The 60,948-nt window shown below is 37.0% G+C and overlaps 4 protein-coding genes across 7 annotated transcripts in view; 3 read left to right on the forward strand and 1 right to left on the reverse strand.

The window, feature by feature from the left end:
* The window catches only part of LOC124391713 (cell wall protein DAN4-like), a 4,564-nt gene extending 1,287 nt beyond the window's left edge, over positions 1 to 3,277 (forward strand). Inside the window, exons 2-4 of the mRNA XM_046858463.1 lie at positions 1 to 296; positions 398 to 483; positions 2,796 to 3,277. The exon at positions 1 to 296 is cut by the window's left edge and continues 310 nt beyond it. Of these exons, the coding sequence (XP_046714419.1) occupies positions 1 to 296; positions 398 to 483; positions 2,796 to 2,873 (460 nt within the window). The 3' untranslated portion in view covers positions 2,874 to 3,277. The remainder of the gene's footprint in view (positions 297 to 397; positions 484 to 2,795) is intronic.
* Positions 3,278 to 17,853: 14,576 nt separating this feature from the next.
* On the forward strand, positions 17,854 to 21,625 carry LOC124390809. The gene is made up of 4 exons (XM_046856843.1): positions 17,854 to 18,434; positions 19,490 to 19,769; positions 21,190 to 21,300; positions 21,384 to 21,625. The coding sequence occupies exons 1-4, from the start codon at positions 18,033 to 18,035 to the stop codon at positions 21,443 to 21,445; spliced, it is 855 nt and encodes a 284-aa protein (XP_046712799.1). The 5' UTR covers positions 17,854 to 18,032; the 3' UTR covers positions 21,446 to 21,625.
* A 3,663-nt stretch (positions 21,626 to 25,288) lies between these two features.
* On the forward strand, positions 25,289 to 59,962 carry psmd1 (proteasome 26S subunit, non-ATPase 1). Of its 2 annotated transcripts, none has more exons than XM_046857618.1 (25): positions 25,289 to 25,481; positions 27,359 to 27,402; positions 28,087 to 28,160; positions 28,328 to 28,497; positions 29,316 to 29,524; positions 29,967 to 30,110; positions 30,197 to 30,423; positions 30,550 to 30,610; positions 31,031 to 31,159; positions 31,365 to 31,453; positions 32,196 to 32,274; positions 32,382 to 32,555; positions 32,644 to 32,755; positions 33,492 to 33,688; positions 33,897 to 33,992; positions 34,900 to 34,964; positions 51,392 to 51,506; positions 51,669 to 51,785; positions 53,381 to 53,483; positions 55,094 to 55,263; positions 56,825 to 56,917; positions 57,277 to 57,369; positions 58,333 to 58,506; positions 59,565 to 59,722; positions 59,807 to 59,962. In XM_046857618.1, exons 1-24 carry the CDS (start codon positions 25,466 to 25,468, stop codon positions 59,709 to 59,711), a joined length of 2,898 nt encoding a protein of 965 aa, XP_046713574.1. In that variant the 5' UTR covers positions 25,289 to 25,465; the 3' UTR covers positions 59,712 to 59,722; positions 59,807 to 59,962. The 2 variants fall into 2 exon arrangements, with proteins under 2 accessions (XP_046713574.1, XP_046713575.1); XM_046857619.1 differs by having other exon boundaries at positions 31,034 to 31,159.
* Positions 36,283 to 51,383, reverse strand: htr2b (5-hydroxytryptamine (serotonin) receptor 2B, G protein-coupled). Of its 3 annotated transcripts, none has more exons than XM_046857620.1 (5): positions 47,387 to 51,383; positions 46,301 to 46,725; positions 44,127 to 44,415; positions 40,778 to 40,978; positions 36,283 to 39,583 (listed from the first exon to the last, which is right to left on the reverse strand). In XM_046857620.1, exons 3-5 carry the CDS (start codon positions 44,341 to 44,343, stop codon positions 38,664 to 38,666), a joined length of 1,338 nt encoding a protein of 445 aa, XP_046713576.1. In that variant the 5' UTR covers positions 44,344 to 44,415; positions 46,301 to 46,725; positions 47,387 to 51,383; the 3' UTR covers positions 36,283 to 38,663. The 3 variants fall into 3 exon arrangements, with proteins under 3 accessions (XP_046713576.1, XP_046713577.1, XP_046713578.1); XM_046857621.1 differs by lacking the exon at positions 47,387 to 51,383 and having other exon boundaries at positions 46,301 to 46,492; positions 46,582 to 46,871; XM_046857622.1 differs by lacking the exons at positions 46,301 to 46,725; positions 47,387 to 51,383 and having other exon boundaries at positions 44,127 to 45,011.
* Positions 59,963 to 60,948: the final 986 nt, after the last annotated feature.

Raw genomic sequence — 60,948 nt, forward strand, 5'->3', positions numbered from 1 at the left:
AACTATTCCAACAATGGTAATGACCACAACCAGCTTTCCACAAACACTTACAACTAATTCAACAATGACCAGCACAACCACAAACTCAACAACAACACAAACCAGCACAAGCACCTCCCCAATAACAACAGCTACTACTCCAACAAATACTATGTCAGTTACCACAACCACCTCTCCAAGAACATCTACATCTTTTTCAATAACAACCAGCAAAATCACCATTCCAGGAACAACTACAGCCTCGCAAGCAGCCACCAGCATAACCACCTCTTCACAAACAAGTCAACAACCAACAAGTACATTTTCATCTTACACAAACTCTTAATGTTTAGAAGAATACATTTAGATGTATTTATGTCTAATTATTAACAATAACTATTTGTTCTGATTTCTGTAGACTCACCAGCATTTGCTCAAGCAGTGGTCAGGATGCAATCTGTCACTAATCTAAGTGACAATGAAATCATTATCTATATAGAGGAGGTAAGGCCACCCTTTATGTTTTACTCCAAATGTATGGTTGCTACTTCCTAATTTGGCAGTTATTATATTCACTAATTAATTAATGAATGACATTTTTATGCATTTATAATTACATTTAATGTAAACAAGTCCGATGCTGTTCCTATTTAAATTATAGTAGATATAAACATTCACTTTAGATAATGTATTTGTTTGTTTGTTTGTTTGTTTGTTTATTCAAATGTATTTATTTAATAATTCAATTATAAATCAACCACTTCTGAATTCCCAAAATAGAAAGTGTTGAGTAATAGTTCTGATAAAAAACTTTTTGTCCAAGGAGAGGTAGCTGGTTGGTGCTGGGATTTAAATTCACAAGCATATCATCAGAAGTCCAATGCCCTAATTACTTATTTCTTACTGCTTTAACTACTTCTAGGCTATCTTGTGTTTTTCCACACATGGATTGCCAAGGGCTAAGTGTAAGAACTTAACTGGACTGCATAAAGCCCTGACTTAAATCTCACTGAACACCTCAGTGTTTGTCTAATATTCTTGTGGCAGAATGGGCAACATTCCAAGATTTTGTGAAAATTCTATATTCCAGAGTGGAGTTTATTTAGCTGGCAAAGAGAGGATTAAATCTGCAATCAAATGTTCAAAAAGCAAATATGTTCCCTTTCAGAAACTTGGGAATGCGCCCAAGTGTTTACGCTCTGAAATAATGTGTGTAATCAGTCAAAAATTGTACGCTGGCCGTCACTGGCAGTAAATGGGGCGGAAAGTACACAGGTTTGGAGCAATGCTGTGCATTAAAGGAATGCTTGCGACTTATATCTCTCCCGAGATCGCCTCCTCCCTCAAGACCCCGACATTACCTATGAAAACCACGCGTAATATGTCTGCACTCGTTAGTAAGGCTTACGCCTCGGCAGGTTAAGCTGCTGTGTCCCTGCACACCATGGCGGTCCTGCAGGCATATCAGACTGAACTGCTGCATTAACTGGATGTGGGAGGTGCCCTGGGCCGGACGGAGCTTGTGAACTAAGAGACCGCTAGGGCGCCCTCGTCTCGACAAAGACGCACCTCTGGCTCACTCTCTCTGAAATGTCCGAAAGGGATAGGGCCGTGCTGCTGGACTCCCCACTCACTTCTTTAGGGGTAAAAACAGGCAGCGGCGTTCCAGCAGTACCAGCCACGCCTCTCGCATGGGGCTGCTCGGCGGGCGCAGCCCCAACCCTATCCCACCACCTCCCATTGGGAGATATATTCCACCGCAGTATCTGGTGCTTGCCCTGCCCCGACTCCCTCAGGGACCTGGTCCGTTAACCCTGCCAGTGAATGTGCTTCAGGGCACTTCCAGCTCCAGCGAGCATCCTCCTCGGTCTCCACCCGGTCTCCTAGTGGTCCAGGAGAACTCGCAGACTCCTACAGTCGCTTCAGGGCACTGGGACCGATACCCCTAAAAGACTTCCTAGCAGCCTGGAAAGCTCTGCCAGACATGTCTCAGTGTGTCCTGCCCACTGTAGAGCGAGGCTACTTGATTCATTTCGGGTCTCTTTCGCCCCATTTCTACGGGGGTTTTTCCACTCTGGTGGGAACCGAGCAGGCTCTGGTCATGGAACGAGAAGTAAACAGGAGGCCGTCGAGGTGGCCCCTCCATCAAAATGAGAGTCCGGGTTCTACAGCCGGTCACATCAGCTGAACCACTCACTTGTGAGACTTAGGTTTAGGATGCTGACCCTCAAGCAGGTTGTGTCTCAAATCAGATCCGAGGACTGGTTTGTCACGGTAGATCTAAAGGATGCATACTTTCATGTAGCCATCCTTCCTTCTCACAGGAATTTCCTGAAAGCTTACCAGTATCGGGTTCTTCCATTTGGCCATTTGGCCTTGCCCTTCACAAAATGTGTTGATTTGGCTCTGGTCTCCTGAGACTTCAGGGCATTCGCATCCTTGACACGTTGCACTGTCCCCTCTGGTTTTCCCTTACTCCTTCAGCCTGGGGCTGGACGCCATGGCTCAAGCATGGCCGAGGCTGAAGAAGGCACAGGTTTTTACACACATTATTTCAGAGCGTGAACACTCGGGCATGTTCTAAAAGCTTTTCAATGCAGCATCTCGTTCCCTCAGGGAAGTAGGGTTTCATACGTAACCTAGAGACGGTTGTAATGTTCAGGTGTCAGTAAAATTTCGGGCATTGAGTGTATGTTTAAAGCAAAGCTTTGCATAAATTTACAATCTGTTGTTATTCCAGTCATTTTTAAATAAATATATAAATATTTACTTTCTTCTTGTTTCATATATTGAATATTAATTTCTTTTTATTGCAGTTTTCCAAACTCATCCAGGCTAACGTTAATAAGAACATTAAGATGACGGTAAAAAAGATTCAAAAAGTCTCACCTTAAAGATCACCTGCAAGAACCAGCCAATTCTTCTTTTCATAAATGACTGCTAATTTTTGCCATTTTTTTTAGAGGTCACATTTTCTTTTATTTATAATTTTTGTATGTGCATTTCCTGGTGGAGAGGTGTCATTTTATCCACACATGTTTTGCAAAGCACAGTTTGAATTGAGAGATGCTGATTGCTAGTAACTAAAAAAATAATTATCATTTGGATAAGAAGATATATTCATTCTATCACATATAGTAGACAATGTACCATAGTTTATGATTTTTTTCAAACAGAAACAGTTAATGAAAGAAATACTATATGGTGACTATGCTTGACAATTATTTATGAACTTTTTAACAAAAACTTTTTTTCATTGTAATTTCTTTTAGTTGGTGTAGTCTCACTGTGTGGCAAACTGGTGTATATATATATATATATATATATATATATATATATATATATATATATATATATATATATATATTGTAGCATAAGAGAAATGTAAATTCTTATTTTTGTAATATTTAACTGCAACATGGTGTTTTGTTGTTTGTGATATTTAACATAAATCCACTTTAACTAATAAATATATAAACAAATACCTTAGCAAAAAATTGTTCAAGGTTCATGGGTCCAAAGAAAGGTTCAAAGACAGGTTCATAGGCACCCAATGCTCACTGATACACTTGGGGAGCAAAGGTTGCCCATTTTGTCCAATCCTACAGAGCTACTCTAGCAAAAATTGCTGAAAAGTAAATGCTGCCTATAAAAGAAAGGTGTCAGAACAGTCAGGATTCAGAAATTCTTTACATCTCAATCCAATCAATCATCTGTGGGATTTGCTGGACAAACAAGTTGCCCCACCTCACAAAATACAGGAATAGGAGACAGTTGTAGATGTGGTGATGGTAAGAATTTGTTATATAAACTTTAAGAGCTCTTGTGCCAAGAACAATTGTGTCTTAATTATTAAGCTATTTCTTTGGAGCGGACAGTGGATTTACTTTCTTTCTAATTATTTTCTCTTGTCACATAGGTCTGTAGCTTATCTAGGGGAGCTGCAGCCTGAAAAAATAAATAAATATATATATATATATATATATATATATATATATATATATATATATATATATATATATATATATATCATAATTTCCGGACTATAAAGCGCACCCATACTGTATATAAGCCACACCCACTGAATTTGATAAAGATTTTTATTCTGAACATAATGTCTACATTGAAACTAATGAACTTTACGCAGGATTTAATGACAGTGCCTGTTACACAGGTGAAATATGTTGCAGCTCCTTTAAGAGCAGAGCGGCATTTTGGGAATAGCCTGCCGCCACATTTTCCGGTATTACTGCATGTGTGCAAGACCGAGGAATATGTCCTTATTATTTTCTGATACTCATTTTTAAGTTTCTTTGACTAACCCGTAATGCTGTTGCCAAGAAAAATAAAAAAGCACGAGTTTTGGAAACCTGTCTGTGCTTATATGATTTTTGTTGCAACTGGAGTTAGCGAGCTCTCCCTTCACCCAGACTCAACGCGTTACAACGGCTTTTATCTACAAAGTAGCCGACCAAAAAAATCATTGTTCACCGTCTTCCTCCTTCCTTTCACAACTATTTCTCTCGGGAGTTTTTCTTTTGGCATCATCGTGCGTTTAAAAAAAAGTTTTTTTCTCCCGATGCCGTGCAGCTCAGAACACAGGTGAGGTGCGTTTTTTCGTTTCCGTTCGGAAATTTTATTGGTCTAATGTTATGGGGCTCAGTTTTTTGGCTTGAAGTTTGTGAAACCGGTAAAAAACCCAGGAAAAATTCATAAATAAGCCGCTTCATTGTTTAAGCCGCAGGGTAGTCCGAAAAATATGGTATCATGAAGGAATTTTTTAATTGGGGAGTTTTTATTGATTGTATACAAAACAAGGAGAAATAGGAATGAGATTGGTGTTGGTTTTAATGTAAGTCTCAGATGCCTTAAAAATCTAAATAGATAAAAAGGCATCCCTTTTTGCCTGTTATTTACACAATAAGATTGAGGTCGCTCATATACAAGATTTTAATTGTGTGAATAATTCATACGTGAAAAGGATTGTTTTAGTTTACATATGGATAAACTTCTAAAAAAACAAAACATCTTAATAGCAATTATTCATTATGCTATTACCACTAATGCATAATGTAAAACACCACCGCTTTTTTGATCCAGGATCCAAGTTTTTCAAAACTAGCAAAAAAGGGGTTAATTATTAATAAATGATGCAGGTGTTTGTTCTTGTATCACATGGTGTCAGAATCAGTAAAAAAAAAAAAAAGTCAAAATGAGATGTCATTTCCCTATTATACACACAATGAGATTCAATAAGATTAGAATGTTGATATACTTGATTGGTTTCTGTTGTGTGAACGCATCAGATGTGAGGACTCTCATATTCCAATTCTCAGAAGTATTGTTTTTGTTCAGTTATGGCCTCTGGAGGAACCTTTGTGTATAATAAACAGAAGTAGTTCAGTGATTCTCAGTAACACAAACCAGGAAGCAGCAGATCAAAATAAGTCAGTCACATTATTCTCCCCTGTAATGTGATAAAGTTGCTCTGATGAAGCTAAGTTGGTTCACATACATTCCACAACTTCAGAATGTAACTATGGAAAAAATAAAACCATTAATGACATACCATTCTCAAATTAATAAGAATTATAGTAATCACTGTCAAAAACAAGACATATTAGGAAATGTTGTTGAGGGGAATTATTTTCTTAAAATAGCTCGACAACAATCGCTTTTTGTGTCTCAAGTTACAAGCAAATGCTGCCTGTTTTTTTGCTGCACTTTGAAAGTGAAAAGCCTTAAGCAGCACCCGTGGTGACCAAGTACTGATCAGTACTCTTCCCTTTAAATTAGTAAACACCAAGCCTGAAGAAATATAATCTTTTTTTTTCACGAACCTGCTGCAACAATTCATACACTATATTTTGGAAAAGAATGTACACATATGATATTTACACCAATATATTCTTCCCCATTCCAAATTTAGTCTGATTCAGCTTCTACTCTTCTTGGAAGGCTTATTACTAGATTTTGGAGAGTGCCTGGGGGAATATGTTTCCATGCATAAGAGCTATTAGGAATGTATAAGAGCATTAGGAATGTCAGGTGAAAAGGCCTGTCCTGAAGTAACTGTCCCAAACCATCCCAAATGTTTTTGATGGGGTTAATGTCAGGGCTCTGTGCAGGTCACTCTAGTTACACCATGAGTTTTCACACCATCTTTTAAAAACCATTTAGACCTTGTTGTATACACAGGATTATTGTCAGGTTTGGGCCCTATAATTCCAGTGAAGGAAAATCTGTGTACTACAGCAATACAGACATTTAAAATAATGTGAACTTCACACTTTGTGGCAATAGTTAGTGGAAGGCCCACATTCAAAGAGATAGTCAGGAGTAGTTACTTTCAGCTATAAAGTGTATGATGTGTTATCATTTGCCTTATTATTGATAGATTTTAATGTCCACCTCCAACAATGCAAATATAATACATGCCCTGGGATCTGAAATAACATTATTGGGCTCAAAATAGCTTTTATTTCATCTCCTTCTTTTAATTAGTGGATGCAATGATGGCATTGTGTATATTAGAGGAAGCATGTGTTGTCCTTCACCTTCATTAATTCCTGGACAAGATGTTGAAAATCAGCAAAGACTGAGGTCTGGTCCACACGAACAAAGGTACATTTGAATTCAACAATCTGAATTTAACACTCTGACTTGGGGGGAGGGGGATATCCTTTTTATGTTTAAAAAATATGACCATAAAACTTAATGTTTTGATCAATAATATATACAAATCAATCAAATCTACATGAAAAAAACTTTAAAGAAAACTACATTCCAATAAGATTCTTGTTTTACAGTTTTTCTCAGGTCTGAAATGAAATTTTTCAAACTACTTGTTCAACCTCCACATCATGTAGTCACTTGTGCACATCATTAAAGCATCTCTCTATGCTTTAATCAAATTGTGAATGCTTTTGTACATTCATGTAATTGATTGTGTAAAATTGTCTGCTGTTTCCTGCATTATCAGTTGTTTATGTCATGATCGAAATATATTATAGTTGTTCTGAATTTGCCTGAATAATCTCAAACCTCAAAACATCCAGGCATTAGTTCATTGCATACAGTTTCTCAAATCATCCTTAATATCTGCAAACCAGTAGGTGCATTCTCAAAACAACTTGTACAAACAGCACAAAACATTGGATTACTTGCCAAAGCCTGTACTTTTCTCAAAATCCTTAGTTTATCTCTCAAAAGTAAGTATGTGTGTCATACAAATGATGGCACACAGTTTCAGGCATTCTTGATAATAAATATGGTTTGGATCACAGTGACTGAAAATGCAAAATTTGACTTCCTTCTGTACGGCATCTATGACTTTTAGCAGTACAAATTAATTTATTTCATTGCATATTTTAATTTATATTGATTGCAAGAGACCAGACAATATTCACACTTACTGTAGTGTAGTGTTTGTTTCTTTGTTGTTTATCCATTTTCAGAGAAAAAAAAGCATTTTTGGGGTGGCGTCCATTTATCACGGTTTTTCGGGGGGATTACTGTAATGGAAATCTACATATTTTTTATTTTGATATACATGATCATGAATATGTACCTATTAGGTTCCATTTATGTCAACATAACATCTAAGAAAAAGATTGCTGCTGTATGTTACTGTAACTGTGTTTACAGGCCACTATTAGATAGATAGATAGATAGATAGATAGATAGATAGATAGATAGATAGATAGATAGATAGATAGATAGTATTATAAATATTGATATACTATATGGCATATTACTATTATTAAAATACTCTTAACTCACTTTGTTTAAAAAGCAGATAGGATCGATACTTCTATTTAAGAATGAATCCTTTTGATACAATGACAGTTTCGAACATATCAATACTTTAGGATCGATCCACCTATCCCTATTTATTATCTCCTGAGTTGCCACAAAACTAGCAACTGTTGCTGAGATTGAAGACTTTATCCACTTTCTGCAGCAGTTCTGAAATGGTTCTCCAGCTGGGGTTCTCCTTTCGGCTTCTCCCATTAGGGGTCGCCACAGCATATCATCTGTCTCCATACGTCCTGTCCTCTACATCTGTCTCTTTCAAACCAACTGCATGTCTTCCCTCACCACATCCATGAAACTCCTCCTTGGTCCTCCTCTCTTCCTTTCTGGTGGCTCCATCCTCAGCATTATATCTACCGATATAACCCATGTCCCCTGTTTTCTGCACATGTCCAAACTATCTCAATCGTGCCTCCCTCACCTTGTCTCCAAAACGTCCTACATGCGCAGTCCCTCTAATAAACCTGTTTCTAATCCAGTTCATCCTCGTCACTCCCAACGAAAACCTTAACATCTTCAGCTCTGCTACCTTTTACTCAATGCCACTGCCTCTAAACCATACAACATCGCAGGTCTCACCACAGTCCTTTAAACTTTCCCTTTCACTCTCACAGATACCCTTCTATCACAAATCACTCCTGCCACTCTTCTGTGTAACAAAATCTTCTTCTTTCGGCTGCTCCCCCTAGAGGTCGCCCGTCTCTATACCACCCTGTCCTCTACATCCGCCTCTTTCAAACCAGTCCACTGTGTAACAAAATAAAGATATTATTAATAAATAGAATATTGTATATATTTATTATTAAATGTAAAATATTTATTTTATTTAAGCCATTTTGTCAAGGCTGCTGGAAGACACAGCAGGGGGTCTTAGGAGCCGCATAAGGCTCCACATTTTTCGGCACATTTTTTTCACATTTGTGAAAAAATAATCCATAACTCATATGAACCAGTAGATGGCGGTGTGCACATTTTAAATGAAATGCATTATTAAGTCAGTGAGTCAGATCATTTAACTCGGTAATCGAATCTTTTGGCTCATAGATGGATGGATGGATGGATGGATGGATGGATGGGTGAGAGAGAGAGAGAGAGAGAGATATAGGTAGATAGATAGATAGATAGATAGATAGATAGATAGATAGATAGATAGATAGATAGATAGATAGATAGGTAGATAGATGTACTCTTTTCTTCATTTCTTTAACACACTCTACATTACTATGCACTGTGGACTCCAGGTACCTGAACTCCTCCACCTTCTCCACCTCTTCTCCCTGCAACCGCACCACTCCACTTCCCTACCTCTCATTCACACACATGTACTCTGTCTTACTCCTACTGACTTTCATTCCCCTTCTCTCCAGTGTGTACCTCCACCTCTCCAGGCTCTTCTCAACTTGCTCCCTACTCTCACCACAAATCACAATATCATCCGCAAACATCATAGTCCACGGAGACTCCTGTCTGACCTCGTCCGTCAACCTGTCCATCACCATTGCAAATAGGAAGCTGAAGCTGAAGAGCTGAAGTTGAGATTTTCATTCAGAATGACAACGACAGACAGGATTAGAAACAAGTTTATTAGAGGGACAGTGCATGTAGGACATTTTGGAGACAAGGTGAGAGAGGTGAGATTGAGATGGTTTGGACATGTGCAAAGGAGAGACATGGGGTATATCGGTAGGAGAATGCTGAGGATGGAGCCACCAGGAAAGAGGAAAAGAGGAAGACCAAGGAGGAGGTTCATGGATATGGTAAAGGGAAGACATGCAGGTAGTTGGTGTGAAAGAGGCAGATGTAGAGGACAGGGGGGTATGGAGACGAATGATCTGCTGTGGCGACCCCTAATGGGAGCAGCCAATAAAAGAAGAAAAACGTTCCACAATATTATATAATACATATTACATATATTGCATCTGCATGTAATTTTTTAGCATTGGATTTAAATAGATGTGGCTTGTTATTTTATGTTGAACATTTTTTTATTATTTGTAAATGAATTGTTTAAAATTTATTGATATGTTTAAAAGCATTTTGGGAGCATTTCAATGTCATCTCAAAACGAAACATTTGAAACTAAAATGACTGCTCTACTTAATTATTCTGCCATAAGAAAAGAGGAGAAAGAAACATCAACAAACCTTTTAACCTTCCTAGGAGCACTGTAAAAAAAATTTTGCAGGAATAAGACAGGACTAAAATCAGGCCAGCCTCCCAAAATGAGTGCACAGAAAAGAAGGGCAATTTTCCAAAAGGCCTTTTACAACAAGAGATTATAGAGCTTACAGGCTGAAATAGGAGAATCTGTGCAGACCTCAGCAATCTGATCTTTTTACATACCTGGCTTCTATGTGAGAGTGGCCAGAAGGAAGTACCATGCCTGAAGAACCTGTTCCAGCACTAGAAATCTAGATCCAGGGGGGCAATTTAGATACCGACAGGACAATTAGATAATGCACAGGGCATGACTGGAAAATTGCTGTCTAACATTCTTCATCAATTTGGCAGAATTGAAGAAAAGCTCAAATCTTTAAATGGACAAGTATAATTAATAAAAGTATGATTATTTCTGTTTCAATGTTTTACTTTTAAATAATTATGATTTATTTAATAATAATAATAAATATGATGATGCAAGTGAGCAAAAAGGGAAATAGTCACTAGAGGGTGATTATTTTCTGGAGGCTCTGTGTCTGCGTGTGTGTGTGTGTGTGTGTGTGTGTGTGTGTATGTTTATTTGTTTGGTGGCCAGCAAGGTCAGTTTGTTTAAACCGGGCTTTATCATTACCCATGAGCTGTTGCACTCTTACCAGCACTGACCTGCTGAAATCTACCTAAGTTTTTTAATTTATTTATATATATATATATATATATATATATATATATATATATATATATATATATATATATATAGTATAGATGTGAGATATTTTGGGAAATAAAACAAAATGGACTATGCAATTAGTATGAAGTTTTAATTAACGTTAATGATTTACATTTAAATCCAAGATTTCTCAATTATTTATACATATATATAACTTATAATTATATGTTTTGATCTGATTGTTATAATTTTTTTTACCTACATTTAATTATTATTAAAGCGATTTTATTACTATTGTTATCTCTTGTACTTGCTTTGGTAAAAATTGCTTCAAAATCAGATGTTCTATACACTTTATTCTCAAATAATAAATGTTAGTTGTTGAAGTTAAGTGCAGAACTTTATGCTAGACAAATAAGTGGGCGGTAAAATGAGCAAAAAAAGTGAATAGTGTGCTCTTGTATCAAATATTAACTGCCTTATCATCGGTTTCAAGGTGAGGTCTCCACCAGAGAGACAACTTTTGGAGTTTTTGGAGTCACTAAACCATGTCATCACTAGATTACACATAACCATGCCCACTGGGCATGAATTCTATAAATGTTTGCATCTATACAGCATCATACAGTATATATGTCTAAATCATCATTGTAACGATGTAATCATCAAATGTAAGGTTCTCTTTTAATATCAAGCCCCGTGGACATGAAATTTATAAACAAAACACTCACTTTTACTACACTGATTATCTAGAATTATGCTATTGACTTTAGCCAGATTTACTGGCATACCTTTGTACAGTGCCAGACTGTAAAACATCAAATATTTGAATAGAAACGTCCTTGTCATTAACTGTGATAAAAAAAAATTGTAAGGCAATAAGACCCTGATCACAAGTTCTAATGATTTTCATAGATTCATAGGATCCATGAATGCACTGTTATATAGTCATTCTGGGCTTTAAGAACTAATCTAAATCCCAAAGAAGAAAAACTACATGTAACTATTCAAATGATTCTACACAGTTTTACTGGTGACAGGCTGCATTTTGCTCTTAAATAATCTCACATACATGCAAATGGCATTAGGACATTAAGAACATTGCAATTATTTGAGCAACACAACCCACATCCAGGCTGTGCTAACATCACAATATTATTAAAATGAAGAAAAAACAAATGTAGCTGAAGGGTGGGCTGTAAGACAGAGGTCCCCAACCATCAGGCCACAAACCAGTACCAGGCAGTGGATAATTTGGTCCACCGGGCCACACAGATTTTTTTAATTTCCATTTTATTGACGTTTGCATAGTTTGAAAGATGACCACTTCTGCCTATTCCATTTTCTGCACTACTATACAGTTTATGCATTGATAAATTAAGCTGTTACTGATTATAAGTTACATTTTCAATGTAGAGGTAATAATTCATATAAATAAATAATCTTATTATTGGGCTGTCAGGGCCAGCAAGGCCTTCTCTGTTGGACTTAATGTACCAGAGTCACTGACTTATGTTTGAATATATTATTGTCTATAAATATGTATAAATTCGCAATATACTTTTGCAATAGTCTATTTCTTTTCATTCTAACGTGTTTCTTTCAGGTTTGTTGCTGCAAAAAGTGTCTGGTTTCTCTCCAATAAGATTTCAGCCAACATCGTGTGTTGCTGAGGTCAAATGTATCTATCTGCTGTAAGGCCTTCAGAAATTAGCACTGCAGAGACCTGATAGCTTCAAAGACATGAGAGTGGAGTTGTTGCTTCAACCAATCAGATTATGGGTTGGTGGCACTGAGGCCCTCTAAAAGGAAGCCAGTAATGTCAACAGTAAAAGGAGACTAGTTGAATTGTGTTAAATGTGTTTTTACTTAAGGAATGGCATTCATTCTTACTGTAGGAGATACCTGTCTGTGAAGCAACCGCTCTGTTACGCTACTTTTCTCTATGATATTAATGGTTTCTATATACGTGGTATCATAATGAAGGTATTAAGAGGTGGGTTGATTCAAGTAGGACACCACTGAAGGCCTAAGTCTAAAATGTATGGCCTGTCACTAACAATTTTTGGTGTTTTAGGGTTTCAAAGCCCTATTAGCTTTGAATTTTATCTCCTCTCTCCTTTTTATCACTGCCACATACATATATACACAGTGTCTCACAAAATTAAGTACATTCCTCAAATTTCAGCAAACAATTTAGTATATGTTCTCAAGGGACAATACTATAGAAATAAAACTTGGATATACTTTATAGTAGTTAATGTGCAGCTTGTATAGCAGTACATATTTACTGTCCTCTGAAAACCTTCCTCTTCAGCAACCTCTAAATCAGAGCAGAGTGTCTTTGCCATGAGGTGCCATGTTGAACATCCAGTGGTCGGTATGAGAGAATTGTACTCAAAGCACCAAATTTAACTGCAAGATACACAAATTTGTATGGTCCTGTCAAGCAAACAAAAACATGATCATGATAAATAGGATATGTGGGTTTGCATGGTTACACGACGTACACATACATATCACTTACACTGAACAAAATTATAAACGTAACACCTTTGTTTTTGCCCCCATTTTTACCAGCTGAACTCAAAGATCTAAGACTTTTACAAAGAATTGATGTACAAAAAAGGTCTATTTCTCTCGAATATTGTTCACAAATCTGTCTAAATCTGTGTGTGAGAATCCATCCACCTCACGGGTGTGGAAGATCAAGATGCTTATTAGACAGCATGATTATTGCACAGGTGTGCTTTAGGCTGGCCACAATAAAAGGCCACCCTAAAATGTGCAGTTTTACTGTATTGGGGGTCCAGAAGGTCTGAAAACCAGCCAGTACCTGATGTGAGAACCATTTGCCTCATGCAGTGCAAAACATTTCTTTCGCAGAGAGTTGATCAGGTTGTTGATTGTGGCCTGTGGAATGTTGGTCCACTTCTCTTCAATGGCTGTGCAAAGTTGCTGGATATTGGTAGAACCTGAAACACGCTGTTGTATACCCCGATGAGGACGACGAGCATGCAGATGAGCTTCCCCGAGACGCTTTCTGACAGTTTGAGCAGAAATTCTTTGGTTACGCAAATCGATTGTTGCAGCAGCAGTCTGGTTGGCTGGTCTCAGACAATCTTGGTGGTGAAGATGCTGGATGTGGAGGTACTGGGTTGGTATGGTTACACGTGGTCTGCGGTTGTGAGGCCGGTCAGATGTACTGACCAACATTCCACAGCATCTTGATCTGCCACACCTATAAGGTGGATGGATTATCAGGAGAAGTGCTTACTAACACAGATTTAGTTGGATTTGTGAACAATATTTAAAAAATAGGCTTTGTGTGTACATAGAAAAAGTTTTAGATCTTTGATTTCAGTTGATGAAAAATGGGGGCAAAAACAAGTGTTGCATTTATAATTTTGTTCCGTGTAGGACGTACTCACATTTGATGTCTATTTTGACAATAATGGCTGAATGTTGAGTTATTTGCAGAGGACAATAAATCTGTACTGCTGTTCAAGCTGCATACTGACTTCTCTAAAATATATCTACGTTACATGTCTATAGAATTGTCCCTTGAGATGATATATTAAAATGGTTGCTGAAATGTGAAGTGTACTCACTTTTGTGAGATACTAAGTTTTTACAGTAAACTGTAAAGTTTTAGCATCTGGTAAATGGCGCAAATGTAAATGTTATACATTACTGTACTGCAAATTGCTCTGTTGCAATGTTATGTTCTCTCTCTCTCTCTCTCTCTCTCTCTATAAATAGAGATAGATAGATAGATAGATAGATAGATAGATAGATAGATAGATAGATAGATAGATAGACAGACAGACAGACAGACAGACAGACAGACAGACACACACACACACACACACACACACACACACACACACACACACACACACACACACACACACACACACACACAGTGGTCCCCCAGAACTTGCGTGGGTTACGTTCTAAGACCCCCTTAAGAATTACGGTACTTTAGTGAAAGTCAAAATCAAATCAAATTTTATTTGTCACATACACATACATACAGGGTACGACATGCACTGAAATGCTTTTTACGACGGTCCGGCATTAGGGAATAAAATGGGGTGAAAAAGGAGAATAAAAATAAAGAATATAAAAACAAAGAAAAAGAAGGCAGATAAATAAAGTATAAAAACTATATTTAAAAAAATAATATATGAAGATATAAAGATCATCGTGATGTCATCGTAGGTGCATGTCCACTGTGAGAGACATAATCTAAAAAAAAAAAATCCAGAAATCACAATGTATGATTTTTTTAACTATGTATCTGTATGATAGAGCTGCAAATAAGTATTTGAACACCTGAGAAAGTCAATGTTAATATTTGGTACAGTAGCCTTTGTTTGCAATTACAGAGGTCAAACGTTTCCTGTAGTTTTTCACCAGGTTTGCACACACTGCAGGAGGGATTTTGGCCCACTCCTCCACCCAGATCTTCTCTAGATCAGTCAGGTTTCTGGCCTGTCGCTGAGAAACACGGAGTTCGAGCTCCCTCCAAAGATTCTCGATTGGGTTTAGGTCTGGAGACTGGCTAGGCCACGCCAGAACCTTTATATGCTTCTTACAGAGCCACTCCTTGGTTATCCTGGCTGTGTGCTTTGGGTTATTGTCTTGTTGGAAGACCCAGCCTCAACCCATCTTCAATGCTCTAACTGAGGGAAGGAGGTTGTTCCCCAAAATTTCGCAATACATGGCCCCGGTCATCCTCTCCTTCTTCCTCCAAACACGTTTAGTGAAATTTATGACCCAAAAGTTCTATTTTGGTCTCATCTGACCACATGACTTTCTCCCATGACTCCTCTGGATCATCCAAATGGTCATTGGCAAACTTAAGACGTGCCTGGACATGTGCTGGTTTAAGCAGGGGAACCTTTCGTGCCATGCATGATTTCAAACCATGACGTCTTAGTGTATTACCAACAGTAACCTTGGAAACGGTGGTCCCAGCTCTTTTCAGGTCATTGACCAGCTCCTCCCGTGTAGTTCTGGGCTGATTTCTCACCTTCCTTAGGATCATTGAGACCCCACGAGGTAAGATCCTGCATGGAGCCCCAGTCCGAGGGAGATTGACAGTCATGTTTAGCTGCTTCCATTTTCTAATGATTGCTCCAACAGTGGACCTTTTTTCACCAAGCTGCTTGGCAATTTCCCCGTAGCCCTTTCCAGCCTTGTGGAGGTGTACAATTTTGTCTCTAGTGTCTTTGGACAGCTCTTTGGTCTTGGCCATGTTAGTAGTTAGATTCTTACTGATTGTATGGGGTGGACAGGTGTCTTTATGCAGCTAATGACCTCAAACAGGTGCATCTAATTTAGGATAATAAATGTAGTAGAGGTGGACATTTTAAAGGCAGACTAACAGGTCTTTGAGGGTCAGAATTCTAGCTGATAGACAGGTGTTCAAATACTTATTTGCAGCTGTATCATACAAATAAATAGTTTAAAGATCATATATTGTGATTTCTGGATTTTTTTTTTTAGATTATGTCTCTCACAGTGGACATGCACCTACGATGACAATTTCAGAACCCTCCATGATTTCTAAGTGGGAGAACTTGCAAAATAGCAGGGTGTTCAAATACTTATTTTCCTCACTGTGTATATATATATATATATATATATATATATATATATATATATAGCTTATGGCAGTGTGCAGTTAAACAGTAAACAACAGTAAACAATTTAAGCATGGTTTGTGATTGTCCATGAAGTGTCCTTGTGCGGAATGGTGTGGTATAAAAAATAAGAATATAAAAAATATGAAATGTAAAGTGCACTGTGCTGTGCGAGTCCAGTGTCTAAAGTGTCGTAGCACGAAAAGTGAGATATGTGCAGGGAAAAAAGGTCTGATGATGGAGAGAGTGGGCTAGTTTTTTAGATCCTGGGTGTTACCTGGTTTGAACTCCGAATGGCCTGAGGGAAGAAGCTCCTCCTCATTCTCTCTGTGTTCGATTTCAGGGAGCGGAAGCGTTTCCCTGAACGCAACAAAGAAAAGAGTCTATTGTTGGGATGGCTGAGGTCCTTCAAAATCTTCCTGGCTCTGGTCCGGCACCCGTGCTGTAGATGTCCTGCAGGTTAGGAAACTCGGTGTGGATGGTACGTTCAGCTGAACGCACCACCCTCTGGAGGGCTCTCCTGTCCTGCATGGTGCTGTTCCCGAACCAGGAAGTGATGCTACCCGTCAGAACGCTCTCAATGGTGCAGGTGAAGAAAATCTTTAGCACCTGAGAGGGTAGTTTAAAGTCCCTTAAGCGTCTCAGATGGTACAGATGCTGCCGGGCCTTCTTCACCAGGGTGTTGATGTGACAGGACCAAGACAGGTCCTGTGTGATGTGAACACCAAGGTACTAGAAACTGTCCACTCTCTCCACTGGGGGCCCGTTGATGTTTAGCGGTTGGTATGATCGCTCCTGCTTCATGCTGAAGTTCACGATCAACTCCTTAGTCTTGCTGACATTCAGGAGAAGGTTGTTCACCTGGCACCATCTCTCCAGGTTTTTAACCTCCTCTAGGTAGGCCGTCTCGTCGTTGTTGAAGATCCGGCCCACCACAACAGTGTCGTCAGCAAACTTGATGATGGTGGTGGAGTTGGAAGTGGCCACACAGTCATATGTGTACAGTGAGTACAGCAGGGGGCTCAGAACACAACCCTGGGGAGCTCCAGTGCTGAGGGTGAGGGTGGATGAAGTGTGTTTTCTAGACATTATGTCATTTTATAAACGTAATAATGTACAGTATTCGAACAAATACATCGATTTAAATGTTATTTCTAACGTTTCTGAACATTCGGTTCCTTTGCGGATTCCCACGAATTTTAAGGTAATCCACAACTTGCTGTTAGTCACGTTCTAAATGAGAACCCGCGAATATTCCAAGTCGCGAGTTCCGGAGCGCGACTTATTGAGGGTGTGTGTGTGTGTGTGTGTGTGTGTGTATATATATATATATATATATATATATATATATATATATATATATATATATATATATATATATATATATATATATACATAAAAATATAATATAATATACGTAAATATATATATATATATATATATATATTATATTATATTAAAAATGGCGTGATACTGCAAATTAGGACAACAACTTGTTTTTGTTTGTTTTTTGTGGAAAAGCCACTTCCGGGGCGTGTTTTTTTGTGTTGGCTCCTCCCAAAGCCGGATTTGGCGTGGTTTTGTGTGATCCCTGTTTCCGGCTCGCTCTCCGCAGCGCGGCTCGGCAGGAATTTTTAAAGCCGCCTACAGCTCGTGCCCTCGCAGTGTGAACACCTCGGGTCACCTCAAAGTCATTTACACTTTAATCACTTTATTTTTTAATTTCTCAAACAATTCCACCTCCTGAATAGAGTCAAGACATGGCATCGGACTGCCAGTTCACCGATTCCATCTCCAACGACGGGGAAGAGGAATTTGAGCAGATGTTGAAGCGGATCGGTGGAAAGGGGAATATTTATTTGGTAGGAGACGCGGACGGAGAGAACAACTGCAGTCTTTTCCAGGAGTTTATCATGGGCATGTTTCACACCGAGGTGCACATCCGCAAGGACAAAAATGCAAACCTCGGCAACAGGAACATCAAAAATGCCGCTGCGGAACACTGCTCTGATGCCAACAGGGCTCCGGGGAAAGGAGACGACAACGCCGACGTGGACCAGAAACGCGCCGCAGCCAAGCGCAGATTCTCCGCGCACAACGGGCGGGCGATCCGCTGCGCCGTCATCATCTTCATCTTCAGACACGAATACATTCAGAACAAGGTGAATAACCAGTACCCATGGTTTTATTAATAGCTGAAAAGTGCACCTTATTGGTCAGATCGCCAAGCGGAAATAAAACCGTATTATTACATCACATTGCAATCCCGACTGGCCATAAAACATCTGGGGATGTGCTGTTAAAGCAAACCAATCAACAATCTGATGGAGTTTATATACTACCATTCCAAAGGTTTTCACATTTTCTAATAGATAGATCATTTCTCTAATGAAGTCGAAGTTGGATAGATGTTCAATTCTCACTAGATTCACAATTTGCCAATCATTTTCTGTGCTTGCCATGTTTCCTATAAATGTCCATCCCAACCTTACAAACGCTTCATGATCCAAAAATTATTTCAATACTTTCAACTGTTCTCAAAAGCTATGCATTAAACATTTTCAGGCTTTTTTTGTTTATTAATAAGCATTGATTTCCCCTATAAAGGTGCATTTTACTGGTAACGTACATTATATTACAGTGAAATTCTTTGTTCGTATATCCTAGTCATGTTAAGAAGCCGGGGTCGGGGCACGGGGTCGGGGGACGGGGTCCGGGGTCGGAGCACGGGGTCGGAGCACGGGATCGGAGCACAGGGTCAGGGCACCGGGTCAGCCATGGTACAGAGAGCCGTGTTCATGGGCCCAAGAGTGGCAGCTTGGTGATACTGGGTCTTGATCCCAGAGTCTTAACCACTGAGCTATCACATCCCCTACATCCCAATGTATGGAGACTTTTCGGGCAATTAGTAATTTGGGTTTTCAAATGTAATTAAATTCTGTGCTTTTATAGTATAATGAAAAGCTGTGTGATATAGGGTTAGTCTCTTTGTCTATTACGTTTGTTTACTGTCATTTATATTTATATATTTGTTACAATTCCCTATAGAAACTAAATGTTGTTTATTTTTGTATATATTAATTAGAATTTTTTTTTTATTGTAGGAATGAAAAGGTTTTTTTAAGCAATACGTTAGAAACGCTAGTTTTCACGTAACCCACTGTGTTTTGCCAGCATATTTTTGTTGATTTCACTTTAACTCCTTTTGCTCTTCCAGGCGAACCATGTGTGTATGGAGGAGATCCTGAGGGACATAAAGGTTCGAGTGAAGAAAAATCACGGCGTTCGTCAGGCGTTAATGGGCCTTGTTCATGCCGACACTGAAAGCTCAGAGTCTCATGAGTCTGTCACACTCCTTAAGGAGACAATGAGATCTGTGTTCATAAAACATCCACATGACTCCATATGGACTGGCCATTTTATTCCTAACACTGCAGATGCCATCGAGAACATCAAGAGGAATGTCTGCAAAGCTGTGAATGTGTCTCATAATCCAGGTTAAGTAGCACGTTATTCTAAAGTGTTGATACATACATAACTGTTTGAAGGAAGCATGATCTCTACATTTCAGTCATAAAAAAGGAGGCGTGGCCTCTGCATCCATATTTCAGCAACAGAAGTGTTCTAGTGTCTGTAAGTTCCAAAGTGAGATACAGCGTGTGTGTCACAGTAAAGAAGGCATGGCTACTGCATCTCTGTTTCAGTAAAAGAGGTGTGGTCTTTGTGTGAGTCGAAGAACTTGTAGTGTTTGCAATTTAGTGGCAGTACATGATATTCTCAGCAAAGGATGCGTGGTCTCAGTACATCAGTCTCGGCAAAGGATGCGTGGTCTCAGTACATCAGTCTCGGCAAAGGAGGCGTGGTCTCAGTATGTCAGTCTCAGCAAAGGAGGTGTGGTTTCAGTAAGTTAGTCCCAGCAATGAAGGTGTGGTCTTAATGGGTCAGTCTCAGCAAAGAAGGTGTGGTCTCAGTGAGTTTAAGCAATGGAGGCATGGTCTCAGTGAGTTTAAGCAAAGGAGGCATGGTCTCATTGAGTAAGTCTCAGCAAAGGAAGCATGCAATTAATATCAACAGTCTGCTACAATGGCTTACGACTGCAGTTTGCATTAACAGTTCTGCACTAAGCAGCCATCAGGACATTTGGTGGCACTCAGATGACGATGGGTTTCTTTTTGAGTCTGGTTCCTCACAAGGTTTCTTTCTCATAACGGCTCAGGTAGTTTTTCCTTGCCACAGTTGCCCCACTGGCTTGCTCATTAGGGACAAACTTATAAAGAACAAACTTATGAACACTGAAAGTTCATTTATTATTTTCATTTATTATTTCATTTTATAACCTCTTTATCTCTGTAAAGCTGAACAGTGTTCCTTGTTGTGGGTTATACAAAAAAGCTGAAATGCACTGAGGAGCTTGTTTACAGTGACCGTTTGTGTCACAGCAACTCGGCGACAAAGTTCATTCATTCCATGGCACATTAAAATGTTCTAGTACTTTCATACTCTTGTTCTGTGTCTGTTACCTTTCTCAAAAGTATTCACTTTTTTTCCCAAAAGAGCGCATACTTTTAGTGCAGAGTATGAACAGGTGCAGCATATTGGATCGAAACCAATGACCGAATTTCCAACTTTTAACTAGTACGAAACAAAGTAAACTCCCACCTCAAGGGGGTCTCTATTGTTTTTGTCCTCTTTGTAGCTTGAACACATGGAGAGTTAAATTATGAAATGATGTCACACAGCATAGAAGTAATTAAAAGTAAATATGGTAATAGTAAATTTTTTCAGTTTCTATTTCGGTACTGTGGAAAGTCAAAATTTGGCCACCAGCCCAAAGGGAAAATCTTTTGTTGTTGTTGAGCAAAAAAATAATACTTTCATGTAGCACACAATTCCCTCTTTGTTTTGTCTCTTTTGTAGATAACATCTTGAGCCGCAAACGAAATATTTTCTGGCTGTTGTTACAGCATTGGATAAGGAGAGGACGTACAGAACGAGCCGGAGCGGCCGCACATGTTCAGGCACAGAACGGTGAGCTTGAGTGAAGCCTTATTGATCTTTTAACATGACAAGACCACTGTCCAGTCTAACACCCACCCTATCATTCTCTCCAGGTGATCCTGAAAGCCCAGAGGAAGGAATTCCATTACAGACACAATCCAAATCACAATCCTGATATCAGGTTTATTAACAGACTGATAAATGACCAGATGACCTGTGAAAGGCACCAAGCTGAAATGTACCTGCTGTATTTTTGATTTATTATCTCATAGGAAGGGTGAAGGAGCATTGGGATATGAAGTTTACTGCTGCTGCTGCTTTGTAGTCCATCAAAATAAAATTCAGGACCTTTAAAGTCTTTGCAAACATTTTTTTTGTCTTTGATGACCATGAAAAGGGCATCAATCACCAAACAGTGCCACTATTACAGATTTAAAGGTAGTTGGAGTACAGTTTTTATACTTGAGCTGAATTACACTATTTGGACAAACATTTGTGGACACATGACAATTAAATTTAAATGTGTTTTCCTTTTTTTTTTTTTCCTTCTTTTTTTTTTTTTCTATTTGTATTTAGTCCCCATTTTCTGCTATAATAACCTCCACTCTTCTGGAAAGACATTCCGCTAGATTTTGGAGTGTGTTTGTAGAGATTTGTGATCATTCACCCACAAGGGCATCAGTAAAGTCAGGTACTGATGTGCAGTCCTTCCAGTTCATCCCAAAGGAGTTCCATAGGGTTGAGGTCAGATCTATAGCAGGCCACTCAAGATCTCCCACACACTTCCAACCCGTGTAAACCATATGTTCATGGAGCTTGCTTTGTGCGCAGGGGCGTTGTCATGCTGGACCACTTCTGGGTCTCCTAGTTCAAGTGAAGGGAAAAAAAATTACAATACAATTGTGTGCCTCAAACGTTGTGGTAACAGTTTGGGGAAGAACCAGATATGGCTGGAAATGTTGGGTGTCCCAAAACTTTTGTCCATTTAGTGTATGTTATAATATAGTCAGGTAATATAAACTAGAACAGTCTAAGATTTCAATTAATTGATGAATAAATGTTGAATTGTATGTTAACATATTAGACATTAAAATGTCATTTTATTAGAATTGTATTATTTTATGTAGTATATTTAATAAGTCATTGGTGTGTTAAAGTGGAGATTTGTTTAGTTCAGTATTTAATTTCATAGGTATCGTTTTTAGGTTTAATTGTTTGAATGTTTATATTTTATTCTGTTTTAGTTTCCACAGTTTTATTTGTAGACACAGATTTAAAGTGTTTTGTTTAACTTTCAAAGTAAGGAGTTTGTTACCAGTCTTAACTACAAATAATGTAGAAAATTAAATTACTTGCTAATATCTTTCCATTTGTATGTGGGGTGATGTTTCTAAATTGAATCTAACTTTATTGTTGCCATTGTTCTCTTACATTTTGTAGATTTGTTTTGGTATTTGTTTGCTTTAGGAAAAAAAATGTTCATAGTTTTCTAACTGTAAAGTGGTTATGAAGCGGCTTTGCTGTGGTCCGGGTCTGGACTCTACGGGTTGTTTGCAGCATTAGCAGCATGAACAAAGAACTTTGAGAGGAACTAAAACTAAGAAACAATCCTCTTCTGGTAAATACCTGCAGGGTGAAATTACAACAGGAGGTGGACAATGTGTAGGAAAAGTGGGACTAACAAAGGAACTCTGCTCAAATAAACATCCTGGAGATATGACTTGAATAAAAACGCAAAATTAGTGGGAGAGCACAAAAGGAGGGTCAGTAAAAGAAGGTTAAGTTTTAAATAGTCTCAATTATGTTTTGAGGAACAATTTCCACACAAATAATACATGCTTAGTGCTGCTCCTATGGTGGTCACTTTCTCTTTGGATAGATATTTATTTTTATCGTAGATGGATATTATATATACTGCTATTTGGAAGTGGTTAATTAAAGTAAAATTCTGAACCCATCTTCAACAGTATGTAGGTATGAGTATCATAAGAATCAGTATTGTTTTATATTTTTATTGCTGAGAGTTAATCTTGTAATACTACGAATAATATGAAATATATATTAAAAATATTAATATGCTTGTAGTCATTAATATGCTTGTAGTCATATTTTGAGCATAAAAAAGATCAAGTGATGTGTAGGACAACCGGTTTGGTGAGCAAAACACGAGGGCCAACCGATGAGTGTTAAAAATAGCTCATTTTGAGGCTATGAATGTTAAATGAAAGATTGCAAAGAAGGAAAAAGTTCCATTTAATTCAGCAGGAATGTAGATTCAGTTTGAATGTAGTCCACCTTTCTTGTTTTTCCACTGTCTGGCCTAAATCAGGTGACCTTAATCCTCATTTAACCTTTATTATCTGCCGAATGTGGCACCAAAAACTTTTACAATAGTGCTGGAATGTCCACAAGAGGGATCCAATATTTAATGGCTGCACAACAGAGAAAAAATAGTAAAAATGCTATTCTCAGTCTTACATCTTAAATCTCAAGTAAGAATGCCGCTTTACTGTACACAACCTCAATTCCAAAATAAAAAGTTGGGGCGATGTGAAAGATGTAAATAAAAACAATGCAACTATTTGTAAATCTCATAAACCGATATTTAATTCAAAAGAGAACATAGAAAACATTAAACGTTTAAACTGCGGAAATGTACGATTCTAAGAAAAAATAAGGTGATTTTCAATCTCTTGTCAAAAATGTTGGAACAGGGCCAAGTTCATCACTTTGCAGCATCTACTCTTCTTTTAACAACAGTTCATATATGCCAGGGAACTGAGGAGACCAGTTGCTGGATTTTTTATGATTACCAAATGATTTTTTATGATTACCAATGATTGCCAAATGTTTTTAATCGGTGAAAGTTCTGCACTGCATGCAATCCAGTTCAGCTCCCAGACTCTTCTACTATAAAGCCATGCTGTTGTAATCGATGCAGTATACAGTTAGCGTTGTTTGCTGGAATATACAAGGCCTTCCCTAAAAAAAAAAAAAAAAAAAAAAAAAGGCATTATCTGGATGGAAGCATGTACTGCTCTAAATCCTGTATATACATTCCGGACTTGATGGTGCCTTTCCAGACATGCTGGTTGTTCATTCCATAGGCACCAACACACCCCCATACCATCAGAGTACAAGCTTTTGTACTGAGTGCCTATAATAAGCCGCATAGTCCCTCTCCTCTTTAGCCCTGTGGATGCAGTGTCCAAGGTTTCCAAAAATAATTTACATTTTCTATTCAACTGACTAATGAAAGTTTTCCACTTTGCATCAGTCCATTTTAAATTCACTTTGGTCCAGACAAAATGGGGTATGTAAAATGTGGAAATGCAATAATTATTTTTCCAGAATATGCAGACATGGCAAACCGTGCTCACAGCCAATGATTTCTAGAAGTGTTTCTGAATCCAGTGATCTCCATTACAGAATCATGCCTGTTTTTGATGCAGTGTCACCCAAAGGCACAACGATTACGAGTATCCAATACTGATTTAAATCTTATTATTTTCAATGTTAAAGTTGTTCGTGTTTAATCTTATATAATCATCGACATATAAACTTCACCGTGTACACTATATTGTAATATAGATTGTTAAAGAAGGTCTGTCATAGCATCAACAGACCGCTAGATGGCAGTAGCGAAAATCTTATGCACCTAAATCGCTTGAAATGTTTTAGGTGTCTATTATAGTACCGGCCTAGAAATCGATTAAATAAATTGCTCCATTATATATATAAAAATATATTTTAAAATAGAATCCACAATATTGTATATTTTTTATGTGTAATGCGTAAACGGTATTTGAAGCTCTAAATATATACATGGATAAATATATTATTAAAGTCATTATAATTACTTTCTATGATGCTTTGAGTCACTGTGGGTCCTAGACGACGGACCTCTTATTGGTTGAATTTCAAACCACAAGGTTTTTTTTTCAAAGTGCACTTTGTGAAGTAAGAAAGCTGCGCCTCTGCGTGCTTTTAGTCCACTAATTTTGGTAGTGAGGAAGTATTTGGGATACAGCCGGCGCAAAGCGGAAAGTGCAATTGAACGGGCGCCGGAGAAAACCACCGTTGTTCATTATCGAAGTGTTTTGACAGAAATAATTTTATATTCGGTGGGGTTTTTTCTGTGCCGTTGGAAAACTCGGGACCGCGATTTCCACTCTTCGGTCGCAGAAGTTAAAACATGATCACATCAGCCGGTAAGGAATGAAGTGAAGAATGGATAACAATGCCATTGATTTAGCTGAGTCACATTAGCCAAGCTAGCTCATGTTAAAGGCTCAGGTTCAGGTTTTCCTCTTTATTTAGAATTTATATCCGCATTACGAATCACGTGATTACAGGTAATAACTGCATTATTAGTAGATATTTTATGGAATTTTTAGAAGGAAGAGAGGAATTTTTTTGTACAGTCTCATATTGTGTATTTCTATTTCCAATTCCTCTACATACATTGTACCATACACACGTCTTGCACACAATTTACGCAGCCTTAATATTTATTTGCATATATTTGCATATATTTACATATGTATTTACACTTATTTAATTTGCACAATGCTCTTCTAGTTTATGCTAAACTACATTTCATTGCTCTGTACCTGTTTTATGCACTCACTTCATCTATCTATCTATCTATCTATCTATCTATCTATCTATCTATCTATCTATCTATCTATCTCATTGGCAACTAGTTGTCATTCATTTTACATTAGTTTTAAATTGAAGCTGTTATAATAATTAACGAATGTAGATTTTAATTCACACACTTTTGCCAGTATTTTCAGACCAAGTATATCATTAGATAAGGTTCAAGTCTTTTTATTTAACTTTTACTAATTGCTTTTTTTTAACATATATAAAATGTATGCACTAAAAGTTTACATTAAAGGTTCACTAGTGTCCTTAACTAATTTTTATTCCCTCCAGATGTTACTTTGAGATTTATTTGTTTATTTACTTAATTAATTAATTAATTTAAGTTGTATTTTATTTTAGCAATAGACATTTTCTGAAAACAGCTTTACAGTGAAAAATAGGTTCTAAAATATAAATTTATAAATATGATGCCTATAGGTTTACAGTAATCCCCCGTTTATTGTGGTGGTACGAAATAAACGAAAGATGCCACCCCAAAAATGCTTTTTTTTTTTTAGGTTTTTTTTTTAATGTATACAGTACTGTACTGTTTTAACATTTAACTTAATTCTATAATTGATCATTATATTTTTATTAATACATTTTAAAATTTTAAAATAAAACTCCATAAAAACAATTCCCTATAAGTTTTTTGGTCTATGGTGCTATCCGGGAGAGACCGGGACAATCAGCCCGGCAAATTAGTTATGTGGCAAATGCAATTCCTTGATAAACCGGGGGGCGCGAGATTCAAAACGCAGTAAAGCGGGGGATTACTGTATTTCTAATAACTGAGCCAGTGGCAACAGATTCAAGTAAGTCCCTAAGAGAGTATGAGAGAGAAACCTTGAGCGGAACCCGATACAAAAGAAAAACCCTCATCAGGGTGTCGCTGAATGTCCATTCATTACAGTTCCATCATTGTTGAGGTCTACTGTCCGGTGATCTTTCCTGATCATCTCTGTAGCCATGATAAACTCATATTGGTGTCTAGGGGTGTTAGAATTTGAAATCGTCAACATATAATTAAATTCAATTTATATGTATGGAGCTTTTAACAATTGACATTGTCCCAAAACATCGTTACAGATATAAAGATGTTATAAATGTATATGTTAATGCCCATAAGTTTATCCCTATTGAGCAAGTGGTATACGCAAATGGGAAATGGTAGCTTACTGGGTAAGGCATTGAACTTTGGACCAGAATGTCATGAGTTCAAATCCCAACATCACCAAACTGAGATGCCACTGCTGAGCCTTTAAACAAGGCTTTTAAACCTCAACCACGCAGTTGTAATTGTAAGTCTTCTGGACAAGGGCCTCTGCCAAATTCCATCAATAATGTAAATGTAACAGACTTTGAGAGAAACCAGACTCAAAAGGGAACCCCTCCACATCTGGGTATTGTGTAAACTAATTCTTTGTTGTATTTGCAGCTGGAATCATATCCCTCTTGGATGAGGATGAGCCGCAACTTAAGGTAACACTTCGGCAAAAGTCTTTACACATATTAAGCCTCATTTATTGCTCTGGATATGAACAAATGTGTCAGTTTTTCAGAGTAGAGCTTATACAAGAAATGTGCTGTAACTGATTTAAATGCAGATAATGGTGTTTAATCACTTTTTCAATTCCATGCCTGTTTAATTAGGACAAAAGTAATGGAACCCTATGGAGGGAGAAAGATTTAGTGTGTCTGGATTAGCGCTCACTTTAGTCTTTTTTTTTTTTTTTTAATTATAACTCTTTTGGTAATTTGTGACTGATTTGAAACTCTGGTGGGAATTTGTATTTCCGTTTGGTGAAGAGATTTATGCCAAAATTTGCGAGGGTAATATGCAAACATTTCCGGTGTTAACAGTAGGTTATGTTGCATTTTTGTGTCGAAAATAACTACAATTATAATTCAACGGAATAGGATGGAAAATATAATGATTTTTAAACAAATCAGATGCACATCAGCAAGTTCTCCTGCAATATCAAGTGTATTGTGATGTAATTTATCACAATGCGTGGCCCTAAACAAAACATTGCTACATAGTTGATTAGTTAGGACTGATGTGATTGTGGCTCATTGATTGGTTAGTTTCTTCATGTTAATATTTCCAGTTCTAACCTGTGCATTTTTCTTTCTGCCTGTCGTCATTTATTCTTTAACTTTAAGGAGTTTGCGCTCCAGAAGCTTAACTCCATCGTCAATGACTTCTGGGCTGAAATCTCGGAGTCTGTGGATAAAATGTAAGTATGATCTTCATTCTAATCTTTCATCTATTCATAAGTACGTTTGTACCATTTATATAATCTAGACTATCCCTTGAAAAGAAATGCATTTTGGGCTTAGATGTATGGAAAAAATGTGGTTGTAATAGAGAGGGAGAACAACGTTCTGTTTTTTTCTCATACAGTGAGGTCCTGTATGAAGATGAGACGTTCCGTAGTAGAGCTTTTGCTGCTTTGGTGGCCTCTAAAGTGTTTTATCACCTCGGTGCTTTTGAGGAGTCTCTGAACTATGCTCTGGGTGCTGGAGATCTCTTCAACGTCACTGATGACTCCGAATACGTGGAAACCATTATTGGTGAGTTTGAAGGCTTGATTATCTTTTGCATGCCGTGTTTTTCGATGGTTTTTATAGATTACAGAGAGCTATAGCTCCCTATATAGTAGTCATACTGAAGAAAACCATAACAGCATTACATCTAACAGGATAAATATTGCACGTATTATTAACCTTTTTGTAATGTTTAATGCATGAATACAATTAGAGGTCGACGGATTCATAGTTTTTGGTGATTTTTCGGCACTGATAGGTGACTGCTGGGACGGTTCTCAGCAAAAATCCGCACCGATAGTTTTTTCAGGTTGTGCCTGTTGCTGGAGCGGCTAAAAGGGCCACTGTCATTACAAGTGCTCCCTCTAGAGGCGAATTACTGACACAACATGCTGTTTGTTTTTGCAGTGCATGGACAGAGCTATATTATACATATTTATAATTTATTAATTCTTTTTATTAAAATAATTTATCTGTTTTATTCACATTTTCATTAATCAGTACTATTTAAATTTTGCATTTTTTAATCTTGCACCATTGCACCATATTTTCTGCATTATTTGTTCTTTTGGTGATGAACACCTTACTGTTATTTCTCTCTGTTGTAAGCTGTTGTACAGTTCAAAGTATATCTTTCTCCTTTTCTTTACTTTTTCTTCTTTTCTTTTCTTTCCTTTTTTTTTTTTTGGTTCCATAAACTTCCTTTATTTCTTGGTTTCTGACTTAATTACAAAAGAAAATCCATAGCTCAAATCTTTCTTTCATGACCCTGCACTATGCTGATAGAAATCTCCTCTTATTTGTTCTTTATGATTTTCAAAAGTTTCCTTTTCATGCCCTGACAGCAAAATGTATCGATCATTACACGAAGCTGCGCGTGGAGAATGCCGAGCTGCCAGAGGACGAAGAGAAAAAGACAATTGATCCTCGTCTGGAGGGCATTGTTAATAAAATGTTCCAGCGATGCCTGGATGATCACAAGTATAAGCAGGCCATTGGGATCGCCCTGGAGACCAGGCGCTTGGATGTGTTTGAGAAAACTATTCTTGAATCGGTACAGTTTAAGCTGTTCATAAACATTCATGCTATAAATAATTAATTTTATAAAAACAATTTAATTTGTGCTGGTCTTTTAGCACTGCGAATATGTGTATTAGTATTTAAGATGTTATTTATAAAGTATTATTAAGATTATTAATATATATAAAAATATATAAGACTGTCACTCCTTTGTGAGAAAACTTACTTATAGCTTTACATATATATAATATATAGGTAAATATATATAAGCGCACCAGTCCCAGTGAATGCATTGTAAATTGCTGTAGCAACTATAACCTATTAAAAGAAGCACATAAATATTAACCTGAGATTTGCAACTTCACTACAAACTTTGCTGCTGTTATAGAAAACTAATCAACCCGTTTGATTTATCTGACAAAGCAAAATGCTGAATTTAGCTTTATTAATCTTGTCTTATTGCTTTCCCTCTGCAGAATGATGTCAGCGGTCTGCTGGCCTACAGCCTGAAGATCTGCATGTCTCTGATGCAAAACAAAAAGTTCCGTAATGAGGTTCTCAGGGTGCTTGTTAAACTCTACATGAACCTGGAGAAGCCAGATTTCATCAACGTCTGCCAGGTGAGAGACACTTCTGATGCAGGGATGTGAACAGTGTGATGTTGCATCGCGTATGGTGCGTATGCTAATGCTCATTTACACTGCAGTGTCTGATATTCCTGGACGACCCTCAAGCTGTAAGTGATATCCTGGAGAAGCTGGTGAAGGAGGACAACCTTTTGATGGCATATCAAATCTGCTTCGACTTGTACGAAAGTGCGAGCCAGCAGTTTCTGTCCTCCGTTATCCAGAACCTACGCACCGTCGGCACACCTATCCCTGCTGTTCCCGGATCTACAAACACTGGCACTGTGCCAACGCAGGACAAAGACGGGTGGGCTAAATAAATGGTGTTTTGTTTGTTAATGTGCATGAGTTATAATGTTTCCCTTTTTTGTGTTGTCTGGCTCTGAATATGTGTCTGGCAACGAATATTAACATGGGCCCTAATATGTTCTAGTGATGCAATGGAGACTGATGATAAAGCTGGCAGTTCTCCTGCTGGAAAAGCTGCAGATTTGGTAATTATGATGATTTTAATCTTCAAGTAACATAAATTTTTCTATTTAATACAAATTGGCAGCAATTGTGCACGACTGACAGAATAAGATATGGCATTTTAATTTTAAAAACCAAGTTTTATATGAAATCTTTATCAAAATACTACATAAAAGGTGTTCTAGAGATCATCTTATGAGATGCATGTGTACTATTAATCTGATGTATTTTGTGCAAATTTGCTAACGAACGGATAAAGCAGATATGCTTTTGGATTTAAATGTACCAGATTATTTTTATTTGTAACCATAAAATTAATAATATTATAAGAGATAATTATTAATGTTTCATTTTACATATCTACTAAAAAAAAACTATTTATATAGGTATTAAGTTATTTTGTACCTGTACCACATTGATGGTTGTGTGTTCTGTTTTACCAGAAGGACGAACCAAAAGACCAGAACTCAAAAATGATCAAAATCCTGAGCGGTGAAATGGCCATTGAGCTTCATCTGCAGTTCCTCATTCGAAACAACAACACAGACTTAATGATCCTCAAAAACACAAAGGTCAGGGGTCAGAGAGTTTACAGAAAGAACGTTTCGGTTTTAGTGATTAATTGCAGTGATGCATTTGTTTGCTTCCCTTTGTACTGTTTTTTGCAGACATAACAGACACGTTGCCATTTCTAGATTTAATTTTCAATAAAATTGTTTTAAAGACTGTAATATGGAACTTCTTAAAATAGGTAAATTGCTTATTGTTAAATTTTAGGATGCGGTACGGAATTCGGTATGCCACACAGCGACGGTCATAGCAAACTCCTTCATGCACACAGGAACCACAAGTGACCAGTTTCTCAGGTAAAAATCATCCTACTTGAGTATATAATCTATTTACTATAACACAAGCAAATAACATACTTTTGAAAAAAATGTTTGTTTCATTGTTGAATATTGACAAAACATTGTATTTAACAGTTTGCAAAAAAAAAAAAGGTGTATATGCAGATAGTCTCCGAGTTACGATGGGTAAACTAAATATTTTTCAATCTCACGATAATACGACAATAGCGATATAACGAAATTGTGAAAGCATTTGAAAATTCCTGCGGTAGGCAAACATAGCAGCGTATATGATATTTTGGGACACTACCAGGATGTGTGCATCTCCCAGCATGGAGCATCGTTTATTTGAATTCTGACAAATTTGTATAATGTAGAGAAGATTTATGCCACATTCCCCTTCCTTTTGTATTCGTTCATAAAAATATCCTATGACTGCAGCTTAAAAGATTAGCATAAATGTGTCACAGGGTGTGACATCAGGTAGCTCTAGTCTTTTTTACCTTAAATTGATGTATGCCATGTTTTAGATGTACCAAAAAATCATTAATAATAGTAGTCATAATGAGTATGATGATGGTGATGTATGTTGCATTGGAATTTGGTTTAGGATTTGAAACATCTTGGAGGTTGATACAAAACTAAACTATATTTCAATGCAACATACATCATCATCATCATTATTACTACTATTATTAATGGATCTGCAACTAGCTGCTATATAAAATTAATACATATGTAACATTTATTCTTTATATAGAGAAAATCTGGAGTGGCTTGCGAGAGCTACCAACTGGGCAAAGTTCACAGCCACAGCCAGTCTTGGTGTTATTCACAAGGTAAATGTTTTTCGTCTTGGAAACATTTTATTTGAATACGTGTTTTTTTTTGGGGGGGGGGTTTGTCTATAGCGAAAGGTCAAATGATGAAATATATTTTTGTTCAGGGCCACGAAAAGGAAGCGCTGCAGCTGATGGCTACATACCTGCCCAAAGACACGTCACCAGGCTCCGCCTACCAGGAAGGAGGGGGCCTTTATGCACTTGGACTGATCCATGCCAACCATGGCGGAGACATCATTGATTACCTCCTCAGTCAGCTTAAGAATGCTAGCAATGATGTGAGTTCCTGAGACACATGACTATAATTATGTGTTTAGAAATGTATCTGAAGGCATTGATGTTTATTTATTTATTGTGTCCTTGCAGATTGTGCGTCATGGAGGAGCTCTGGGTCTTGGCTTAGCGGCTCTTGGTACGGCGAGACAGGATGTTTATGAGCTTCTCAAATCAAACCTTTACCAGGATGATGCAGTCACAGGTAAATATCTTTTTGTTGTTTTTGTTTGTTTGTTTATTTATTTATTTATTCATTTATATTTTCCCAATTTTTGTTTTCTAGTTTTGATTTGTCTGTTTCTATTTCTTTTTTGTGTATTTCCCCTTTCTATTCATTTCTTTTTCCTCTATTCCCTAACAATCCTTTTTTCCATTTTTTTTTTTGTCTGTTTCTAATTCATTTTTCCCTCTTCATCTGAAATAAATACTGTTTTCTATCTTTGATTATATCCTGTTTAATTGGTCAGCTATATATATATATATATATATATATATATATATATATATATATATATATATATATATATACACACGTGTGTATATGTATATATACATATATATACACACACACACACATATACATGTATATATACATATACACACACGTGTGTGTGTGTGTGTGTGTATATATATATATATATATATATACACACACATATACACACACATATATATATACATATATACACACACACACACACACACACACACACACACATATATATATACACACACACACACATATATATATATATATATATATATATATGTGTGTGTGTGTGTATGTATATATATATATATGTGTGTGTGTGTGTGTATATGTATATATACATGTATATATGTGTGTGTGTGTGTATATGTATATATACATGTATATGTGTGTGTGTGTGTGTGTGTGTGTATTTTTTATATACATATTTTTGTGTATGTGTGTGTAGGAGAGGCTGCAGGTCTGGCTTTAGGTCTGGTCATGCTGGGCTCTAAATCAGCGCAGGCTATTGAGGACATGGTGGGATACGCTCAGGAGACGCAGCATGAGAAAATTCTGCGCGGCCTGGCAGTGGGCATTGCCCTCGTCATGTATGGCAGGATGGAGGAGGCAGATGCGCTAATTGAGAGCCTCTGCAGGGACAAAGTGAGCACAGATCGGTTGAATGTTTCCAACTTTGTCACGGATCGCGAGAAGCCCCATTTTCTTACATTTTGCACTGTGACTCTGAAGTCGAGACATAATATTTTCCCCCCTACTGTTTTTATATAGATGCTTGAGCCGGTGATAAAAACATACTTGACTTGTACTTGGCACAACCCTGAAGCTCTGTTTTGTTTCACTGCCCACGTAGGACCCGATTCTGCGTCGCTCGGGAATGTACACAGTCGGCATGGCTTACTGCGGCTCGGGAAACAACAAGGCCATCCGACGCCTGCTGCATGTCGCGGTATGTCTGTCTCTTTCTTTCTCACACTTGCCAGGACGTCCTGTGAACTTAAAGTGATGTATGCGTGCTTTAATAAAGCCAATTAAAGATAAAAATAGTTGTGGGTTATGTATGCAGTATAAAAGATGTGGGGAAGTTGTCTCTTGTAATGAAGAGATTGTATTGATAGGAACAAAAGAGTTTAGTCAAATTTTTATGTTAACCACTTATTCTGTTTGGCTTTTTGTATAAATCCCAAATATAATTTCTCAACATATTTGGAGAGCATTTCCCTAAACTGTGACACCAGAGTGTATCATGGCTTGGTGCAAGGGTATTAGGAGTGTTTTGGGAGGAGTATTGTGTAGCTGGTAACGGTGCATTTAGTGTTTAATTAAAAACAAAACGCAAAGAAGACTGTCAATAATGGTTTGTTGCCCTGCAGGTGGCGCCATTATTTATATTGTGTGTGAGAAATGTTGCTCATTTTATTCTGTTGGTGCTCTGATTTGCTCTCTGGCTTTTGGGAAATTGAATTGTATAATAGTACTCATTGTGTTACAACATCATGCTGCTTCAGATAATGTTAAGTGAATAATACAAAGTATATATAAATCACATTTTTTATTTTTAATAAATCATAATTTTGGTAAAATGGTGTGAACTTTAACCTTATAATAATAATTAAAAAAAAAGGGTTAAATGTAGGATTATCTGGATGAACGAACATACATTTATATATAAATATTTAATTTTTATATTTATATATATATGTGTGTGTACACACACATTTTATATATAAAATACAAACATACTTTACATTTAATCACACACATGGGTGAATCTATGATTTTTATTTATTTTTTTACTCGGTACATTTCTCCAAGCATTTATCAAATTTTTTTAATGCTGTTTTTTCTTTAAACAGGTCAGTGATGTGAACGATGACGTTCGCAGAGCGGCCGTCGAGTCCATCGGGTTCATTATGTTCAGGTAGGATCTGAAATGCTCTTTCGTTCTGCCTCAGTGCTTGCTGTTTACTGTTGGCTAGAACTCTGAAAATGTTCAGTTTTTGTCATTTCTATGATTTGAAATGGAAGCTTTGTGCACCATGATACAACAGTGTTGTTGAATTGTAGGTTTTAATTCATCTGAAAGTGGACTGTGGGTTGTGATTTGTCTGTATATTAACTTTGTTGAACAATTTTTTGTTTTAATGCGTTCATTCTCATTTCTCAACGGTATTCTTAACAGTATTCTGGTAACCGCTCTTCGAGGAACTTGTATGGCAGAAACATGTTAAAAGAAAATAATTGACTCTGGGAAGTTTTTTGTAAGTTTTTTTGAGACACTTATTCTGTTAGTCTCCATTGTTAGTACTTTGCAAAAGTCTGAGGTAAAGCCGCAAGTTTTTCCTTTGTGTTTAGGGCAGTCATGTTGAGGGTCTTATTGAATATAGCTGAAAATGAGAACAGTTAATGTAAAAATACTACAAATTCCTTCTGAACATGACCGACTTCATCAATCAAATTCATCGTGTACTGCATTTTGTAATATTTTATGACTGATGATCAGCACACATCTAGTGGAACCGTGAACTTCCTAGCTCTCTGGATAAAGAGCTTTGACCTCTGGATTTCTGTTTCTGCAGTCAGACCTGTTTATGGTGTGTATCATGTATTTTCTGTAAAATACGATTTATTTTTCCTTCAAAAGTCCTCGATAGTCCCACTGGCTATTTATTTAACAAAACAGTTTTGATTACAGATCCATGCCCAAAAGAATTAATTGAAGATACACAGTAAAGTCTAGTCTTGTATAGCTGACATTTGCATTACAGCTGGGGGAAAAAAATCGCTTAGTTTATACACACTTCTTTCTCTTTGGCTTCTTTATGGACAAATCCTGTGTTGTGTTCCTTCAGCCAAAACTGATTAATCTTCCTGTACGTGTGTGTATATACAACCACCAGATTCCCCACGTTCTTCTGGAATATTTTCCAGAGTCTTCTCTAATGGATTTTACTGGAAGTTGAGTTTCATCCCTCTCTTAATGCATTCAAAAGAAACTCTAACACTGATCTCCTTCACTTGAGCACCAACAATCACAGCTTATTTATGTCCAATTATTAAGTAACAATGCTTTCTCAAAAGTACTTAGGATAGTTAAGTTGTTTGGCACTTTTTGGAACAGTCTTTTAACAGGAAACACTCTGTTAAACTGTGCGGCATGTAATATCTTACTGGCAGCCTCCCTGGTAAATTGACATGCATTTCATTGAATTGGATTATTAGAATTAGAATAGGATTTCTTATTATCATTTTTTATGCTACTTGGTGATTGTCTGTTTAAGATATTTGTTCTGGGCCAGGCAGAGAAATGGGGCAAAATATTGTAAGTCCTAAAAAAAAGTCTATATGATTTTTTTTATGTAAATCCTTGCTGTACATAGACTCTTTTAATGCATGAAAAACATCTTATCTCCTAAATGTTAAAGAAACGTGACTGGACATAACGTATAATGGACAAAGAAACCACATTTACAATATCTTGATTTTGTAATGAACATGAAAGACAGTAAGGATACTGACCTCTGTGTGACCAGACACCTAATGCTTAAAAAAACAAAAACATCTTTTCTCTGTTAACTTATGGCTTGTAGCCTAAAGCCCATGTGTAATAATTTAAGATCACTTTTACCCTTGTGGTTTTCTTTTCTGCACTTGATGCTATTTATCCTGAGAGTTTGGTACATTTAGCGATGGGAAAACCCTGGTTTGGACTGCGGTTGTTTTTAGAAATCCTGTCGCTTTTTCCACCAAACTGTGGTGTAGTCCATAAGAGGTGTGGCTCTCTGATCATGATATTGCATGCCAAGTAATGGGATTGATGTACACACATTGTGCTTGGCAGGGAAAATGTACTTTTTCTTGATTTATAAAGCCATGCTTAAGGTAGGACTGGAGCCCACTAATTAGCTCTGCTTTGTGGTGCGAGAGCTCAGAAAATTAAAAAGGGATGAATTATATGAGACATTTGCAGAATTACTGTAGAGTGACATTCTATGCATCCATGAAATACAGTTCTTCACACTTGGGTAGCCCAGGGAGATCGTTAACAGTAATTTCACTAATTCTGACAAATGTACATTCTCACATTGTTGGATTCATTTCACAGATGGAGAATTTGCTGAAAATGTTTATTTGGCAAAAAAAATTTAATATCTGCAGGGTTGCATGTTTAAAAATATTTTAGAAAGTGTGTTATGAGGAAATGATTTCTATTACACGTGTTAACACTTTGCTCATATAGAGTTGGTTTATCGAAATCATAGAATAAGTTGAAGATTTAGTTTGGAAGGCCTCCTGTTATATGGCGGCTTAAAACTGGTCTAATTGTATTATGTTCAGTCTGCAGGTAAAAACTTGTTTAATGCCCCAATGATCTAATGAACACATTTAAAAAGAGAATCAGTTTGTTGTTTGATCGTCTAGTTTCATGCTTTTTTACTTTCTAGCTTTCCGAACTTTCCTCAACATAGCAACAACTGTTCTTTTGGCTTTTCATCACTTAATTTAGTTATCACATGCTACAATCCTCATTTTATTAAGATGTTTGTTTGTAAGGCTGCTTTCACAGTTGGTGGTTTTTGCACCACGATTTTACATACAATCCCATGGGAAGATATGTATTTTTGGTCACAACGGGGCATCCAAAGTTGTGGAACTTCAGGTCACAGCTTGGGGAACAAATGAAAATAATCGTGGAAGTCAAAGGACTAGTGAAAATCTTGTTATTAGAGTGGGAAATAAAGCAATTTACGACACGATGAGTTGAAAACATATTTCATTAATTTCATATTTCAAAAATATATATATATTTTTTTTTTTTTTTTTTTTACTGGGACATAATTAAAATGCTCCCTTTACAGCAACTGTGAGGGCAAGCAATCTCATCTGATTTATGGAAATCTGCATTACTGATTAAAAAATAAAAAAATTCTAATCTAGACAGCAAGCTAGGCTAGATGTTAGCAGGTATTAACAAAAAATCTTAATAATGTTCTTGTTAAAAGCCTCCTTAGATCTTACCAGTTTAAAAATGGCCTGTTATTCCAGACCAGAATTGTATCTCTTGGATATGCAGATTTAAATATAAAATTCTAGAGTTGTATAATTTGAGTCAAGGGTCTACTTAGGTTTGTGTAACAAGTGAGTTCAGGAAATGTTTAGGCTCTTGAAAAGACAACCTCTTGAATACAACAACCCTAAGATGGTTCCACTGGTCAGGCATCTGGAACATGTAGACAATTATCATTCATGTTTGTTATTCCAGATCATCCGTTTAAAAAAAATATATATAAAAATAAGAGAGACCTTTATCATCAGCAAGATAACCAAGAAAACCTTGTATGTCCCCATAAAACCATAACATTGGTCAATGTGTATAGCATTCATGCTACACATAGCATGTATTCTTTACAATTCTTTGTTCTTTGCAATCTGGCCTCCATCCACATTATTCCAGTATCAAATACCATTTTAAAAAGTGCTGAAAAGACCTTTTTTCATTTGCAAGAGTGAATACTGGTCAATTCTGTTATGTGCAGGAGTTAGTGTGGGCATTTTATGCCATAAAATAAAAGGGTTTGAATAGTTTTTTTGTAATTTTTTTTAATGGCATCTATGCTAGCTATAAACAACTGGTCCCTTCCTCAGTTTTGCGGTCCTCGTTTTCTGTGAGAAGTAGAGTATCCAGCATGACACTGCTAGAAGGTTGAAGGTTTGTGGATCGTCTTCGCAAAGGACTTTGGTACCCTACAGCACCAATACCATTCATCATCCCATGCTTCATAAACATTTTGGAATTTTCTGCAACAGAAGACTGGAACGTAATTTTGGTCAAATTCCTGTGCTGCATTCTCTGCACTCTCTTAGCGCCAAAGTTGCACGTGATGTAACGCGTAAAGGCTCCCCGGAAAGTCTTGTTAAAAAGCGTGTAGACTAAAGGGTTGACGCCTGATGAAACGTAACCAACCCACACGAAAATGTCTAAAAGTCTCTCCAGCAGTTCGGCATCGCAACTCCCGCAGAGCACGGATGTCACGTTGGTTATGAAAAACGGGCACCACATGACTAGGAACAACATGAAGACGATTCCCAGAACTTTCGAAGCTCGTTGTTCATTACTCAGATTTTGCATGGATCTCTTTCCAATGGTGGACAGTCGCCGAATGGGAATCTCATCCCCTTTGAAGAGGTTTGTCCGCTGCATTAGTTGGTCCTTTTTAATAGCGTCCAGCATGCATATATTCTGCGGTGGAGATAAAACAGTCTGCTCTCTTTGAAAGACTGTACACACCACCGGTCTGTTGACTCGCTGACTTGCCCTTGATCTAAGGAGGTACACCTTCTTGCGCAGCACTCTAATTGTCAGTAGGTATATAATCATCATGATCATTAGGGGAATGAAGAACGCCGCCAGAGAGCCGAATAGTTTAAAGTCCCCAAAAGCCTCTATGGTCAACAGGCAGGTGTGGTTGCTGTTGAAAGTTGTATTGATTCCATTATTTTCACTTCTCAGCCCTTTGATGGGTATGGGTATGGCAATACCTGTTGGAGAGAAAGATCATTATTGAAATCATTCAGATCACTGTGGCACCAAGACTGGCTTGGTTTTGCATCGTACAGCAGAATGCTCACTACAAATAAACAAACCGTCCATCTCTTTAAATAAAAAAAAAGGTTGCTATATTTTGGCTGTAGATCCTTAAATAGCATACCATTCCACTGATGTTGGCTTCCATAACATCAGCTTACGTTGTCTGTCTGGTTTTTCTCAGTTATTCCACTTTGTCAAAAGAGCATATATGCGATTGTAAGCCTTCGGAATAAGCAAAGGACATGTTGTGCATGGTCATTATTGAAGTGACACTGCACAAGATCTGCCTTTCATGGATTTAAAACACAACTCCTGTTGTAGCGCCAAACGCCACAGTGTTCCAGACAACACCGTCAAAATAATCACCTGGACCTTCTTGTTAACGAGCAGAACTGCACGAGGTGTCGTCTCGTCTTGTTCCAGGTCAAAACAGTTATATAACAAAGCCCCATCATTAACAGGTAATTGTTTTGCTTATCTGAAGTCAGGTCCAGAAGCCTGGTGTCCACCGTCAAGTCTTTTCAACTCTATCCTATCAGCTGTCTATTGCAACGAGTTCTTTTCGACTTTTTGCGATACGAATGCACAAGATTTCATCTTTTTTTTTTTTTTTGTGATTAAATTTACACCCAGTTGGTTTAGTATGAGAAGTCAACAGCTTAATACATTATTTCATCTTATTATAGACCAAGTGTTGCACATTGAAGCCAGACCAAATCGTTTTCTTAGAAATCAGCTGTTCTGACACTACTTCCCCAGAAAACCTGACTAAGACTTTGTTAAATCTATTGTGTATAGAAGTTTGTCGATGCTGCCTTGGCAAGTGTTTTACTCCTTGCAGCAAGAAAATAAACAACAGCTGGTATATTGCTACTAGCTGTCACTTACTTAAAAGTGGTGCAAACAACCATCCTGCCAAAATAGTCATCTCATTATCAGATAAAAGCTAAAGATACTAAGCAGTTGTTCCTGTGTGTAAGCTATAAACATTAAATCAGATATTAAAAGTGAAGGGCTACGCGAGATTGAAAATCTCTTCAGCGTGATATTCGTTAGTACCGCAACCCTTTACTTGGGCCTTGGCACTGAAAACGCTCCATCTTAGGCCTTAAATCGTTAAAACGTCTCGAAATTTGAGAACTTACCTATAGATATCACCCAGACGAGTGCAATTTTGGCCACGGCTTTTGTTCTCGAGTTGTACTGGCTGTGCTGGATGGGCTTTTTGATGGCAATGTAGCGGTCAAGGGAGATGGCACACAGGTGCATAATGGAGGCTGTGGAGAATAAAACGTCTAGGAATAGCCAGATGGGACACAGGAATTCAGGAAGTGGCCAGGCTGAATCTGAAACGAATGAATGAAAAAAAACTTCATCGTGGGCCATAAGCTGAAAGTAATTGTTGAATTACTCAGGAGATGGCACCGATCTAATACTGGTGGTCAACAAAAGGTTCTGGATCAGACATGGTAAAAAGGTGACATAATTACAGGCAGGTATATTTCTCTGCTGTATAATCTCTGTTTTCTAGAGATATACGTAAAAGGAATCGTCTCTAACAGAAGTCTGAGGCTAATATTTCTCTGAAAAATGGGAAGTGTTGTCTCCATTTTTGCATAAAATCTGATTGTTCTCATACTCCCCCAAGTATATCCGTGGGCTTTTTAGCTTTGTTGCTGGTGTGAAATTTGTTCTCCCCTATTTACCCTGACGTGGAACCGTTTAATACTTCAAGGTGTCGACACAGGGTCCTGTTTTCACCTGTTTAGCACATGTGAAGACTGGACACGGAGCTCTGTTTCTGCTCTGCACACGGACAATTTTTCCTTCAGCTGTTTGCTTTAAAAAAGTATTAGGCTTCAACTTGTGACTTTTTTAACTTTTTGTTCAAGCCAGTTCATTATCAGTTTATCAGTATTCTTTCTTTTTTTAATAGCACCTTTTTAGCTATAAATAACTGAAGCCTTTTTGATGTCTGGCTTTTTCTTAAAAAAAAAAACATGAACCTATATTGTGTTAAATAACAAAAAATTTAAACATCCAAAATAATAAATAAAAATGATAAATGAAGCATTTTAATAAATTAACTTTTGCTCAGCTTTAACATTAAGGTTATGTGGGCATAGCCTTGTATCATATAATAATACTTCATACACGTAAAAAATTAGGCATATGCCAGCAAAACTGTAGTGTTGGGAATAAACAAATTGAAAGTTTAAAGCTCTTTATCATATACCAAAAAGTCCTAGCACAGTGCCCAGATTTGAATGCATTTTTATCAATTTAAAGATTCAGTATCAAATACTAATATTAGTAAATGCGAGTGATGAATAACTGAACAACCAGAATATTCATCTTTTCCCTTTTGCAGCTTAACTATGTTCTGGGGCTTTTTCACGCTATAGCATGGAGCTGCTGAATAATGACCTCAAATGTCCAAGCAGACATAAACACTAAGCATTGCTCTGTAGACCATGCTCTGTAGACCATTCTCTGTCCCGAAGCATTTGATAAATGAGCAGTCATTGCACTCCAGAGCCATTCATTATCATTTGTTCTGTCTCTCTAATATGATTTAATTCCCTCGAAAATTCCTGCCTTTGGGTACAAGTTTGTTTCCACCAAAAATAAAACCCCTTTAAACGGTCGAATGAGCACGATGAGAACAAGCGTGGCAATTTCTCTCTGGCAAATATCTTTCAGGTCCTCTTTATTGGTCACTCTGGCTAGAATAAACTCAAGCAACTTAACAGGTTTACGACACACTGCTGAGGTCTCACGGCGTTTCCGGTTTTAAATACAGACTTGTATAGAGGTATATCTCAGAGTCTGACATTATACTGTAAAAAATGGGGTTTTGTTAAATGTCACTGGTTCCAAGCAGTCATTATATTTAATATATTTTAGATAATTTTGATTGAACAAAAAAAAGTTCACATGGGTGTGATAATGATTAAAATAAAATAACTTATTCACAGTTGAAATATTTATAGTTTAAAAGTATCAAATATTTACCTGGAGATTTAACAGTACATCAAACTCTAGGGGTTTGTATAGCAGTTAGAGGATCTGTCATTTTGTAAGTGGTGAAAACCACAATGCATATAATATGCATATAAATAAAATGATCTGTAGTCTGACAATATTAATAATGAAAGGAAGTTGTGTCCTTTCAGGGCAGCATTTTCTGAAAACCAACGGCATGACCTAATCATACAAACACGATCTGTATCCTCTGTGATTTTTCTGCCACTCCACATTTAACAAATTTCCAACTGTTTTCTTTCACTGAACCTCTGAGCTCCTGTTGCCTCAGATTTAGTTAAATTTCTTTCTATTTCTCAAATTACTCCTCATTTAAGCTTTCGCTTTGAGTAGATGTTATCTGCACTTCTTCGGAATTTTGATGAGCAACGGTCCATTCTGTGATCATTATCCAGCGAAGAGCGTGATAGCATTTATTGTTTGCGTTCCTCATTTCATGGGAATGAAACAACTTCTTTCTTTTCACCAAGGTGTTCATTTTTCAACAATTTTTTTCGTCCATCTGGTGTCGAGATCATTTGCTATGGCTTAGTGTCATGATAGGGATCATAAAGGGAACTTTCAGAACTATGGAAAGAGCTGCTAAATTTCATTCACTCATCCACTTTAAAAGAACCATATAGCTGGAGAACCAAATGAGTGCCAAATGTTGTTTATCTGATGCATCACATTATTCCATACAGTCAGTGGGAAAGGTTCTTATGGTTCTTACAGAGACTTTTTAATATCCTCACACTCATATTTATATTTTAATTCCAACTGGCAAGTTTTGAGATTTGGTCTTTAAATGTTGTTTGACTTCTCTGTTTGGACCGAGTCCAAGATAAGGCTTTGTTTTGAGTGGGTGAGTTTTTATGATATTTGATTACAATCTGATTTCATAATACATAAGGACCAAAGGACATCTGTAGAAATGCTGCTTCTGGATTCTGATTTGTTAATTTATTTTCTAGACCAGCAGCTCTAACAGTACCACGGGGGCAAATCATAGGGTTGTATTAATGCACTCGTTTCTATTGTTATCACTTCGATCGTGACAGCTTTTTCCCATGAATTTTGAAAGGTGAATGTGACGCCTAAACGGATTTCTTTTTTTTCTCATTTTCCCTCAGAGACATTCTGTGAGGAATTTTGTTAGAATTTTATGAATGGAGTCTTCAGTATAAGAAGCTTTTAACTGGCAGCGATAGCGCAAATTTTTTATTTTTTATTTTTTTCTTGTTTGGTTTTACTTTTGTAGTAAGGGTGCATGGGTGAACGAGAACCATCTATAAATCAAAGAGATAACATGAAGTAACTTGTGTGAATGGATTACAACACAAAATCTAACTATGAGGGGGAAAAAAACATAAGTATAAACAAAAAATCTGTGGTGGAGGAATTCTTCAGGATGTGGTGGTAAGAATTACTTATTTTTTTGAGCTGAAGATGAGGACAGAGTTGACTTACTGTACAGCACGGTAACAAGAGCGATGGGCATCACCAGCAGCCCCACCAGCAGGTCAGCCACAGCTAGAGACATGAGGAAGTAATTGGTAGCATTTTGGAGTTTGCGCTCCAACGACACGGCCAGGATGACCAGGATGTTTCCCCCAATGGTGGGCAGGATGGCCATAAGGAAGAGCAGTGAGGCCCAGTGCAGCATCTCTCCATTGGGAGAAGACATGCTGCTTTCGCTTGCCTGGACCAAGAACGACGTGCTGTGTCTTTTTCCTGGGGCTCGGCCAGCATTGTCCCACTGCAGAGAGAGAGAAAGAGAGAGAGAGACAGAATTAAGAGAGTAACGATGGAAGAATGAATAACGGACAGCACACGGCAGTTAGCTCTCTGTGCCAAATGTGTAAAATGCCACAGATTGAGTGGTTTGAAATCTGCACAATTTGGTAAATGTTATTTATCTGGACTACATTACTCTGATTCCAATTTTTATATCAATATTGTCGCTCTAACAGTATTGTGTAAGGGAAATTGAGAGGAATCATATTAAGTCTTAAGGTGTTTAAACTGTAGTAATCCTAAAATTAAAAATTTTGTGACTGAATTAAAGGGAGATGCAGCCATTTCAAATTTTTATAGCACTATTCGTGGTGAGTATTTGTTTTGTTTGTGCAAATTTTACAGCTTGGTAGCACTTTAATAGATAGTATAAAATTGTAAATACAAAATAAACAAACATCACAAGTTCCATGCCTATTGGTCATGGACGTACTTCCTGCTTATCAATTTTAAGTTTCTTGATTGGCTGGAGATGGTCAAATGTAACGATCATTTTCATTCTGGTCAACGGAAAATCGCACTGCATTCGTTTTTATCTTATTAAATTTTTTTTTTCTTATCCACTAATGTATTATATTAAATTGATAAGTAAATAAACAAATGTTTTAATAGATTAAATAAATTAAAATAAATGGGTTTTTTTTATCCAAAAGGAACAACATTGATGATAAAAAAAAAAAGAAAATTGTACATTAAGGGAAAAAAAAAAGGAATAATTAATTTTATGACTACAAAAACACTTTTTAGCACACATTCTGAAGAACTGAAATATTTTTTAACAAGGAAATGTTGATTTGAATCAATAATTGTTAAAAATGTCAAATTGTATTTGGATCTCATTGTATGTCGTCGTATCCTCCAGGACTTAAATGGTCCACTAATATTAAATCTTCATCACGGTGTATTGGGCACAGATATTTTGCTACAGTTATTCATATATACACTTAAACCAATAAAGCAACTTTAATAAATGTGCATGTGTCACCTAACGTGCCAGTAATTTCTTTTTATTTCACCACATCAGGTTTAAATCGCATGGTTTAAACCCACTGCTCAGTTATTTTACAGTTTTGCCTGAAATTTGACTCAACAAACCAGCGCCTTTTCCTTCAGATGTACTTATCTGTGATTCGGCGTGACGTTTATTATTATAAATCATGTCTGATTTCCCTGTGCTGTCGTTAGTTCTGGGCCGTTGAGAAGTAATTAAGCAAGGAAGTGAAGATCTGCAGTAATCACCGTTTGCTCATGAACTCAGCCATGTCGTATTTTAATGTAATTTGATGAATTAGGACAGATGGCATGTTTGTTCCTCTTCTGTTATTATTTTTTTCTTCTCCCTCACTTATAAATTAGCACTTGGCTGGTGAGTGTTAATGATGATGATGATATTATTATTCGCATTTACGCTTGTTTATAGCTTTGATTTAATATCGTGTATAATATTGAATGAATGTGTTTTTTGTTTGTTACATTTTTAGAGAACAAACTTTTAGAGGAGTTAATCTGACAAGTGATTGTAAAATCTTAGGGTTTTAATAATATCTCTCTCTATATATAACATGCTTTAAAAATGATTTGCACTTTTATTAACTTTTTTGCATGGCTTTAATAGATTCAGGCCACTTCCTAAATATATTTATTTATTTATTTATTTATTTCGTATTTATTTATTTGCTCGTTGTCAGCGTATTTCTGGTTGCACGGTTCATTTCTTTAATTGTTTTCAGATTCAACGCAAACCTCAAACTCATCTAGCTGTGTAATTCTTTCCATATTTATATTTAACCATTAAGAACCTTTTTTTTTTTTTTTTTTTTTTTTAAAAGGAAAAAAAGCTTTCTTACCTTCAGCTCCGATCCGTCAGTGCTTTTTGGTCTTCGATCTTATTCCACATGCTTTTTTTTTTTCTGCCCTGTGTCGTCTTTACTCATCTAGAACCTCCCAAGCTGGGATTCTTTGGTCCTTTTTAGTTGGTCTATTCACACGTTTTTATAAGTGCTCACATGGAACGAGTAACCAGAGTTCGGAGTCTTTTCCTAGGACGAGACCCAAAGAATTATCTCACTTCTGTGCCGTGTGTTGAAGGATTTATGTCCATTTTATTTTCCTGTTTCGCATCACCTACTGCAGCACTAATCTTCCCATCTCTTCTCCTCCGCGCTCGCTGGTTCTGCACTCGTCCGCTCGCTCTGCCTTTCTGACTCTCTCAGAAAACACACGAGTGTGTGTCTGCGCTGGATTTGTGCCAGCGGTTCTGGGAGGTAATTTCCTTGAACACGAAAGATCTACTGTTTATAACTGTTTAGCGCACTCCGCTCGAAGTGGGGAAAATAGCGCATGGCTTTAAAGTATCAGCTTTTCGTTTAGTTTATCAATTGTCAGTTACAAAGCTATTTTGTCATTTACAATTTCCCATACAGATATTGGAATACATTTTTTTAATACATTTTTTTTTTTTAATGAATTTTCTGCATTGATAAGCTTTACAAATTTTCGAGGTTTTTTTTTCCCTCTAAAGTTATAAAGCAATTTTTTTATTTTTTGCCAAATACGAATTGATGGACATCATTTTACCATATGAAGCTAATCTTGTTTGATTCAGTATCAACTCTTGGCAGGATGTGGACCTCTAATTATAACAAACACAGTTTTTCATAAGGATTTTAAACACTTTAACACAACCGTCTAACACACACACACACACACACACACACACACACACACACACACACACACACACACAAAAACGCTGCACAGTGTGTTCCTGTCTTCACATCTGTTGCCCACCTTGCCAACAGAAACCATAGTGCCTGCTACTTCATAATGTTTACCTTCAATCTCTCACATCTGGCTCGACCCACATTTGCTTTTTGTCCTGATTTCCCTGCTTTATAATTTTTATTTTTATTTTTTTTTGTGGCATATTTTACCTGATTCTCATCCGTACTCCTGAGTGAGCTGTGCTTGATGAATTAGCAAATTTATGCCTTGAAGGAAGTACCACTCTCAGTCCATGTCTGTCCTTTTGTTGCTTGTTAATATCCAATTTTTACAAGTGGAGGAATAACTTCTGAGTCAAGGACTTCCTTTTTGTTTGTTCATTTCGCCACCGTGTCTGGTTAACGCTCTTCTCCTCACTCCTGGAGTGTGTCAGCCTCTGGCTTTTGTTTATGAACTTTCAGAAGAGGAGTGCAAAAAAAAATCGTCAAAGCACACAAAAACAGCCTTATGAGCGCTTTCTGAAACGTTCCAGATATAGGTGCTCTGGAGGCTGAGCCTGTTCCTGGAGTAACATGACTCAGCTGTTTAGAGATCAAATCCAAATTAATCAAAAGACCTGGAAGTGGTGGTGATGATGCCCCACAAGAGTTTATACTTGAGTTTCATTCTTTTCTGCTCATTGGACAGGTTAATCTCTGTGTAAACGTCCTCATGAAGGAAATGAAAAGGAACTATTCTATCTTCGTACACGTATTTTTTTAATTTTTGGTCCACTATTAATCTACTCGATCTTGGAATAAACTATACATTCAAAAGAAATTTATGGAAGAATTTTTTCCAAGTATCTTTTTATGTTGGTGCTGTAAATCATCAGGGTTTTACATGGTACAGTTTCGATTCCATGGTTATTCAGTCAGATTTGATTTGGTATTCTCTGATTAATGTGTTCAGAACATGAATCCACAAATAATTACAAAGAAGGACTATTGTAAAAATGTCAGTTCACAGTAGATCACTATACTAGGTTATTACTACATACTACACTTATTTCTGCATTGATTTTAGGTTGTAGCTAAATGCAATGCATAAATAGCTTTATAGCGTTTGTGTTCTGGCAACAAGGTGGTGGAATGAGCTTTCCCCCAGATGTCCGAACAGCTGAGTCACTGCCTCTCTTCAAACAACTGATAAAGACCTACCTCTTCCTGAAACACTTGAACTATCAATTATTTTCCGTTTGTTTCATGTTGTTTTTTTGTTTTTTTTAAAGTGTTATAATTCCTCCCAACCAGTGAACCAGTGTTGATTTATTCCTTGATAGAGACTTCAGAGCACATTTGTATGTCACTCTGGATAAGGGCATCTGCTAAATAGCATAGATGTAAGAGCAGCTATAAACAGTGGTTCCCTCTTTAGTTATTCTTTTTTTTTTTTTTTTTCAGGACAGAGGTTGTTGTTTTGTGGTTTCTTGGCAGTTTTTAAATGATGAAAAGCTGCAAAGTGTATGTCCTAAAGATGATATTTTTCAGCTTTAGCTGTGTTAATAAGACACAACAATTGGAGACTCCTAAATGTGTTTATAAGCACCTAGGGCCATTCAAGTCAAACTAGGACTTTTAATTATACAGGTGTAAATGGATGCTACTATGCACAGTAGTGAGTGGTTAGTAAATCCTATTACTGATCAGTGGCACACATGTTGCGGGACAGTCCAGAGACCGTTAATCAAGATGGCAGACAGCAGTGTTTGTGCATGAATGAAACAGTGTGTGGGGATTTTTCTTGTGATGAAGGCATAAAAAACATGGACATCTACAGAAGACTTCAAGCAGAGTAAAGACGGCCGTATGCTCATCAGTGATAAAGTGGTGGTTCCCCGAAGTCAAGCAGGCTTGTCCTAGGATGTTTCAAGTGTACTGACAAATCTCTCTATGCTAAATCTTTCCAGGCATTAGTTAAACACTGGGATAAGTGTATAAATGTAGCAGGGAAGTATGTTGAAAATTAATGCGGTTTCCACTCTTTGAAATGTGTTCTTTTGTTTTACAACTCAAAAGACCCGGTTTGACTTGAACCCCCCTCGTAGGTTATGCTCCAGAGTTCAGCGTGCGGTGCGTCAGTAATAATGCTGCGTGGGAAACACACTGCTCCGTGTTTAGTTGAACGGACTAAACGAAGATAAGAGGCAAATTAATTTGTAACCGGATTTTTGTAACCGATTTACTCGAGTTCCACAAGGAATCGTTATAGCCCTAATCAACACCACCTGGCCAATCAGAATCCAGAATTTTGCAGCACTGTGGATTTATTTATAATTACTGCCATTGTTTTTTTGTTTTGTTTTTTAAAGAAAAATTCCAAACACAATAGCATCTGCTAAGAGTTAGTGCAGGAAACAGCACAGTTTGGTTTTGTTTCAGTATTGGGAGATTTATGGAATAAAGCATGCGACTGTGCCTCCGACTTGGCTCGTTTCTCTGCTTGTGTTTTGGAGACGGCCGTAATACAGTCGTGTTCTCCACATGTGAAGACAGATTTTGGGGTTTTAAACATTAGCGCCTGTTACATCTCCAGACCTTCTGCTTAAGGGAACTTAACAGCACTCTGTTTATTCATCTTGATCTTAAAACTGATTTGTGAAATGAATATTTACTCTTCTCCACGATCTCACTGATTTCTACACCGTGTGTAGTTTAGTGACTCTCAAGTGCGATTCCACCCTCCTCTCCCACCCCCAAGTCGCTTTCTTTTCTTTTTTCCTTTTTTTATTTTTTTTTCCCTTTTATTTCTTTTTTCTTTTTAAGTCACCAAGCCAAAGTTCATTCATCACAACAACAGGCTTTGGTTTGATTATAAAATCTTATTGTAAGTCTTAATTAGCACAGGCAAGCTTTAAGAGGTCTCCATGCTTGCTGAATGGGTGTGTGTGCACTTGCGTGTGCACGTCTGTGTGTTTATAGATCAGCTCTGGCAGCAAGCGTGTTGTGGTTTCTCTGCACTGTCAAATCAATTCATCAAACAGATTGTCAAAAATCGGAGCTGCTGCTTGTTGTTTAAACGCAAGAACGTTCTTAGACTCTCACTGAACACTCTGTCCTCTGCAGGGAGTCGTGATGATGGGACTTTTTTTTGCGATGTGGCTCAGATGATATTCGAGAGCGGGATTTGGGAAGTAAGCGCGAGAAATCTTTCGGGTTTCAGTTTTAGCAACAAAACGAGACAAGGAAAGCGAACACAATGCGGTCATGTTTACAGAGCGGAACAGCGGTGATACATTTGCTCATTTAATTTACAGTGGAAGGAGACGTTTCTACAACTCAGACATCCTGTTTTGGTGTCTTTTATGGATGTAATTAATGGTGAAGTTGCTCGGATGCCACGCCCTCTCAATCCGGGCCAGCAGATAAATCAACTGTACCACAGTCTAGCAGTACTAGATCCAGCCAAGCGTTTTTTTTTTCTTTCCCTCTCTCCTTTTAGTCTTCACTAAGATGTGTGTTATTAAGTTCCTGGCACCTCGGCCCTTTGGTAAAGTGTGAGCTCTTAATAGATCGTGCTCCGTTCTGTTAATCCTCATCGCAGCGCAGGGAGGGCCGGTGGAACTGTAATCACCTTGTGTAAACTGTTTAAAGAAACTTTCTTGATACATCTGTCTTGAGTTAGGAGAGTTGGTAAAAGGTATTTGAGTTAAGTTTCAAAAAGAACCCGCGAAGAGGCTCTTTTCTTACATCAAATGGCCGCTTTGACGAGAGCCAGGAAAATGTGATGAGGAAGCGGAACTCTGGGATTTACTCCACACTGGACACTGGTGGTGGTTTAGTCGAGTTCAGTTCATGCTAAATACTTTAACACTGCTGAATCAGGTTCTTCTTCACGTGCTCCTCTGTGTGTGTGTGATTGTCTGGGTCTTGACATTAGTCATTAGTTTTGACCTGTTGCTATGGTGATAGAGGAGACAATGAAAAGTAAGTAAAGTTAAAAGGCAGATTCACTGAAGGGGAAAGGGTGTGGATGCCTTTTGTTTTCAGGTAGCTATTATTTAGACTGCACTGAAAAAAAATATATATATGATCATATATATATTATCAACAGTTTCTCACTCTTCGACACCAACAAATCAATCCGTTTATTTTCATCACTTTATAAAACTGTTGCACGTTTATTAAATGGAAAGTTATTAATGTGTGTGTGTGTGTGTGTGTGTGTGTGTGTAGGACTCCAGAGCAGTGCCCCAGTGTGGTATCCCTCCTGTCTGAGAGTTACAACCCACATGTCCGCTGTGGAGCAGCAATGGCTCTGGGGATCTGCTGCGCTGGCACTGGATACAAGGTGAGTTTATTTGTTCACAATCATTCATTCTGTAGCCATGGTACACATTTTGTTTAGTAGGAAACGTTTATTGCTTATCATTTATTATGCATTAATATATTGTCCATAAATCACAAATAGTAGTAAATAATTTTTTTTGACTGGATGCGTGCACGCTCACAGGAAGCAATAAACCTGCTGGAACCCATGACCAATGATCCAGTCAACTATGTGAGACAGGGAGCACTCATCGCCTCTGCCCTCATCATGATCCAGCAGAGTGAAGTGACCTGTCCCAAGGTACACATGCAGCATTATCAATCACAACCTCTTTTCACCTGTATAATGCAATGCTTTTCTCTTAAAGACTGTTCACTATTTTTTACATTTTGTAATCATTTTTATTAAGGCATGGTTCATCTTATTGCTGGTTGGTTCTGTTTGTTTGTTTGTGGGTTTTTTTTAGTGTACCCACTGAACAGGATTTATAAGTTTAAATCCCAGCACTACCAAGCTGTTGCTGCTGAGTTTTCATATCTATGAACTGGCTCAGATCAATTGACTGCTTAGTTGTATAAGGGAATCTGCCAGATGCAATAATTGTAATGTACGTCAATGTAAATGATCTGTAAATATAGAAATATTTGCTCTGAACAATCGCTTTAATATAAAAGTTTTGAAGCTGCACTACTGTCAGAACTGTTGTTACTAAAAAGTAATTGATACCAGAATCCAGAATTTAGCAGCACTATTTATTTATTTGCTTTCATTATAATTAATTTGTATTTATTCATTCATTTTTAATTTCTTGGGGTTTTTTTTTGTTTGTTTGTTTGTTTTTTTTTACATTTTACAGAAAGAAAAAAAAATCAAACACACCAGTTGAGCATCTGTTGAGAGTTAGTGCAGGAAACAGCACAGTTTCAAAATTGGGAGATTTATGGAATGAAACATGGGCCTGTGCCTCCGACTTGGCTCATTTTCTACTTGTGTTTTGGAGACAGCAATAAATAAATAGCGCACCAGCATCTCGCTGTTGATTGGTTCTATGCGTTTATTACTCTTTACTAAAGAGGTATTATTTTCGAAAGGTTTATGGACAAAACAAAAGTAGAAATTACTTCCAGAATTAAATCTGGAGAAAGAAAATGGCAAATGTATTACATCCAGATCTAACCCATGAATATTCATTATAAACAATTGATCTGTATATTTCTACTCTATAAAACTGCATTGAATTTCAGTTCTAGCAGTTTTAGTGAGGTTTTTAGTGCACCAATTTTCCAGACATTTTACAGCATAATAAACAACAAGCATTACAGCTGTATTAAAACGCTTATAACCACATTAAAATTTAATGTGCAGTTTTTGTGGTGTGTTTAAAAATGTGTGTTTCCACCATGATCTGTGATGAATAAACTTTTTGCTGAATGTGTTCCAGACAAGAGTTCAGTTTCATTTTCTGTACTTGGATTAGTCATAAAAAAAAAAAATTTAGAGGGTGTGGCCGAAATGTTTTCATTATTGATTTTTACCTACAGTGAAATATATTTCAGTGGTTTAAAACCATAGCGATAATTCAATCCAAATTTTTTTTTTTCTTTGGTTGGAAGGTATCGGTAATTTTTTTTTCTTATCAAGGCACTTGAAAGTAGTGCAAAAGTAGTGCAAATTATTGGTTTAGTTTTTAGTTTAGTATTTTAGTTTAAATATCTTTGCAGAGACTCTACTAGTGGACAGTTAATTTAAACAGATGAAAATAGTAAATCATTTTTTTTCCTTTTATGTCACATAATAGTGAAAGCTGTAACTTTACGTATTCTGACATCTTCAAGACAGGAGTTTATTCTTTGTGGTTTCATAATGGCAATTTAATACTTGGTTTCTGTTTGTAGGTTAATCAGTTTAGGCAGCTGTATTCCAAAGTGATCAACGATAAGCATGATGATGTCATGGCTAAATTTGGAGCCATTTTGGCTCAGGGCATTCTGGATGCAGGTGAGTACTGAAATTTTTTTTTTTTATTAATATTAAATGAAAAAATGTATATATTTCCACCACTTCACATTCCCCCATCCCAACCCCCCCATCAACACGGTCGTTTAGCAGGTTAGAGATCGCATCTCGTAAATCAGAAGTGTGTTGACCTTCACACTCATGAATACTTGAGTGTTTCACAGTGTGCATGTTTGGGTTGCTTCTCTGTAATCGTGTTTAATGTCACACACCGTTTAACGATCTCCACTCCTGCCGCAGCGTTCTGCTCTCATTAATGAGGAATTTTCTGTTTGTCAAACCTCTCAGACGAGCCTCAAGCCTGTTGTGCGTTCAGCTCTGTCAAATATCCCGGCTCTGGTTCTGGACTCGGCGGGAACAGAACCATGTCCGGAGATCTGGCACTTCTCACAATCCGTCTCCTTTTTTTTTTTTTTTTTAATATTGGCCCTGAGAAGCAATCGCATCAATAAATAGACTTGAAATTTTCACATCTGGAGCTCTAGATTAATTTTTTTTTTTTTTTTTGCGAGAAATCAATGTGCATATAATCAGATCCATAAAATGTAGTGATTCTCGAATTTGGTAGCTTTCTCTGTGATATCGAAGTAGCAAACTCCACTTGGTAGCTCTTTGGGATTGTTTTGTTTGTTTGTTTGTTTTTTTAATCCATTTTGTTAGGTTTATGTTGCAGTATGTGCAAATGACAGCAATGCTCAATCCCGAGAACAACAAATTCATAAATGAAGATTTATAAAATTCTTGTTTTATATCTTAATCAAATGCATGTTACACAATTCACAACTAAATAATATATTTTGCTGATGTTTTGTTCAAAAAAATTGCATGCTTATTAGTTACTGATTCTTTCTGGTTAATGTCACATTTTGTTTAAAAAAAAAAAAAAAAAACTGCATTGATTGGTTGCAGATGTGATTTGTGCTGATTACAGCTGCATTTGGTTTAAAAAAAAACTGAACTCTGGTTACTTGCAATATAATCCTAACTAAAGGCAAGTCAAAATGTTGACTTATAAGACACTGAAGCAGGAAACATTTACATGATTTAAAACACCCTGTCGAAGTCTCCCTATTGTCTCATCCACTTTGGTTTGAGACAAAGTGAAAGTTTTTTGTATAGATTGCAGTTTGTCACTTTTCTTTTGTTCACAGAATAATGAACAGATCCACACCTCTTCCCTTCCCTCACTCTTTTCAATATCCATTTCCCTCAAGAGGGGAAGGACTATTATTCTATTATATCTCTCCTCGCCATAACTCTAACCTCGATCTCTACAGCATCTCTCATTAACGCGTAAATTCGGTATCAGGAGCTGGACAGGAAGCTAATTTTCACTGCCCCTCAGATCACCATTCTATTGTTCAACTAAAATGTTCTGCCTGTTTCATCCATTTGAAGGAGGGATCGTGCTGTTTGAGCCATTATAAATAAAATACTTCTATGAAAGTGTTTTACTTAAAACGCTTTCTGATAACCAACCCAAGAGCGTTTAGAGTCTGAATATTTTCTGATCCTTTTCAAATCTTGGAAGATGAAGGTTGATCGGTTTCCTGAATTGTATCTTAAACCAGTTCTTCTCTCTGTGTCCGTAGGTGGCCGGAACGTGACTATTTCTTTGCAGTCTCGGACCGGACACACGCACATGCCGTCCATCGTGGGTCTGTTGGTGTTCACCCAGTTCTGGTTCTGGTTTCCACTGTCTCATTTCTTGTCTCTGGCTTTTACTCCCACCGCCATCATTGGCCTCAATAAGGACCTGAAGGTAAAAGTGTCATGTCCTTGCTAACCATGTTTTGGTATTTTTGTTTTTAAAAAAATTAAATAAAGTCCCTTATGTCCATATACGTACACACGCACATATTATTTATATTTATAAAAATATATATATATATATATATATATATATATATATATATATATATATATATATATATATATATATAACATGTAAAAAAACACACAAACATCTGTATTACTGTATTATATATATAATTTATTTAAATAAACATTTTACATTTGTTAAAAGTCATTTGGGTAATACAGATGTTTGTGTGTGGTGTGTGTGTGTTTTTACATGTAATTTTCCAAATATATATTCTACTTAATTGTTTTGCTTATTTCAGCATACTTTAACAGATGCCTTCATTCCTTCCATTCTTCATTTATTCACTTCCCCCATATCTGGAATTGTTCCTGCTGGTTACCATAAGGGTTACTAAACCCTGTAAATAAGAACTGTACCGTTTCCAACTTGATATCGAGTGATATAGAAGTACTTTCCTGAGAATCCTCACACTGTCAGAATGACAAACGTACGTATCCAGAGTAGCTGTACTGTAAGAAGTGGTGAGGTCAGGCGGTTATCTGTTTCAGAACACACCTAGTAAGATTCTGAAAGTTTTTAAGCAGGAAATATCAAAATGATTTACAATGTCATGCAAACTCACCATTGTCTTGTCCACTTTGAGTCAAGACAAATTAACCACCCAAAAATGTTTCTAAATGTTCTACCATGACTGATGTTACTATTGTCACTTCTTTTTCATCCTTCTGTGACCTCAGCTAATTTACTCTAAGCACCTCCAGTCCCCATCAGGTAGTCAATAAAGTGAATAAAGAGGTATAATCTGCTAAACAAATGCAGAGTAGTACAGCAAACTCAAAAGCTTCCATTTATTTTTTTTTTTTACTTTATCTTAAAAAAAAAAAATAGAAACGTTGCTTCATGTCTTTATAGACAGATTTTTTTCCCCTTATATTTCCATATGATTGTAATGTTTTAAAATGACTCTCTGCATTGAACTCATTACTGTAATATGTAACAACCATGACAACCATAAAATAAGAAAAAAAAATAAAAATACATAAAGAATAAGATATATACCTTTATTCATCCCACAGTGGGGAAATTTCTTGTATATAACAATATAAGAATCTGAAAGTTTGCATTTGAAATACACACGCATACATTCCAATAGGTTCATGCATATGTATTACATATCATTACATATTCGTGAGACTGTGGTGAATTTATTAAATTTGTAATTCAATTATTCAGAATTAGTTAATGAATTGATTAAGCTTTAATAAATAAGCTTTTTTTGAGGGATGATCCAGATCTGATATAATTTATCTTAATTTATACATTTTTTATTTAAAAAATTTTGTTAGCGAAGTCAAAATCCATATTCAAGCCTTTGCTCCCATCATTCATTCATGCATGGACCTTTGGTCAGAATTCACAAATGGTATTTTTGAGTAAGTTCAGTGCTGTTTGAACAGTGTTGTGGTGTTATAATTCTTTGTTGTTGTTTTTCTTTTAGATGCCAAAAGTGCAGTACCGGTCCAACTGTAAACCGTCGACCTTTGCTTATCCTCCAGCCCTGGAAGTCCCTAAAGAGAAAGAGAAGGAGAAGGTAATGGAATTTTTCAAATCTGGAATTTGCCTACATTAGAACTGTATGAAGCATTTCAGTATTTACAAATTCATATTGCTATAGAATTGTGGATTCTGGTTGATCAGAAAGTGTAGTTTGGTTTTCTGTAACAGCAGCTCAAACACTGTAGCTTCACATCACAGGATTATTTATAATTACATACACATACATGCATTTGCAATAGAACACTTAAGAATATGCTGTTGTGAGAAAATAATCATGTTTGTGTTTGTAGTAATTCTGTGCTATTATTTTGCTGTAAAGGTATGACACAGTGGTTGTATTGTTTTGTGGCAGCATTATATCCTGATAAAGTCCTAAAAGATACATTTTTCCAGGTTTCTACTGCTGTTCTGTCCATCACTGCTAAAGCCAAGAAGAAGGAGAAAGAAAAAGAGAAGAAGGAGAAGGAAGAGGAGAAGATGGAAGTGGTGGGTTTATTCATGTTTAGTCTCTTTCATGTTCCTGATAGCCTACCTGAAAGAGCGTGATGAGAAAACCCTATACTGCATCCAGAAACCAAAAACACTTAAACGCAAAACTGGTTCTAATTTGTGTGTGTGTGTGTGTGTGAATGTACATTGTCTGTCAGAAGTTTATCAACCTAGTCCTTTATGGTTTTTAAAACACAAGCATGTTTCTTTTGTTAATATGTAACAAACTAGAATTGGACAGTGAATGACTGGAAGAAAGTTGTGTCCAAATTTGACATTTTTGGGTTTTTAACAGAAGAACTTGTTTAACAGATGAGGTGCTACCAAACTGCCCCACACTCTGTCAAACATGAAGGTGGAAGCTTAATGGTTTGGGGTTGTTTTGGAGCAAGGATAGTGGGAGACTTATTTTAGGTGAAAGCAACTAAACCAACATGGCTACCATTTCATACTTCTTCCCCATGTAATTCCATCTGGACTGCGGCTCATTGAATCCGACTTCAACGTAAAACAAAACAATGACCTGAAGCATACATCCAAACTGTATAAGCGTTATTTAGAGAGTTAACAGTCGGCTCGAGTGTTCTCTATCATGGAATGGCCTGCTCAGGCATCGCACCTAAATCCTATTTAACTGCTCTGGGATGAACTGGATTGCAAGGTCAGAAGGAAATCTCCAACTAGTAAAGATCACCTCTGGCAAGTTTTGCTAGAGGCATGACAAGTATTTTAGCTGAATGTTTAGAGAGACAAACTGTCTAAATGCTAAGTGTGTGTAAAGCTGTTCTTTATTTTTTGATGAAAATAAAGTTTAATGTCTGTAGCCATTAAATGACCTATTTTGCTGCATGTTAAACAAAAGGAACATGCATGTGCCTAGTCTATGAGATTAGGATAGTACGTTAGATCAATAGATCAGTGTTTTAATGTGTGGTGTTCTGGTGGTTTGTTTCACTATAGGAGACGCAGGAGGCTGAAAAAGACAAGAAAGAAGAGGAGAAGGAGAAAGAGAAGGAGAAGAAAAAAGAGCAGGAGCCCAATTTCCAGATGTTGGAGAATCCGGCAAGAGCGATGCCGGCACAGCTCCGAGTGCTAACCATGCCTGAGACCTGTCGCTATCAGCCATTTAAACCAGTAAGACACACACACACACACACACACACACACACACACACACACACACACACACACACACACACCCAGCCAGCTAGCCATTTTCACCAAAACATTACAGACCCTTAACATAACTGGCCCATAAAGCCTTGGATGTGAGCCTGCTGTAAATATTTGATAGTTTTTTGCTGCAAATAATGAGAACGACGCAGCCCAGAATTGCAGAAGAGTACAACGACACCGTGCTAATGTCTTCAAATAAACACTGCAAAGATGTCGCCTTTTGGACACGTTCCAATTTTGTATCGCAAGGCCATTTATTTTCTTTTTTTTTTTTTTTTTTTTTTTTATAAATAATGTTTATATGAACAAAAACATTCAGGGCTTCACCTTCCTGTAGTGTTCGTGACTCAGCAGTGCTTGGAGCTCCTCCTGATGGCAACCATGTTTGTTTTAAGCCCACTTATCCCCTGCGCTGCAACCTGATTGGTCCAATGGTTTCAAACGTGCAAATCACTTCCTGCATTAATTTTATTTTATTTTTTTAATTGAATGAACATCAGCACTGTAGTGAAAATCACACTGGATACTTTAAATCTGGGTATGTCAATATTGATTTTTTTATTTTTTATATTCTATTTCTATTTATATGTTGGAAATTTGTAAAAAAAAAAAAAAAATTCGCTGCATGTCGTTCTCTGTATGAATGAGTTTGCCATTTTGCCATTTCAAAAAACACACACATGCACTGGCTACATCAAAACGCCATAATGCTAATGTAGGAGGCGGAGCTTTCCTAATCTAATAGGTGAGTAGAGCTGTCTTCTGAACCTGATGTCAAGATCATCATTAGATTGTCCGAGACGTCACTTTAATGTGAGGAGATATATAGAATAAAAAAAGAAAAATCCCAGAGAGAAAGAAAGAGGCAAAGTACAAAATACTTTTGTCTTCAAATTAATTTTGTCTCTCTATTACTCTGGCTGTCTCTTGCCATATTTCCCTGTTTGTTGTCCTCTTTTTCTCTCTGCCTTTCTGTAAAAAAAACATCCGATCTTATTAGAATCTTTCCTCTTCAGCTCCACACAGGTGGTATTATCATCCTGAAGGACACCAGTGAGGAGGAGGAGGAGCTTGTGGAGCCAGTCTCCGCCCACGGGCCTAAAATAGAAGAGGAGGAGCAGGAGCCTGAGCCCCCAGAGGCCTTTGAGTATATAGACGAGTGAACATTGTGTTGGTACGTAGAACCCAAGTTTACACCAGGATCCATTTCAGATCAAAGTTAATCTGCATCTTCATCTATATCCTCCTCCTTTCACAGGTGCAGCGGCCATTCGTATCTCAACATGCTCCTCTTTATATCTTACATGATCCCTCTTATTTTATACGTTCTTCTGTCCTCCTGGTTTCGCTGTCACACGGCGAGTCTTTACTGTTATTTTCTGTCAATACAATAAAAGGAAATCTCCCCCTGTGATCTGGGATCTCGCGTATTTATTTCTCCACACGTCCGAAACATCATTTTCTGAAGCGTTTCTCTTTTTAATTGGTTGAATTTTACAACCCAGAACTTGTAAGTTGTAATGTGCGATTTTGAGACTTTTACATGAGAAGGAAAATTATGATGATTTCACAGTTTGATTCACTTTTTCTATCAAGAAACACTTTTTGTGTGTCTGCGCAAGAAATGAAGAGAACTGGGAGAATGAGAATATAGAGAAAGGAATGAATGGAAACCAAAATGGAAAAGAAATACAAGAATAATTGGCAAACTTTTAGTTAAAAAAAAAATTATAATAAAGTGATGTTTCTAAAGCCAAAACTCTAATCAATCAGTATTTTTTAAAAAAAGCTGGCCTTTTTGTCAATGTCAGTCTCTGGTGTGTCATTATCATTAATATTATTTCTAATGTTATTAGGTACCTGATTGTTTTAAAGCTTTTTCTGTGATTTAACATCTCATGTTGCAAGTAAACAAGCTTACTTCAACTCTACTATGAAATATTCTTGTGTAATTGAAAAAAATAGCTTATATCATTGCAGGAAATTCTTTTAGCGTTCCAGCTGATCCACTGGAACCTGGTTAACACATATAAAACCAAACCACATGTGAAGGGTGTGCTTCTGATCAGACATGGAGTGGTGGGGGGAAAAGTTAAAATAGTTTTCATATGATCCAGATTGTATTTAAAGTTTGGATTTAAATTGATGTCGTTTTCCTGTAAGACACTGCACACACACTTTAACACACTCCTTGGCTGTTTCCTATAAAAGGGAAGATTTTTGAGTGAAGCAGTGATTTCCCGGTCGTCTTTACAGTAAGGGTGGGATGCACAGACACTTTCAATGTGAGGCGGAAAAATAACTGCATTTGGAAGAAAGAAAAAACTCTTCCTGTTTGAATCTTTATGACTTCCTCGTGTTGGAACGATGAGCAACAATTCTGACATTTAAAGCATTTCT

Source organism: Silurus meridionalis, chromosome 9 (genome assembly GCF_014805685.1).
Source record: "Silurus meridionalis isolate SWU-2019-XX chromosome 9, ASM1480568v1, whole genome shotgun sequence".
In the NCBI taxonomy this organism is placed as follows: domain Eukaryota; kingdom Metazoa; phylum Chordata; class Actinopteri; order Siluriformes; family Siluridae; genus Silurus; species Silurus meridionalis.

Coding starts and splice junctions, on each gene's coding strand:
- htr2b (XM_046857620.1), bottom strand. CDS start 44,343: ATGTCTTCTCCCAATGGAGAGATGCTGCACTGGGCCTCACTGCTCTTC. Junction 40,979..44,126: donor TCTTGTTACCGTGCTGTACA/GTAAGTCAACTC, acceptor CATTCGTTTCAG/ATTCAGCCTGGCCACTTCCT. Junction 39,584..40,777: donor CGTCTGGGTGATATCTATAG/GTAAGTTCTCAA, acceptor TCTCTCCAACAG/GTATTGCCATACCCATACCC.
- psmd1 (XM_046857618.1), top strand. Junction 27,403..28,086: donor AGGATGAGCCGCAACTTAAG/GTAACACTTCGG, acceptor TTTAACTTTAAG/GAGTTTGCGCTCCAGAAGCT. Junction 51,507..51,668: donor GCGCTGGCACTGGATACAAG/GTGAGTTTATTT, acceptor GCACGCTCACAG/GAAGCAATAAACCTGCTGGA.
- LOC124390809 (XM_046856843.1), top strand. CDS start 18,033: ATGGCATCGGACTGCCAGTTCACCGATTCCATCTCCAACGACGGGGAA. Junction 18,435..19,489: donor ACGAATACATTCAGAACAAG/GTGAATAACCAG, acceptor TTGCTCTTCCAG/GCGAACCATGTGTGTATGGA. Junction 21,301..21,383: donor ACATGTTCAGGCACAGAACG/GTGAGCTTGAGT, acceptor CATTCTCTCCAG/GTGATCCTGAAAGCCCAGAG.